The sequence below is a fragment of the Trichomycterus rosablanca genome, chromosome 6, assembly GCF_030014385.1.
Source record: "Trichomycterus rosablanca isolate fTriRos1 chromosome 6, fTriRos1.hap1, whole genome shotgun sequence".
Lineage (NCBI taxonomy): Eukaryota > Metazoa > Chordata > Actinopteri > Siluriformes > Trichomycteridae > Trichomycterus > Trichomycterus rosablanca.
The window spans coordinates 23439478-23497737 of record NC_085993.1 but is presented as its reverse complement, the minus strand read 5'-3'; the positions used below and the strand labels follow the sequence as shown (position 1 = coordinate 23497737).

The 58260-nt window shown below is 38.8% G+C and overlaps 1 protein-coding gene across 1 annotated transcript; it reads right to left on the bottom strand.

The window, feature by feature from the left end:
• Positions 1 to 33176: 33176 nt before the first annotated feature.
• Positions 33177 to 45127, bottom strand: fam83c (family with sequence similarity 83 member C). The gene is made up of 4 exons (XM_062997180.1): positions 44651 to 45127; positions 39785 to 39952; positions 38432 to 38556; positions 33177 to 34622 (listed from the first exon to the last, which is right to left on the bottom strand). The coding sequence occupies exons 1-4, from the start codon at positions 45125 to 45127 to the stop codon at positions 33674 to 33676; spliced, it is 1719 nt and encodes a 572-aa protein (XP_062853250.1). The 3' UTR covers positions 33177 to 33673.
• Between the last annotated feature and the right edge of the window lie 13133 nt (positions 45128 to 58260).

The following is a 58260-nucleotide window of genomic DNA, read 5'->3' as shown; positions in this document are numbered from 1 at the left end:
TCATTACACTCATCTGTTATTTATTTATTTTACTATTATTATTATTATTATTATTTTTTATTTTTTTTTAACTCATGCCAAAACAGCTGAAGCGAAGACTTCCTGCTACACCTCATACCTAAAATTTCTTACGTTTTTATAGCTGACTGGAAATTATTTGTGGTTATGTAATGTCACAATACATTTACATATCTTCATTTTAATGGATTTAATTATTAATTAAACACCTTTCAAACCTTTTGCTGTTTAAATTCATTAAGCTACAATTTCTAAGCAATTCCAGTTACATTGTTGAAGTAGTAAACTTCATCTAAAGCTGATTTTGCTTTAAAAAATCTTTTCCTGGTTTCCCTCCCGCTTTACTGCAAGTGGCCAGTCATATGATGCATTTAATAAATACTTCTGTGACACGAATTGATTAAAGTTGTCAAGTATGTGTTGAAAGCAGTGTTAGCACACAGCTATTGTGTGATTTGTTTTAGTATGCAAAACAAACAAAGCCTAATATGAAACCAAGGTCATCTATAGCTAACAAAGCAAATGACTGCTATCATTTAGATCCAGTAAAATAATGAAATAGCATGATTGATCACATTTTTCTGTTTAAAAGTACTTACTCTGTAACAGAACATTCATACATACATAAATACATAAATACTTAGCTTTATAATTAATATTTACAAAAAATGCTTTATTCTGTTGAATATCCACAGCTGCTCCTCATTTCAGGGAAAATGCTCAAGGTATTTAAGGGAGCAGCTGTGGATTATTCGGTGGTGGCTATTTTGGTTTTCATGCTTATGGTTTAGTTGAACTTTGTCAGGATTGTCCTGGGGGGTATTCCAGAAAGCGGGTTTAACAAACTTCAAACTTAACCCTGAACTCCGAGTTGACTTATCTCACCGTGTCATAGCCGGAGTTTTCTGTTCCAGAAAAGCGGTTCAGGGTTAGATTACTCAACTCTGAGTAGATTGAACCCAGCAGAAGCGCGTTCACGGTTAACTATAAACAGGCATTCTCAATGGAGTGGCGATAAATGGATTCACCATGGATGTGAATGAAAGAAAAAGTAGTCTGTCATATTTTACACCAATAGAACTGTTTATTTTAATGTTTGCATGTGCAGATCATGAAAATGTTTTAAATGTAAAAGTAATACAGCAGCGTCCGTAAAAAAAGATGTCGCAAATGGCAAAAAAAAAAAGTTAGTTAAATATGAGTTAATGCGTGAGTTTAAATTTAATAAAAAAAACTTGTTGAAACATAATTCAACATTTAGCAGAAGGATAGGGCAAAATGTTTAATATGTCAGTTTGTCACGATTTTACACGTTTTTTTTCCTTTCATTTACTCAATCTAGGTGTAATCCAAGTGGAATCAGATGCACATAGCATCAGATAAAAATAAAATACAAAAACTGTCTATGTTCAAGGCATGTTTATTACATGTAAATCATTAGTTTGTAGTGCATAAACTGTGGAATATTAAGAACTGCATTTGTACAGTCTGAACACTTTTTATTGCCATCTCTCCAGTGATTGGTGGTTTTGAGTCTCCTGCAATTGTTAGTGATCTAAATGTCCCTAGATCCTGATGAGTATAAATAATGTTCTTTAATCAAAAAAAAAAAAAAAAACACTGTTGAAGGATGATAGAGAAACCATCTCCTCTGCCTCAAGGTGGGATGATACTGGGAGGCCTATAGAGGCACAGGATATGTTGAACATAGAGCATGGCCAGGGGCGATTTAATGCACAGGCTTACCTGGGCTTCAGCCCAGGGGCCCCGAATAATTGAGGGCCCCGGATTGGCTGTTTTATTTTTTATTTATTTTGTTAGTTATTTTGGTTAAATCAAAATCATTGTCAATGCTGGGACCATAAGGCGAGTCTCATATACAAAACTAACTGCAGAACGTCCGAACGCACATGTATAAACCTGGTGCTGCATTCTGATTGGCTGAGCTGAATGTCACTCACATACTAGCTCTAACGTTCACGTTGCTTAACTGAAACCACCAATCAGAATTACGGCAGCTCGTTTATCTGGCCAATCAACAGTCAGAAATATGAATAACGCATAAATGATTTTGTAAGTGTGTGTTGTGCTGGAATAAGTGGATCAGACACAGCAGTGCTGCTGGAGTTTTTAAATACTGTGTCCACTTACTGTCCACTCTTTTAGACACTCCTACTTAGTTGATCTACCTTGTAGATGTAAAGTCAGACACTATCGCTCATCTATTGTTGCTGTTTGAGTTGGTCATCTTCTAGACCTTCATCAGTGGTCACAGGACGCTGCCCACGGGGCGCTGTTGGCTGGATATTTTTGGTTGGTGGACTATTCTCAGTCCAGCAGTGACAGTGAGATGTTTAAAAACTCCAGCAGTGCTGTTTTGTCTGATCCACTCATACCAGCACAACACACTAACACACCACCACCATGTCAGTGTCACTGCAGTGATGAGAACGATCCACCACCTATACCTGCTCTTTGGTGGGGGTCCTGACCATTGAAGAACAGGGTGAAATTTAGAGCACCCCAATTTTTACAGTTTTTATTGAAATTTATGCAGTTTAATGTCTTATTGTACTCTGAAATGAAGACATAGAACAAAAAAACAACTGAAGTTAAAAAAAAAATTATGGAATTCATTTATAAACCAAAATGTATTATAAAAGTTTGATTCATTAAAGGAGATACCTTTGGCATATAAAACAGCTGAACACACTCGTGGCATTCTTTCTACAATGGAAATTAAATATTTTTTAGAAAGTTCTTCCCAACTCTGTTGCAGAAGTTCCCATAAATGTGTGGCACATGGGGGCTGCTTTGCTTTCACTCTTTTGTCCAGTTAATCCCAAACCAGCTCAATGAGGTTTAAATCTGGAGACTGTGCTGGCCACTCCATGTTTTCAAGCTTACCATCTTGTTCTTTTTTCTGAAGGTTCTGGCAAAGATTGGACTTATGTTTTGGGTCATTATCTTGCTGTAGGATGAACCCCTGACCAACTACGTGCATCCCAGAGGGTACTGCATGGTGCTGTAGAATGCTGTGGTAGCCGTTTTGGTTCAGGGTACCTCTCACTCTGTACAAGTCACCGACCCTGGATCCAGCAAAACAGCCCCAGACCATTACGCTTCCTCCTCCATGTTTGACAGTTGATGTCACACACTGAGGAAACATCCTTACGCCTACTCTACGGCGTACAAAAAAATCCTGCGTAATAAACCGAAGATTTCAAATTTTGATTCATCAGTCCATAAAACCTTCTTCCAGTCTTCAATAGCCCATTGGTGGTGTTTCATGGCCCAGGCAAGCCTCTTTTTCTTATTCTGACATCTTAGCAATGGATTTCTTGCTGCAACTCAACCTGTCAAACCTGCAACTCGAAGTCTTCTCTTCACAGTTGAAACTGAGACTTGCTTACTATGACCACTATTAAGCTGTGCTTGAAGCTGTTGTCCTGTAGCTGTTGTCACGCAAGCTGTTGACTCTCAGAAACTTGTCTTCTAATTCTGTTGTGGCTTTGGGTCTGCCAGACCTCTTCCTGTCAGAGTTTGCCCCAGTTTCTAAGTGCCTTTTGATGGTGAAGGAAACTGTACTCACTGACAACTTGATTTTCTTCGCAATCTCTCTATAGGAAAGACCTACATTTTTAAGTGTTATGATGGTCGGTCTCTCTTCCATTTTTAATTGCATTTTTCAATTTGGCAGTTAATTTGTTACTATTTATTATTTAAATATTTGTTAAGAAACCTATTATTTATATAGGAGACCTTGATACAATCAAAGACGTTCTTACCTAAAATACACAAGAGGTCGCTTTGCTGGACTCATTATGGAGGTTCAGCCAGTGACTTACAATTTGATTTTGTACCTCTATGACCTGTTATCATGCCTAGATTTAAAGCAAGTGAACTGTGAATAAAAAGCTAATATTAAAAGCTTTATTAGCAACACAGGAACACTAGGAACCGCAGGAATTCAAATTACAGATAACACTGCTAATGTAAAGTGAGGTTTTGATAGGGAGGATAAAGTTCATAGTGTTTTTATAACACTGCTGCCCCAAGGTTAGTTACGCTATGTTTTAGCGCTTTCTGTTTGTGTGTGTGGGCACACATTACTTTTATTGTGTTGCTTCACACTAGGACATTCAACTGCAGCACTACCTATCACCCCTCACCCCATCACCCCTCTCAACACCTCATAGACTGTGAACTCGAACATTGCGTATTTGAACATCTTCATACAACCGTTCATATAACCATTCTCTCACTCAACATAAATCATCATTTCTGAAACTGAACTGGTATCTCCACATAGCACAGTCACTTTATATATTCACATTCACCCATAATTTATTTTATTCATCTTGAAATCCATACTTTAAATTGTACTGGTTATTGTGTAAATATCCATATGCTTATGTAAATACTTTTGCTTCTTCTTTTTATCTTTCGGAGAGTGTCAAACTAAATTTCGTTGTATGCAAGTATAATGACAACAAAGGTTCTTCTTCTTCTTCTACTTCCACACGTCTGTCCTAAAATGATGGAACAGGCAGGTGCATTCTTTTTAATACATAATTATACAATATCACACATAAAGACTAAAGGCTTTTGTATAATTTATCATTATTGTATTATTTTATTTAGTAATAACTTCGTTTTGGTCTGGATTGCAGGAGGCCTGTCTAAAAACACCCAAACAGGGCTCTGGGCAACACACACACACACACACACACACACACAATTACGTCTAGGGGCAATTTAAAGCAGCCAATGCCCTGGCTGCTCTGTTTTTGAGGGGAAAGAAAACCAGTGCACCTAAAAAAAACAAACACAGATATAAAAAAAGAACAAACACTAATCTTTATAATCCAGGAGCTGTGCTGCACCCACTTGACCTTTTGCACAATCATGCAACATACAGTATACTGTGCTGATATACTGATATACTTACATCAACGGCTCATCTAGATATTAAGTGGATATTTAAGCTTTGGAAGGAAAACATTTGCATATTCACACATACATTTTAACATAACCTGTTTAACTGTAGCCCTTTCCCACAATTTGTATCATTTTTCCATGCTTGACTCAAGCATAGACTTATATTACTAAACTGTCTAATCATACCCTTCCTACTGCTGTCCTGCCATGACCTGAATAAACAAATTATTGTGGTTTTTTTTACTGTTTGAAGCATTAACTGCTCGTTCATTCAAATGAGAAAATGTTACACAGATGATGTGAACTATGTGATGTTCACTTTTACTGTAATAAGTCAATGAAACATTCGTAACTGAAATAGATTAAACAAATTTTTTAAAAAGGGACAAATTTTGATGGCTAGATGACTGGGTCAGAGCATCTCCAAAACTGCAGCTCTTGTGGGGTGTTCCCAGTCTGCAGTGGTCAGTATCTATCAAAAGTGGGCCAAGGAAGGAACAGTGGTAAACCAGCAACAGGGTCGTGGTCATGGGACAGGACTCATTGATGCACGTGGGGAGCAAAGGCTGGCCCGTGTGGTCCGATCCAACAGACGAGCTACTGTAGCTCAAATTGCTGAAGAAGTTAATGCTGGTTCTGATAGAAAGGTGTCAGAATACACAGTGCATCACAGTTTGTTGTGTTTGGGGCTGCATAGCCGCAGATCAGTCAGGGTGCCCATGCTGACCCCTGTCCACTGCCGAAAGCACCAACAGTGGGCACGTGAGCATCGGAACTGGACCACGGAGCAATGAAAGAAGGTGGCCTGGTCTTTTGAATCATGTTTTCTTTTGCATCATGTGGATGGCCGGGTGCGTGTGCATCGCTTACCTGGGGAACACATGGCACCAGGATGCACTATGGGAAGAAGGCAAGCCGGCGGAGGCAGTGTGATGCTTTGGGCAATGTTCTGCTGGGAAACCTTGGGTCCTGCCATTGACAAGTACCACCTACCTAAGCATTGTTGCAGACCATGTACACCCTTTCATGGTAACAGTATTCCCTGATGGCTGTGGCCTCTTTCAGCAGGATAAATGCTTCAGGAATGGTTTGAGGAGCACAACAACGAGTTTGAGGTGTTGACTTGGCCCCTAAATTTCCCAGATCTCAGTCCAATCAAGTGGGATGTGCTGTACAAACAAGTCTGATCCATGGAGGTCCCACCTCACAACTTACAGGAGATACAGGAGGATCTGCTGCTAACATCTTGGTGCAAAGATACCACAGCACACCTTTAGGGGTCTAGTGAAGTCCATGCCTCAACGGGTCAGGGCTGTTTTGGCAGCAAAAGGGGGACCAACACAATATTAGGAAGGTGATCACAATGTTATGCCTCATTGGTGTATACAGTGGGGGAAATAAGTATTTGATCCCCTGCTGATGTTGTAAGTTTACCCCCTTACAAAGACTTGAACAGTCTATAATTTTTATGGAAGGTTTATTTTAACAGAGAGAGACAGAATATCAACAAAAAATAAAAGTTATAAATTAATTTGTATTTAATTAAGGGAAATAAGTATTTGATCCCCTACCAACCAGCAAGAATTCTGACCCCCACAGACCGGTTATGTGCCCATGAGGCACACAAATTAGTCCTGTCCCTGTATAAAAGACTCCTGTCACAGAATCAGTTTCTTCCGTTCAAATCTCTCGACCACCATGGGCAAGACCAAAGAGCTATCAAAGGACGTCAGGGACAAGATTGTAGACCTGCACAAGGCTGGAATGGGCTACAAGACCATCAGCAAGAAGCTTGGTGAGAAAGAGACCACTGTTGGTGCGATCATTCAAAAATGGAAGAAATACAAGATCACAGTCAATCACCCTCACTCTGGAGCTCCATGCAAGATCTCACCTGGTGGGGTAAGAATGATTCTGAGAAAGGTGAGGTCAGTCCAGAATTACACGGGAGGAGCTTGTCAATGATCTCAAGGGAGCTGGGAGCACAGTCACCAAGAAAACCATTAGTAACACACTTCGCCGTAATGGATTGAGATCCTGCAGTGCCCGCAAAGTCCCTTTGCTCAAGAAGGCTCATGTACAGGCCCGTCTGAAGTTTGCCAATGAACACCTGAATGATTCCGAGAAAGCTTGGGAGAATGTGATATGGTCAGATGAGACCAAAATTGAGCTTTTTGGCATCAACTCCACTCGCCGTGTTTGGAGGCAAAGAAATGCCCGGTGGGGATGGTGTTCTTGGGGTCATATCCAGCATTTCTCTGCTCCCAGCTCCCTTGAGATCATTGACAAGCTCCTCCCGTGTAATTCTGGACTGACCGCACCTTTCTTAGAATAATTCCTACCCCACCAGGTGAGATCTTGCATGGAGCTCCAGAGTGAGGGTGATTGACTGTGATCTTGTATTTCTTCCATTTTCCAATTATCGCACCAACAGTGGTCTCTTTCTCACCAAGCTTCTTGCTGATGGTCTTGTAGCCCATTCCAGCCTTGTGCAGGTCTACAATCTTGTCCCTGACGTCCTTTGATAGCTCTTTGGTCTTGCCCATGGTGGTCGAGAGATTTGAACGGAAGAAACTGATTCTGTGACAGGAGTCTTTTATACAGGGACAGGACTAATTTGTGTGCCTCATGGGCACATAACCGGTCTGTGGGGGTCAGAATTCTTGCTGGTTGGTAGGGGATCAAATACTTATTTCCCTTAATTAAATACAAATTAATTTATAACTTTTATTTAATGTTTTTTTTCTGGATTTTTTGTTGATATTCTGTCTCCCTCTGTTAAAATAAACCTTCCATAAAAATGATAGACTGTTCAAGTCTTTGTAAGGGGGTAAACTTACAACATCAGCAGGGGATCAAATACTTATTTCCCCCACTGTATATACTGTATATATATATATATATATAATATATAATTTGAATAAATAAATTACTGTGGGGTTTTTTTCCAGCTTGGGAGAAAATTACTCACTGTTTGAAGCAAAGCTGCACATAAACTCGTTCATTCAAAATGGAAAATATTACACATAGGCTGTGAATTACGCAATATTCACTTTTCTTCTAATAGGTCAATGCAAAAATTCCTAATTCAAGTAGATTAAAAAAATTACATATGTAATTCTGTGCCTCATCCCATTGAGGGTCACAGTGGGTCCTACAGTTGCAAGAAAAAGTAAGTGAATGCTTTGTTATTACTTGGATTTCTGCATTGATTACTCACCATTTTATCTAAGTCACAATTATTAACAAACACAATATAGGTGCCCAGGTGGCACAGCGGGATATTCTGCTAGCACACCAGCGCCGAGATTCTTAATGTCAGAGGAGGTGTGAGCAACAATGTGCCCTCCTCAACTGCAAAAAATTTGGGATCCCCAGCAGCCGAAGACAATTGACTACACTAAATTGGGAGAAAACGGGACAAAAAAAATAAAAATAAAAATAAATAAATATATATATATACTGTATATACAGTATATATATACAGTATATATACTGTATATATATATATATATATATATATATATATATATATATATATATATACGTATATATATATATATATATATACAGTATATATATATATATATATATATATAGGCTACTAATAACACACACAGAGGTGCTGTTCATGTATTTTATTGAGCAAACTATTGAGCACATAGTTAACATCCGCTGCTGTTCAGCCCTTAGGCGAAGCCATTAACCCTTAAATGCTTGGATTGTTTAAAGTCACAGTTGTAAGTTGCTTTGGTTAAACTCTGGTCCACATAGGGCCAGCAGGATTGCCTATTGTGCTCCTGGATTGATCTTAACAGAATGCCAACTCATGGGAAGCATAGCAACAGCCCTGAATTTTGTTTATCTTTTTAAACATGTATTGTTTTACACCCAGGTTTTTAGCAATTCTTTGTAACCTTTTCCTACTACAGTGGTATCTTAAAACTCAACGTCCCCTAAACTCCAAGTTTTTGCAACTGCCGTTTTGTTCAGGGCTTGGCTTGAACGATGCGGTAAAACTTCATCAAATTGCGAATATGAGACGAATCTGCATTCATGTGGAATAACCGTCACATTCACTCTAAAATCGTCCACATGTATCTGTGTTTAGCTGGATGTTCCTCATTGTTTCACTTTTAAACTTGGGTTATAGCTCGGGGTTCTGAGAAATTGTGAGAATCGGCTTTTCTGAGAGAGTCTAAAATGCTTATTGTTAAAAAAAAGCTTAATGTGAATTAATGTATTTAAAGAACGACACAGGAACACTAAACTTCTCTTAATTATTACTGCTCATAAGTTCTCTCCACTAATGAAAATCCTTGCTTCTTGTTTTAATACAATAAGTTACGTTAAGCTTTGTGCACTGCCACACTCCATAAGAAATAATGGTAAAGCTTGAGAAAAAGCAATTTTTCCACTCCTCATGTGCCCTTATTGAACTCGCTAAGGAATACAATATTCCAAGATCAAAAGCATCTACCAAATAAAAAAACATAAGGAAACAATAAAGAAGTAAAGGTAAAGTGCAGTTTTTATTGTATTTTGTTTTTTAATTTTTAACCTTTTTTTAGTTGTATTTCAGTGTTTTTTATATTATATTATATTATATATATATTCAGTGTATTTATGCAGTTCCACAGGACCAGGGAACACATTAACAGGTTTCCCATACATCCTTATGGGAAAAATACCTTGAAACTCAATGCCTTTTAAACTAGGATAATGTTTTAATAATGTTAGTAAACGTGTTAGTGATACCTTCTTTATTAATTGTCTATTTTTTCATTGCTTTATCCTGGTCAAGGTCATGGTGGGTCCGGAGTTTTCCCTGCTTTTCGCCCAATGAATCAGACCAACTGCGACACTTTCTTAAAAGTGAAAATAAATGTTACGTTAGTGATTTCTTATACAGGACCAGGAAACCACTAACTTCACTGTAAGTTCTGACTGACATGTTTCACTGTCGGCTACTATGGGTTCAAGATCATTTAACTCCAATTCAAGTGCTGGATGCAGTCACACCCACTGTAAAGGTCTTAAAAGATTCTGACTTGAATTTCTGGTTCTACAACGGCAAAATTGTTTAAACATGTAGGAACTGCACTGTCACTGGGGGGGAAGGGGATTATCTCTGGGCCCAATGAAATTGACGCAGATATCTGTTTTTAAGTTCAGTGTTTCCTTTACAATATGATTTACATCTAATAAAGATATTATTTTATTAGGATTTTAACATCATGTTTTACACACTTTGGTTACATTCATGACCGGACAGGAAATTACTGGTTGCACAAGATTCATCAGTTCACAAGTTCAATATCAAACACAGTCATGGATGATTTTGGAGCTCCCGGAGGAAACCCACACAGACACGGGGAGAACATGCAAACTCCACACAGAAAGGACCCAGACTGCTCCACCTGGGAATCAAACCCAGGACCTTCTTGCTGTGAGGCAACAGTGCTACCCACTGAGCCACCGTGCCGCCCTTCAATCTAACATTAGATTATTAAGAGTTTTATAAAAATGTTCTGGGTCAAATATATACTTTGATGATGTAGGAAGTTCTATTATTTAACTTTGTGGCCCTGCCTTTTAATTCCTACTTATGATCGACTACAGCTGGTGACTTCTGTGTGGCTATTTAAGTGGAACCAGTTTGACTTCACCCATTAGACTAAGCAAAAAGTATTAGAATTAGAATGTATAAGTCTAGGAAGCTCAGAACAAACCTTAAAGAGTGGATCATACACAATTATAAGCAATCACGTATCACCTGTAGAAACATCTGTTCATAAGTACAAAGCACATGAAATTGTGGCATTCCCAAGGGTAACACATTTAACCCTTTACTATTACCTGGAGAACATTTAAACTCCACACCAAACCCATGACCTTCTTGCTGTGAGGCTGCCCTTATTTTCATTGTATTTATTTATTTTAAAGAAAGAATTCTAAATACAGTCAGTATTCAGGCCAAACTTAGATGGCTGGCAACCTCATCACTTGTAAATATAAGGTTAATTATTAAGTGCTGGTGATATTCACCATTCAGGTTTGTTAACACCATGCCAATTTGGAAATGTATAGGTAATTATTCTTTTCTAAACTACCTAATTAGCATTAGCATTCTCTATCATAAACCGCATGCCTAATTAATGCACGATTAGTGCCGGTTACACACTATGTACAGTATTACAACATTTCGAAACACACCCAAGAGAACTTTTATGTTTACAATGCCAGCCTTAAAATGTATGAAAGGGGCGACACGGTGGTAGCACTGTCACCTTACAGCAAGAAGATCCTGGTTTCGATCCCCAGATGGGGCGGTGCAGGTCCTTTCTATGTGGATTTTGCATGTTCTCCCTGTGTCTGCGTGGGTTTACTCCGGGAGCTCCGGCTTCCTTCTACAGTCCAAAGACAAGCAAGTGAGGTGAATTGAAGATACAAATTGTCCATGACCTGTGTTTGACATTAAACTTGTGGACTGATTAATTTTGTGTAACGAGTAACTACAGTTTCTGTCATGAATGTAACCAAAGTGTGTAAAACATGAGGTTAAAATCCTAATAAATAAATAAATAAAATTTATGAAAGATATTAATGCTTAATAACCAGATAATGTATTAAAGTGTGAAGTTTTGCTTTGATTAAATGCATTAAATGCAAAAAATACCAAATCTTTTTTGTTACTACATTTACTACTGTAATATATAAATATCTGTACAGAGGTAAATGTGAATAACCTATTGTGACTCATGAAAATATACACAGCAGGATATTCAACAAAGCTATGTTTTAATACATACAAGCTACATCATAGCTTTAAAACATTCACTACACACTTGTAAAATTTGTATTTTAAAGATTTAGGTTGTTTACAAGTTGAATACTTTAGCCTGTGCTATAAATTGTATTTGTCCATCGTTAAACAGGTATGCTTTAGAAAGCCTGAGGGCATAGCCACACTAAATAATTGACTTGTTGTTCCATATCCTTGTCAATGTGATGATCACTGCCATGCCCATTGCCATTCTTGACTTTACTTCACCAGCACATTCTGCAGTATTGTATACTCTAATTTCCAAATATAAGGCGTTTACTTGTTCCAATCTTCTACCCTCCATAATCTTCATACTTCTTATTGTTTATGATAAATTTTGTTTTGCTGCATTTATGAGCATGTTATACTGGTGCTGGTCATAAAATTAGAATATCATGAAAAAGTTGATTTATTTCAGTAATTCCATTCAAAAAGTGAAACTTGTATATTATATTCATTCATTACACACAGACTGATATATTTCAAATGTTTATTTCTTTTAATGTTGATGATTATAACTGACAACTAATAAAAAACCCAAATTCAGTATCTCCAGACCAATACAAAAAAAGGATTTTTAGAAATGTTGGCCAACTGAAAAGAATGAAGATGAAAAGTATGAGCATGTACAACACTCAATACTTAGTTGGGGCTCCTTTTGCCTGGATTACTGCAGCAATGCGGCGTGGCATGGAGTCCATCAGTCTGTGGCACTGCTCAGGTGTTATGAGAGCCCAGGTTGCTCTGATAGTGGCCTTCAGCTCTTCTGAATTGTTGGGTCTGGCGTATCGCATCTTCCTCTTCACAATACCCCATAGATTTTCTATGGGGTTAAGGTCAGGCGAGTGTGCTGGCCAATTAAGAACAGGGATACCATGGTCCTTAAACCAGGTTCTGGTAGCTTTGGCACTGTGTGCAGGTGCCAAGTCCTGTTGGAAAATGAAATCTGCATCTCCATAAAGTTGGTCAGCAGCAGGAAGCATGAAGTGCTCTAAAACTTCCTGGTAGACGGCTGCGTTGACTTTAGCAATGACCTTTTGTGTCTTGCCCTCCTTGTGCAAGGTGTCAATGGTCGTCTTTTGGACAACTGTCAAGTCAGCAGTCTTCCCCATGATTGTGTAGCCTACAGAACTAGACTGAGAGACCATTTAAAGGCCTTTGCAGGTGTTTTGAGTTAATTAGCTGATTAGAGTGTGGCACCAGGTGTCTTCAATATTGTACCTTGTCACAATATTCTAATTTTCTGAGATACTGAATTTGGGGTTTTCATTAGTTGTCAGTTATAATCATCAACATTAAAAGAAATAAACATTTGAAATGTATCAGTCTCTGTGTGTAATGAATGAATTTAATATACAAGTTTCACTTTTTGAATGGAATTACTGAAATAAATCAACTTTTTCATGATATTCAAATTTTATGACCAGCACCAGTATTTCTTTGCAGCTTTCAATAAACCAGCTCCTGTAGTTCTTCTGGTGATGTGAGCAATAATACGATGCCATCAGCATACCTTAAATTGCTAATGGTCTTTCCACCGATCGTAAATCCTCTGGCAAATCCTTGTGGCAACTTTATCATGCAAGTGAGGTGAACTGGAAATACAAAATTGTCCACGACTGCGTTTGACAGTAAAAACTTGAACTGATGAATCTTGTGTAACCAATACCTATTGTGTAACTATTACCTGTCCTGTCAGGAATGTAACCAAAGACATGACGTTAAAATCCTAATAAATAAATAAATAAATAAATAAGAAATGTTTAACAGACATGGTGAGACGTAAATCCTTATCGGACTCTCTTTCTTACCCTGAACCATACTGATGTGTGATTGGCTGTCCTGACAGCATGTTGTTAACTTATACAGATTTCTCAGTAGTTGGACCAGGTATGAGGAAAACCCATATCAAGCAGGGTTATCTGTAATTAGTCATGCTGTACCATGCTAAATGCCTTTGCAAAATCAATAAAACATAAATATAGTGCCTGGCTCATTTATTTTGCTTTCACCTTGATGATCCAGATGTTTGTAATTTACATTTACATTTACATTTTCAGCATTTAGCAGACGCTTTTATCCAAAGCGACTTACACAATGAGCTGAACACAATGAGCAATTGAGGGTTAAGGGCCTTGCTCAGGGACCCAACAGTGGCAACTTGGTGGTGGTGGGGCTTGAACCGGCAACCTTCTGTTTACTAGTCCAGTACCTTAACCACTGAGCTATCACTGGCCCATGTAATCAGATTCACCATGCCATTTCTTGGCTTAAATCCATCTTGTTCTTGAGAAGTTTCCTCTTTAAGTTTGGTTTGCATTAATTTCAGGATTACTCGCAACATGATCTTGCTAGCATGTGAGACCAGTGCAATAATCCTATAGTTGCTGCACTGGAACAAATCACCTTTCTTAGGCAGGTTCTGAGCATCTTCTGCACTTCATGTCAAAGTTTTATATATGTTTATCTGGGAACTTCATGCTTCTTTCTTATCCACTCAAAGGTGTCACTGGAAATCCAGTTCTTGCATTTGTTGCAGACTTTCTGTACTGATTCCTTAGCCACTTTCAGCATGACATTCTTCATCTGCTGCCATAGTTCATCTGGTGTGAATGGTTCCCCAAGTGTTTCTAGAACTTCAAATAAGTTGGCAACCTCCATTTGCTACTTGAACTGTTTAAGTTTTTCAAGGTCCAACAGCAGTGGCTTTCTGGTTTGCTTCCTTTTAAACTAAGCTTCAGTGTCAACATCACGAGATTGCGATCAGAGTCACAATCTGCATTGAGGCATGTGCGTGCTGTTGACTAAGCAGGATGAAGTCAAACTGAGTTCTGGTCTCTTGATTTGGACTCTTTCAATTGTATCTGTGCTTGTTGTGTAAGCAAAACAGTAGGGTGGTGATATGACTTTGCTACTCACTGGCTTGTGGGATGCTGGGCATGTAGCAATGTGTCTGTCCACCCAGGCAGCCACTTCATGATGTTTGTGGCCCTCTTTGCCCAAGACCAGCACTGTGTGTCCATTTAACGTCTTAAAGCGTCTAGTGCCAGACCACTTAGTCTCAGACAACCCAAAAATGCTGATGATGCTGTTTCTCCAATTTACTACCAAGTACTAAAAACTTGTTAATTGAGTGAATTGAAATCCAGAACATGTTACTGTCCTATCTTGACATGAAGTCTGGTGTTTAGCTTGAGAACTGTGAACTGAAAAATGCAAAAAATGACAAAAAGGAAGAATTAGACAAAAAAAGTCACCTGAAACACTTCACTGTGTAGTATCCTCGGTGCCAAAACACTTTTTAAGTGTTGTGAGAAAGAAAGGCAACGCTACAGAGTGGTAAATGCTTTACTGTAGGCCTGAAATGCAGGAATGGATGTATATTAACAAAACATGAAATATCGGGTTAACACTGTCTGAGTAAAAAAAAAAGTAAATGTAGAAAACACTGCATTTTTTTAAATTTGCATTTTCCATACATAAAATGGGCAAGCGTAAGGATTTAAGCAAGTTTGACAAGTGACAAATTGTAATGGCTAGACGACTGGGTCAGAGCATCTCCAAAACTGCAGCTCTTGTGGGGTGTTCCCAGTCTGCAGTGGTCAGTATCTATTAAAAGTGGTCCAAGGAAGAAATAGTAGTAAACCGGCGACAGAATCATGAGTGGCCAAGGCTCATTGATGCACGTGGGGAGCGAAGGTTGGCCCGTGTGGTCCGATCCAACAGATGAGTTACTGTAGCTCAAATTGCTGAAGAAGTTAATGCTGGTTCTGATAGAAAGGTGTCAGAATACACAGTGCATCACAGTTTGTTGCGTATGGGGCTGCATAGCCGCAGACCAGTCAGGGTGCCCATGCTGACCCCTGTACACCGCCGAAAGCACCAACAATGGGCATGTGAGCATCAGAACTGGACCACGGAGCAATGGAAGAAGGTGGCCTGGTCTGATGAATCACGTTTACTTTTACATCACGTGGATGGCCGGGTGCGTGTGTGTCGCTTACCTGGGGAACACATGGCACCAGGATGCACTATGGGAAGAACGCAAACCGGTGGAGGCAGTGTGATGCTTTGGGCAATGTTCTGCTGGGAAACTTTGGGTCCTGTCATCCATGTGGATGTTACTTTGACACGTACCACCTACCTAAGCATTGTTGCAGACCATGTACACCCTTTCATGAAAACGGTATTCCCTGGTGGCTGTGGCCTCTGTCAGCAGGATAATGCGCCCTGTAACAAAGCAAAAATTGTTCAGGAATGGTTTGAGGATCACAACAATGAAATTGAGGTGTTGACTTGGCCTTTAAATTCCCCAGATCTCAATCCAATCGAGCATCTGTGGGTTGTGCTGGACAAACAAGTCTAATCCATGGAGGCCCCATCTCACAACTTACAGGAGTTATAGGATTCGCTGGTAGCATTTTGGTGCCAGATACCACAGCACACTTTCAGGGGTCTAGTGGAGTCCATGCCTCGACGGGCCAGGGCTGTTTTGGCAGCAAAAGGGGGACCAACACAATATTAGGAAGATGGCCATAATGTTATGCCTGATCAGTGTATGTTGGGGCTGAACTCCATCACAATACATATGTATTTATAAAGTATAAATAACTCATGCTTGTCTTTATATTCTTTATCTTCTTCTTTTTGGTTTTTAAGTAAGTTTAATTGTTGACAGGAGAGGAAAACATGGAGAAAGGAAACAGAAGTTTGTTTAAGAATTTAAGGTGGAACAGGTTTTTAATAAATTTGATTATTCAATATTGTTTTTGCTTAAACAAAACAGTACATGACTACGTAAAAAAGTAATAACTTTGTAAAACATAGAAATGTGTACTTAACATTTTCCTGGAGAGAGGCTTTCTGTCCTGTTTCAGGGGGGAAATACCAGCAGCCTTTGTTTACTATTTATACTGAGTTTCCTGCATGTGACATCACTTCCTTTTTGCAGATATAAGGCTGAATGGAAAGGTTTGAGTTTAGTTTTGGTGAAAGCTTGACAGGTAATGATTGGACCCTAATTTATGCTTCTTATGAGATTGAACCAAGGACTTCTTGTACATTTGTAAATATTGTAGTTTCCTTTTTCATTCTTTTTGCTCTTTGCACTGGAATTTAATAAACATCCTTTCACTTGAACCCCAATTTGGCGTCTACCCACATGTTTTTTTTCTGCTGGACATTTACAACCTGCTTAAGACACCTTTGTCAGTTATAACAACCTGCAATCGTTTGTGTGTGTCTTAAATTTTGATAAAGCAATTTTGGCCATATTAGTTAACAAGCACAGCAATTTTGAGACCTCATCATAGATGACTGGGGTTAAAATCAGACTGTGCCCAGACAAAAATATAAACTTTTTAATCCTATTCCCTGCTTTTCTCACAGTTAGTCATTTAAAATTTTCAATTTCAATTCTTCTGCTGTTTGCACCAAACTGAAACTGGTAGAAAAAGGCTGCTATCTAGCATCCACTTTGGTTGGTGGACTATTCTCAGTCCAGCAGTGACAGTGAGGTGTTTAAGAACTCCATCAGCACTGCTGTGTCTTATCCACTCATACCAGCACAACACACACTAACACACCACCACTATGTCATGCAGTGCTGAGAATGATCCACCACCCAAATAATACCTGCTCTGTAGTGGTACTGTGGGGGTCCTGACCATTGAAGAACAGGGTGAAAGCAGGCTAAAAAAGTATGCAGAGAAACAGATGGACTACAGTCAGTAATTGTAGAACTACAAAGTGCTTCTATATAGTAAGTGGAGCTGATAAAACAAACAGTGACTGTAGAAACAAGGAGGTGGTCATAATGTTATGGCTGATCGGTGTATATAGTTTCCCATACATCCTGAACATGTTGTCAGTCTCTGTTGAAGCTACATCCACCATATTTCACAGCTGAGATGATGTTGCAGGGCTAAAATAAATTTCAGTGTAGTCTCAGTTTTTTTTTACTCTTCTGAACACCTTGAATATGGTTGATCTATCAATATTGCTTTCAGTGGGAGTCACTAAAATCTTCAACAATTTTGCAGTTGTTTTGTATGTTGATACTTTGTCTTAAAATAACATGGGCTGAAATATAGTCAATGTTTTTACATGCTTGTGTATCATTCACAAACGTAGTTTATGACTTATTTTAAATATGGACAGTCTATACCATATCAGTAGATAAACAACAAACAACATTTGTAACGTTGCTAGTTTTATAGTTAAAAAGGTTTCATGAAGCAGTACTCTATATTTTATAGCTTGTTAAATTTTTCTGTAATATAACAAATGACAGTGAACAAATTTAAATAACATGTACAGTACTTTTAAGCCATGCATTATACATTTATTAGGGAGTTGTTGCTTAAAATAATAGAAGGGAGAAAATGAAAGAGCATAAACAAAACAGCATGCTATTGAATAACATCTTTGGCATTTGCTCATTGTCATGTGGATGTTTTTGTCAGTGGTATGTCAGGAAGGCTGTGAAACTAGACTTACAAAACACTGAAACTAGTCTTTAGTATTATGGGGATTAAATGGCTGTGCCGAGGTATGGATCCTTGTCTAGTTAATGTTGTTACTTAAACAACAGTTACAATGGTACCTTGTAACTCAACGTCATCTAAACTTAAAATCTTTGAAACTCAACGGCTTTTATGGAGAAATTTGTACCCTTAAACTCAACGTTTACCTTAAACTCAATGTGTTGTTTTTTTAAATTATTTATTTAATTTCAAATTAACAATGAACAGTGGCTTTGTTCGGCGATTGGCAAAGTGCGAATATGATATGAATCTGCATTTGTGTGGAATAACCGTCAAATCCACTCTGAAAACTCCACATGTATCTGTGTTTAGCTGGATTTTCCTGTTTTACTTTTAATCTCACGTTATAGGTCGGGGTTCTGAGAAATTGTGAAAATCACCTTTTTTTCGAAAGAGTCTAAAACACTTATTGTTAAAAAAGCTTAATGTGACAATGTATTAAAAAAGACATAGAAACACTATAGTTCTCTTAATTATTACTGCTCATAAGTTCTCTAATGAAATTCCTCACTCATTTTAGTACAATTAGTATGTTAAGCTTCTCATATGAATGCTGAACGGAATACAGTATTCCAACATTAAGCATCTTCATGATTAAGAAGCTTAAGAAACAATAAAGAAGTAGAGGTAAAGTGCAGGTTTTATTGTATTTTTCTATTGATTTTTAACTGTTTTCAATTGTATTTCAGTGTTTTTATATTATATTAGTGTTATTTTTAGTGTATAAGTGTCAAAAACAACTCCATTATTTTACATAAGCTTAAAATATATACAGTTCCACAGGACCATGGAACATTAACAGGTTTCCCATACATCCTAATGGGAAAAAATACTTTGAAACTCAATGCCTTTTAAACTCTACGCCACTCCCAGAACCAATTGACATTGAGTTTCAAGGTACCACTGTACGTGATTTTTCACTTTGAGAGTGGCCTTACTGATGCAAAATTATGATTTTATGTGTCAAATTCTGTGATCTTTGTCATTTTGAATGAAATGATGTGATTGAAAGTTGGTCTTATATTAGCAAGCTTGCAATTAATTAAACTCACAAGCCTGATGATTACAGACCTTTTTCACAGCAGTAATTTTGACAAAATATTAGGACAAATACAGATGTTAGCAATTAGATTCATTAGGATTCTATTTCATGTAAACACCACAAACCCTACTGAGGGACTATCTATGCCACTAAAAAAAACAACAGAGAACAGAAAGCAGAAGCAATGTTAACATCAGTAATATCTCCAGACCCCATACACTTGTGGTTTTAGGCAGAGATAGAAAAATGTTTCACAAAACTACAAACTATGATAGTAATTTTATATATATACATATACGTATATATATATATATATATATATATATATATATATATATATATATATATATATATATATATACAGTGTATCACAAAAGTGAGTACACCCCTCACATTTCTGCAGATATTTAAGTATATCTTTTCATGGGACAACACTGACAAAATGACACTTTGACACAATGAAAAGTAGTCTGTGTGCAGCTTATATAACAGTGTAAATTTATTCTTCCCTCAAAATAACTCAATATACAGCCATTAATGTCTAAACCACCGGCAACAAAAGTGAGTACACCCCTAAGAGACTACACCCCTAAATGTCCAAATTGAGCACTGCTTGTCATTTTCCCTCCAAAATGTCATGTGATTTGTTAGTGTTACTAGGTCTCAGGTGTGCATAGGGAGCAGGTGTGTTCAATTTAGTAGTACAGCTCTCACACTCTCTCATACTGGACACTGAAAGTTCCAACATGGCACCTCATGGCAAAGAACTCTCTGAGGATCTTAAAAGACGAATTGTTGCGCTACATGAAGATGGCCAAGGCTACAAGAAGATTGCCAACACCCTGAAACTGAGCTGCAGCACAGTGGCCAAGATCATCCAGCGTTTTAAAAAAGCAGGGTCCACTCAGAACAGACCTCGCGTTGGTCGTCCAAAGAAGCTGAGTGCACGTGCTCAGCGTCACATCCAACTGCTGTCTTTGAAAGATAGGCGCAGGAGTGCTGTCAGCATTGCTGCAGAGATTGAAAAGGTGGGGGGTCAGCCTGTCAGTGCTCAGACCATACGCCGCACACTACATCAAATTGGTCTGCATGGCTGTCACCCCAGAAGGAAGCCTCTTCTGAAGTCTCTACACAAGAAAGCCCGCAAACAGTTTGCTGAAGACATGTCAACAAAGGACATGGATTACTGGAACCATGTCCTATGGTCTGATGAGACCAAGATTAATTTGTTTGGTTCAGATGGTCTCAAGCATGTGTGGCGGCAATCAGGTGAGGAGTACAAAGATAAGTGTGTCATGCCTACAGTCAAGCATGGTGGTGGGAATGCCATGGTCTGGGGCTGCATGAGTGCAGCAGGTGTTGGGGAGTTACATTTCATTGAGGGACACATGAACTCCAATATGTACTGTGAAATACTGAAGCAGAGCATGATCCCCTCCCTCCGGAAACTGGGTCGCAGGGCAGTGTTCCAGCATGATAATGACCCCAAACACACCTCTAAGATGACCACTGCTTTATTGAAGAGGCTGAGGGTAAAGGTGATGGACTGGCCAAGCATGTCTCCAGACCTAAACCCAATAGAACATCTTTGGGGCATCCTCAAGCGGAAGGTGGAGGAGCGCAAAGTCTCGAATATCCGCCAGCTCCGTGATGTCGTCATGGAGGAGTGGAAAAGCATTCCAGTGGCAACCTGTGAAGCTCTGGTAAACTCCATTCCCAGGAGAGTTAAGGCAGTTCTGGGAAATAATGGTGGCCACACAAAATATTGACACTTCAGGAACTTTCAATAAGGGGTGTACTCACTTTTGTTGCCGGTGGTTTAGACATTAATGGCTGTATATTGAGTTATTTTGAGGGAAGAATAAATTTACACTGTTATATAAGCTGCACACAGACTACTTTTCATTGTGTCAAAGTGTCATTTTGTCAGTGTTGTTTCATGAAAAGATATACTTAAATATCTGTAGAAATGTGAGGGGTGTACTCACTTTTGTGATACACTGTATATATATATTAGGGCTGTCGAAGTTAACGCGATAATAACGCATTAATGCTATGTCAATTTAACGCGCTAAAAAAAAATAGTGCCGTTAACGCAAATTCTATTTGGCCCTGCGAGTCATCCGTAGTTCATGTTGAGACTTGGCGCGGGTACCGTCTGACTGGTAGAACCAACGTTTTAACGTCGGACTTGCCACCGCTTGTTTCATTTGCGGTTTGTTAACATAATGTAACCGAGCGTCGTAGTGATGCACTTGCTTAATAAAGAAATAAATACACGGTATATTCACAAATTGTCGGGAGCAAAACACTTCATTACTTTTTCTGTTACGGTACCGAATAGCGGACAGCTAGAGTCAACACGTTAGCCAAGCATGCTATTCCATGAACTATGGAAGCCCCAAAGGGTCAAAACACACTCACTTCATCTAGAAACGTCCATCAAACCATTGTCACGATACAACCACAGAAAAGTCTGTTACAATAACTACGCCTTATCCCACCTAAAGCACCGCTGATCTACAATGTGTGCTGATGGAGAAATTTTAACCTACAATCTAACATATATATGAAGTCAAGGGTCTCTGCTGGATAGTAGTGGTGTGCGATACTGCAAAATTTGGTATCGATCCGATACCAAGTAAATACAGGGCCAGTATCGATCCGATACCGATACTTTTTACTTACAAAGCGGTTTATTTACTTTCATGTAGGGAAGAGCAGTGTGTCATGATTTATGAGGCGAATGTATTATTAATGTGCTTTGACTAATAAATGATTTTGTGTTTATTAGTTAATCATGCGCATGTAAAAACCCACTACAGTTTGTAGGCAAAAAAAAGTAATTTTATTAATATAATAAATTTTAATGAAGTCTTGGGGTTTTTTTGAGAAACAATAATATAATAAGAAAACACAATTCCCCCTCTTATTGCACTCTCTGGCTTTTTGTAAAATAAAGTACAGAAAAATATTGAAGAACGTCAATTTTAAAACTTTTTTTTAATTTACTGATGAAAATATCCACTTATCTCTGTATGTATTTTCCCTGCTGTATGTAGTGTCGATTAGTCACGTGACGGCACGACAATAAAACAGCGGAGCAGGGAGGAGGAGCAAAGTGTGTGTGTTAGATGTAAAGGAGCGCACACACACACACACACACACACACACATCTACTTTTGGAAACAACGGGAGGAACGTACTGAATGTAGCGGAGAAAAAAGTGAAACTAAAGTATCGATCCCATCACGCTAGTATCGATCCGATTCCGATACCAACGTTGGTATCGATACTATCGATATTTGGATCGATCCGCCCACCACTACTGGATAGTATTACTGCCTAGTATGTGAGTGAATAAAACTCCCTTACAGTTTTCTCTTGTCCCAGCAGTTTTTAACATAACCATTTTAATTGTAACATTTCGCTTAAAAATCCTTGTTTTCTATAACATTTACACAGATTTTTTTTAATGAGATTAATCGCGATTAACTATATGAAATTCTGAGATTAATCGCGATTAAAATTTGTAATTGTTTGACAGCCCTAATACTGTATATATACAGTGTATCACAAAAGTGAGTACACCCCTCACATTTCTGCAGATATTTAAGTATATCTTTTCATGGGACAACACTGACAAAATGACACTTTGACACAATGAAAAGTAGTCTGTGTGCAGCTTATATAACAGTGTAAATTTATTCTTCCCTCAAAATAACTCAATATACAGCCATTAATGTCTAAACCACCGGCAACAAAAGTGAGTACACCCCTTAGTGAAAGTTCCTGAAGTGTCAATATTTTGTGTGGCCACCATTATTTCCCAGAACTGCCTTAACTCTCCTGGGCATGGAGTTTACCAGAGCTTCACAGGTTGCCACTGGAATGCTTTTCCACTCCTCCATGACGACATCACGGAGCTGGCGGATATTCGAGACTTTGCGCTCCTCCACCTTCCGCTTGAGGATGCCCCAAAGATGTTCTATTGGGTTTAGGTCTGGAGACATGCTTGGCCAGTCCATCACCTTTACCCTCAGCCTCTTCAATAAAGCAGTGGTCGTCTTAGAGGTGTGTTTGGGGTCATTATCATGCTGGAACACTGCCCTGCGACCCAGTTTCCGGAGGGAGGGGATCATGCTCTGCTTCAGTATTTCACAGTACATATTGGAGTTCATGTGTCCCTCAATGAAATGTAACTCCCCAACACCTGCTGCACTCATGCAGCCCCAGACCATGGCATTCCCACCACCATGCTTGACTGTAGGCATGACACACTTATCTTTGTACTCCTCACCTGATTGCCGCCACACATGCTTGAGACCATCTGAACCGAACAAATTAATCTTGGTCTCATCAGACCATAGGACATGGTTCCAGTAATCCATGTCCTTTGTTGACATGTCTTCAGCAAACTGTTTGCGGGCTTTCTTGTGTAGAGACTTCAGAAGAGGCTTCCTTCTGGGGTGACAGCCATGCAGACCAATTTGATGTAGTGTGCGGCGTATGGTCTGAGCACTGACAGGCTGACCCCCCACCTTTTCAATCTCTGCAGCAATGCTGACAGCACTCCTGCGCCTATCTTTCAAAGACAGCAGTTGGATGTGACGCTGAGCACGTGCACTCAGCTTCTTTGGACGACCAACGCGAGGTCTGTTCTGAGTGGACCCTGCTCTTTTAAAACGATTCGTCAATTTAGGATTTAAGACAATTCGTCTTTTAAGATCCTCAGAGAGTTCTTTGCCATGAGGTGCCATGTTGGAACTTTCAGTGACCAGTATGAGAGAGTGTGAGAGCTGTACTACTAAATTGAACACACCTGCTCCCTATGCACACCTGAGACCTAGTAACACTAACGAATCACATGACATTTTGGAGGGAAAATGACAAGCAGTGCTCAATTTGGACATTTAGGGGTGTAGTCTCTTAGGGGTATACTCACTTTTGTTGCCGGTGGTTTAGACATTAATGGCTGTATATTGAGTTATTTTGAGGGAAGAATAAATTTACACTGTTATATAAGCTGCACACAGACTACTTTTTATTGTGTCAAAGTGTCATTTTGTCAGTGTTGTCCCATGAAAAGATATACTTAAATATCTGCAAAAATGTGAGGGGTGTACTCACTTTTGTGATACACTGTATATATATATATTTTTTCTTTATGCATTTTCTCCCCTTTTTCTCCCTTTTTAGTGTGTCCAATTGCCCCATTGCATCATGCTTCCTCTCCACCCTGCTCTGATTGAGGAGAACAAAGCTAACGCCCCCTCCGACATGTGGGCAGTATGCCGTATGCATCTTATCACATACACTTTGACGAGTGCAGTGCAACCTAGCTGCGTGTACGGAGGGACACACCCTAAGAGCACTCTTTTCTCATCTCTGTGCAGGCGCCATCAATCAGCCAGCAGAGGTCGTAATTGCACCAGTCATGAGAGAGAGACCCCATCCGGCTTAGTCCCGTCCAAATGAACAACAGGCCAATCGTTGTTCATGTGGCCGCTCAGCCTCATTGGAAATGAATTAAACAAGCTCAGAGACCAAAGTGACAATTTGGAAAATTGCTCTAGGGGTAAGAACCTGCGTCTTGTTGGCTTTATAGAGGGCATCAAGTAAAAGGATGAAGTTTCATTTTTGAAAATCTTTCGAAACTGATCAAGCACACCCTACCCTCCAGCGAAGGCCTACACAACACAAAAAAACCTTGGGCTGTAATTATTAGACTGCCATGCTACAAAACACAGAAAGAATTATTACTATTGCACAGGAGAAAAAAGGCTCTTTTACGGTAATTCAGACATCACGATATTCGGTGACATGTCCACAGTCTTTTAAAAGAAGAAACAAGCCGTTGCATCCCTTTGGAGGCAATAGTTTTTCCTTTTTTCTTCCCTATTGGTTGGTGGACTATTCTCAGTCCAGCAGTGACAGTGAGGTGTTTAAAAACACCATCAGCGCTGCTGTGTTTTATCCACTCATACCAGCACAACACACACTAACACACCACCACCACGTCAGTGTCACTGCAGTGCTGAGAATGATCTACCACCCAAATAATATCTACTCTGTAGTGTTCCTGACCATTGAAGAACAGCATGAAAGGGGGCTAACAAAGCACGCAGAGAAACAGATGGACTACAGTCAGTAATTGTAGAACTACAAAGTGCTTCTATATGCTAAGTGGAGCTGATAAAATGGACAATGTGTATAGAAACAAGGAGGTGGTTTTAATGTTATGGCTGATTGGTGTATGTTTGAATATGTTCAAAAAGACAAAGGTTCTCATGGAGTGTCCTAACTTTTTCACATGACTGTATATGGACCTAACCAGGATGACCCTTATGTCTTTCATCACTGTTTTTTTTTAACTATTCCCTTTTCTCAAATTAACTGATAATATCTGATAATTTTAACTTAGTCCTGGACAAAATAAGTTATCATTTTACTCGATGTCCATGAAAGCTACTCAAGAATAAACGTTTTCCTTATGTATAAAGGCAATGAATACCTAGTGAACTCTAATGAGTACTTAGAACTATATCTGACCACTTATCCCTGTGACTAACTATTAAATCATCAGATAGGACTCAGGGCGTCAAACGATAGTGGATCAACAAACACTTGTTAAAGATAAGAACATTATGACATATTTAAACAAATATTGAGAATTGGTGGTAAGGGAGTCACTGAAGGTATTTACAAAAAGCCACATTATTTCCTATTCATCTGAAAGAAAAAAAAATACCAAAACCAAACTTAATCACTATGAGGAAACATTAAGAAACTTGAAATTATGTATCAATTAACTAAAGAAGTCTCAAAAACTAAATACACTGAAACTGGAATGCAACACACTGGGAACATGCTGGAGAACATGCTCCTTAGGACTAAACAAAACTACTGTGAGCATGGTGATAAAATAGGAAATTATTAACATGGCAAATTCGGAAAGAGATCAATTACCACAACACGGAGGAACAATAATGAAATGATTAAAGATCCCAAATGTATTAATTTGGAATTCATGCAGTTCTATAAATCTCACATCCCAAGGAGTAAATGCAACCAAAATTGGGGCCTTCTTAGATGGGCTGAATGCGGAGAGTACCTAGAGGCAGATATTTCAAAGACTGACATCCAGGAGGCTATCAGCAGGTCTTTACGTTTTCTCTGTAGATTTTTAAAGCCTTTGACTCTAAACTAATAGACCTGTTGATGATTATGTACAGCCATACAATAAAAGAACAACAGCTGTCAGCGAGGTGTTTAAAAACTCCATCAGCATTGCTGTGTCTTATCCACGCAGTGCTGAGAATGATCCACCACCTAAATAATACCTACTCTGTGGTGGTCCTGGGAGAGTCCTGACCATTGAAGAACAGGGTGAAAGCAGGCTAAAAAAGTATGTAGAGAATTATATGAACTACAGTCAGTAATTGTAGAACTACAAAGTGCTCCTCTTTGGTAACTGGAGCTGATAAAATTGACAGTAAGTGTAGAAACAAGGAGGTGGTTTTAATGTTATGGCTATTTGGTATACATGTACAGTGTATCACAAAAGTGAGTACACCCCTCACATTTCTGCAAATATTTTATTATATCTTTTCATGGGACAACACTATAGAAATAAAACTTGGATATAACTTAGAGTAGTCAGTGTACAACTTGTATAGCAGTGTAGATTTACTGTCTTCTGAAAATAACTCAACACACAGCCATTAATGTCTAAATGGCTGGCAACATAAGTGAGTACACCCCACAGTGAACATGTCCAAATTGTGCCCAAAGTGTCAATATTTTGTGTGACCACCATTATTATCCAGCACTGCCTTAACCCTCCTGGGCATGGAATTCACCAGAGCTGCACAGGTTGCTACTGGAATCCTCTTCCACTCCTCCATGATGACATCACGGAGCTAGTGGATGTTAGACACCTTGAACTCCTCCACCTTCCACTTGAAGATGCGCCACAGGTGCTCAATTGGGTTTAGTCCATCACCTTTACCTTCAGCTTCCTCAGCAAGGCAGTTGTCATCTTGGAGGTTGTGTTTGGGGTCGTTATCCTGTTGGAAAACTGCCATGAGGCCCAGTTTTCGAAGGGAGGGGATCATGCTCTGTTTCAGAATGTCACAGTACATGTTGGAATTCATGTTTCCCTCAATGAACTGCAGCTCCCGAGTGCCAGCAACACTCATGCAGCCCAAGACCATGATGCTACCGACCGTGAGTAACATAGGTGTTGCATAACCTTTTTACTTAAATAAATAAAACAATCATTACAACCTGGTTTGTTTCTCCTCATGTTCTGGTCTTACATTACATTTTGTATGGGTATCAAATTATTTTGAGTGACAAATGTACACAAATACAATTCAGGTACAGCATAGATAATTCAATACACAAGCTTTCCAGAGAACCAAAACACTTCTGATGAAAGTCCCATATCAGATGTGTAAACAAAAGGCTTTTATCTGAAATTATCCTGAAAACCTGTATAACCGTGACAAAGGTTTACTATCCACACTGTAGGTAAACGCAGGAAACATTGGTCAGAAAGTCTGAAACACCCTGGCTTAAAGCTGACTGCTAAAATTAGGTGGTAACAACAACAGTGGAGATTCAGTAGTTGTGAGATGGTTTTTTAAAAATTATTATTATGAAATATAGGTACTATTTAAAGATTCAACTTTTCACTTAGATTAAGTTGATCCTATGATAATATACACTGCCTGGCCAAAAAAAAGGTCACCACCTGGATTTAACTAAACAAATAGGTAAGAGCCTCATATTGGATAATTACTGCATGGGTGATTATATTTCAGCTGGCAACAAGTTATTTAACCCTAACTGATGCAGTGAGTAGCTTCTCATTTGTTAAACAACCATGTCGAAAAACACATCCTGTGGTCGTGGAAAAGATGTTAATCTGTTTCAGAAGGGTCAAATTATTGGCAGGCATCAAGCAGAGAAAACATCTAATGAGATTGCTAAAACTACTAAAATCGGGTTAAGAACTGTCCAACGCATTATTAAAAAGTGGAAGGACAGTGGGGAAACATCATCTTCGAGGAAGGAATGTGGTCGGAAAAAAATCTTGAATGATCGTGATCGGTGATCACTTAAACGTTTGGTGAAATCAAATGGTAGAAAAACTACAGTAGAACTTAATAGTGAAAGTAAGAGCATTTCTACACACACAATGCGAAGGGAACTCAAGGGATTGGGACTAAACAGCTGTGTAGCCTTAAGAAAACCACTTGTCAGTGAGGCTAACTGGCAAAAATGGCTTCAATTTGCTAGGGAGCATAAAGATTGGACTCTGGAGCAATAGAAGAAGGTCATGTGGTCTGATGAGTCCAGATTTACCCTGTACCAGAGTGATGGGCACATCAGGGTAAGAAGAGATGCGGCTAAAGTGATGCACCCATCATGCCTAGTGCCTACCGTACAAGCCTGTGGGGGCAGTGCTATGATCTGGGGTTGCTGCAGTCAGACAGATCTAGGTTCAGCAATGTTATATGCCCAAAGAACAGCCAACAGCGCCCCGTGGGCAGCGTCCTGTGACCACTGATAAAGGTCTAGAAGATGACCAACTCAAACAGCAGCAATAGATGAGTGATCATCTCTGACTTTATGTCTATACAAGGTGGACCAACTAGGTAGGAGTGTTTAATAGAGTGGACAGTAAATGGACACGGTATTTAAAAACGTCAGCAGTGCTGCTGTGTCTGATCCACTCATACCAGCACAACACACATTAACACACTAATATACGTATATATATATTAGGGCTGTCGTTAATCACGTTAATTAATGCGATTAACGCGTTAAAATTTTAATCGTGATTAAAAAAATTAATCAAGATTAAAAATTTTTATCTAACTATTTTTATTTGGCATATACTGTACATGTGTGTCTCTGTGGTAATTAACTGTATTTCAGATTAATTAGGATGTAAAGCGCATGAACTGTCCGATGATAAACTACTTTTTAGCGGTTTTCACTTTTTTACGTGTTAATGAAAAGATGAATGAAACCACGCAAGCTTTGTAACGAGTATTTCCATTGGCTGCTAGAGCTGTCCATCAAAACCGTGTAGCTCCGCCTCCTCCCCATCCGGTAAAAAGTGAAACTCAGTGTGATGTTTCATCTCTACAGTTTATTCAGGTTATTCTATCACATGGTTATAAACATGATTTATATTTGTGATGTTTGTAGTTTTCTAAAAACACATTCGTATCTGATATTTATATGGACTAAGCGTTTACATGGACTGTTTTAATTAACACTTTTTAATAGCTACAGTCAATTACTTATAGATAATGTCTGCTAACTTGACTGTTTCAGGTATTTATAGGTGTTTAAATGGTAATTTAAAACAGTATTTCCCAGTATTCTTTCTGCACAAACACAGTATTAAAGGGTTTTCTTAATAGATCTATGAAATAATCATATCTGTGTTTTGATGCTTTATTGATGCTTTACATTAGATCAAAACATTATGGTTGGTGCACCTGTTTTCAGTGTCAGGGTCATGAACAGGAAAAGATCCTCACCTTTGTCAGATAATGTGCTTTCTACAATGAATTTAGATTTAATAATTTTATCATATTTTATGAATGTTTTATTGGTAAACACGTTCTTGCAATAACAATGTGCATAACTGTTCAAATTTTGCTTAATTATTAGTTTGCGATTAATTGAGATGAATACATATATATTTAGGGCTGTCACACGATTAAAAATTTTAATCGAGATTAATCTCGATTAATTTTGTTCTTTAATCGCGATTAATCTTGATTAAAAATTTTAATCGTGTGACAGCCTATATATATATGTATGTATATGTATATATATATATATATATATATATATATATATATATATATATAAATATTATAGACAAAAAAACTAGAGTATATAATTGTTAATGTCCTTATGATCTCTATAATGCAGAGACTTGAATGCTGACAAATTAAAAGATTTGGAAGTTACTAGCCCATGTTGGCTCAAATAGGCCATGTCATGTACTGTATTATAACAGTATGGATGTTTAATGTCAATTAAATCCAGTGACAAGTTTGTTTCAGTTAAAAAATAAGTAAATAAAAGTTTGGACACAATTATAGCTGAACAGCCACCCACTGTTGAGTCTTGAAGTGGGATATCTGACAAATAGACATGAGACTAGAGAGTTTACTTCAAATAATGACTTTTAAAGCTTTATGGTTCAAACATTACAGAACTGTAAACATGGTGACTTAATATTCCCGACAGCAACAGCTCAAACAATAAAAGCAGCAGTTCAGACAATAAACTGGTTCTCTTTGAAAGCCTTATAGTCCATTGACTGAGGACTGTATTTCCCAGCAAGCTAATGGGTGAAGTGTAACACAAGACCACTTCCAACATTCATACTCATCTCTTTGACTTTGGGACTGTAATAATGAAGAGCCATGATTTAAACAAGCGTCCAGTACTATCAACAATTACGTTCGCTAGTCACATAACAAGGCAGCATCTAGTATTCATGTACTCTGCTAAGACTAAAGAGCTGAACAGGGACAGTAGTAGCCTAGTGGGTAGCGCTTTGGGCTATCAACCGGAAGATTGGCAGTTCAAATCCAGGCTCAGCTATGCAGCCACTGTTGGGTCCTTGAGCAAGGCCCTTAACCCTGTCTGCTCCAGGGGCGCCGTACGATGGCTGACCCTGCGCTCTGACCCCAGCTTCCAAACAAGCTGGGATATGCGAAGAAAGAATTTCATTGTACTGTACGTCTGTATATGTATATAAAGTATATCTAGTATATCTGTAAATGTATAGTAAAGGTGGTACTAACTCCAACTAGAAAAGAGAAAAATGAGGAGAATTCTTTAAAACTATTTATGCGATTTCTCCCTTTCCTCCCAATTTAGCATAGCAAATTAGTTATTCTCTGCTGGGAACCCCTAATAAAATTATTTTCAGGCAAAATGTACACACCTATTTCAGACAGTGTAAATAGTAGCGAGATGGACAGCATGTTCATAAATGTCACTTAATATGCTCACATATGACTCAAACGTGGCACTATAATTCAAAATACAAGACAGTTATTAATGCTAGAGAAATGCCTGACTGAACAGAGATTACACATTTCTTAGAACATTGCATACCATTCTCCACCCAGTGCACAAACAGATGGGGTAAAACATGTCAAACAGAAAAAAGGCCTGGGTTGTGTTACATTCTAGAATGTGGTTCAAACACATTTGTAGTTTCTATTTCATTTTGGTACCATAGAACCCCACACCCAAGTATAAAAAGCATATGAAGAATAAAATAATTGATAAACAAAATCAACTCTCATTCTTCCAATATATCTGTATTGCGTGAACTGAAAATGCTAGTACCACATATGTGGTGGCATCTTAAAGAGTGTTAAATGTGTATGTACACATTGTATGAGTACACAGCATTGAATAGAAAACTTATAAAGGCATCAAATTAAGGATGTGTCAGTTCTCATAAACGCATGGGTGACAAATGAAATGGAGGGGAAAAAACAAGATAGTGCTGTAGCAGAGTGCTTGGCCACCATAAAATGGCAATTATTTATTATTTATTATGATTTTAACGTCATGTTTTACACTCTTTGGTTACATTTATGACAGAAACTGTAGTGACTCATTACACAAGATTCATCAGTTCACAATTTTATTGTCAAACACAGTCATGGATAATTTAGTATCTCCAATTCACCTCACTTGAATGTCTTTAGACTGTGGGAGGAAACCGGACCACCCGGAGAAAACCCATGCAAACACGGGGAGAACATGAAAACTCCACACAGAAAAGACCCGGAACGCCCCACCTGCATGGGGTTCAAACCAGGACCTTCTTGCTGTGAGGCGACAGTGCTACCCACTGAGCCACCGTGCCTCCCACATGAAGTGCCAAAACAGCCTCAATGAATGCACTTCATTAATTGAGCAGTCTTTGTGACTGAGGCTACTGTCATCTCTGCTTTTCTTACAGTCACTTAGATCTGGTCTGGTCTATCAACTAGGGCTGCTTAGCAGTTTTAAACAGTCATTTATACACCCAAAACTAAATTAGGTAGCTAAACGTATTGCATTATTTATTTATTCATTGGTTGTCACCATTTTAAATAGTAAAGCAGCATGACCAGCATATACACCGATCAACCATAACATTAAAACCACCTCCTTGTTTCTGCTGTGTCTGATGTTCTCATACCAGCACAACACACACTAACACACCACCACCATGTCATTGTCACTGCAGTGCTGAGAATGATCCACCACCTAAATAATATCTACTCTGTAATAGTCCTGGGAGAGTCCTGACCATTGAAGAACAGCACGAAAGGGGGCTAACAAAGCATGCAGAGAAATAGATGGACTACATTCAGTAATTGTAGAACTACAAAGTGCTTCTATATGCTAAGTGGAGCTGATAAAATGGACAGTGAGTGTAGAAACACGGAGGTGGTTTTAATGTTATGGCTGATCGATGTATATTCTATACTATAGACAAATACTCTCTAATAGTGACAGCTATTGCAGTTAATTCCAAAGCTGTTCAATAGAGCTAAGGTAAGAGCTATGTGCAGGCCACTGGAGTTATCCATGTATTTCTAGGCCTTGTCTAGTGCACAGTGAAACAGTCACGCTGGACTCGAAAAGGTCTGGGGGTAAGTGCTGGTTTTAAATGTTTCTTTGTGATTAATTTCAATATGAGTGGGTAATAAAACAAACAAAATCTCACTAAAAGAAATGAAGCAGGCTGGAGCAATTACAAATCAACTGTAAATTTAATTTTTAGAGTATAGATTTAAAGTTGCATAGCAGGTATTTTTATTGTAGCAACTACAATAACTTTTAATATGGCATATCAAAAATCACAGCTCATCTAATTTAAATACACATGTATGTCTGAAAGACTGCAACCTTGGGAATGGAATATCCCAAATTATGTAAAGAACAGCTCCATGAGGAGATTAATACCATCTGTTCGCCATAATAAATACAAGGTACAACACCTTGAATGTAAGATGCACCAATCAAGTGATGCATGTTATTTACAGCCAAAACTGTACAGTGCTAAATGCATAAATTGTAAACCTATGAACGAACAGCCAACATTTCTATCCATTGTAAAACATATGTTAGCAAAAAGGGTTCGTTCTTTCCCTTTACTGAATAGTTGATATCTGAAAAACAAAAAGACATTGTAGCCCAAAAAGAAAAGGTACGGAAAGGAAACCTACAACACTATTTGAACGATAAAGATCAGTTTAGCTCGAAGCGGCTGTACACCGGTCTAGCCTTGTTGTACTGATTGACCATGTCCAGTTTACTGTGACCAAGTGTCAAACGCTTCTCATCCCCTCGAGTGATTTTGCTCTCCGGAACCACTCGTTCCTTCGGCAAAGGTGCTGGTGGAGGAGGACTTTGAGTACTCTCAGGCTCATTCTGTGAGAGATCTGGACCTCCAAAGGCTGTAGTATATGGAGACCTATTTAAGAACAAGTAGGGGTCTTTGTTTGAACTGTTGAAGAGATCTACAACTTTAAAAAAAGGATTAGTAGGACTCCGGACTTTGGGCATCATTTTGTTTTCCATAACAGGAGGAGTTGGAGTTGCTTTGGAAGTACTATACAACGAGTTCTTGTGGTCGTAGAGATCCATGGCTTGGAACTTGGATGTTGGCCCTGCTAAGTTCTTTGAAAGGAAATCAGGGGATGTTGTTTTGGACCACTCGACTCCAGCTGTATGACCTCCTCCGGACGTTGAAAGTTCCGCTGTTGGACTCCGGGTGATATCACTGAGATTTACTCTGCCAACAGGGTTTCCTATAAGTCCTTGATTTGCAATACCTCGCCTCTCTAGACTCTTTATTGTGCCAGTGTCCTTCTTTTCCTGTGTGACTTTATAGACTGGATTGGTTACGCCAGGAGCTACTTTGACGCTGGACACACTGTTGCTGGATTGGCTGCTGGAGTTTTCTGAGCAACCTTTTTCCTTCTCTCTTATTCCTCGGTTAAAAAAGAAGTCCATGTTAGGCATTGCCATGTTGTAGCCGTAAGAGGGAAGATCATCCTCTTCAGAATTATGAAAACGTGGAATGATGAGCGAGTCTGCATAAAGGCAACGGAATTCTCTATCAAAACTTTCAGTAATCCGACCAGAAAAGTGCAAAACCATGTTGCTGTGCACATGAGCAGAGAGCCAGGTAAAACTAAAAGAAGAAGACAGAAAGAACAACATTATTAGCAGGAAATGTACACTCTATTAAGTACAGTTACTTATATTAATGTTGTAACTGTGTCATGTTAGAAGGGAACTTCAAAAAGATTCCGCACTTTTATATTTTGGTTGGAAACAGTGAGAGCGGGAGTAGTAGTAATTGGTCATGTCTGAGAGACAGAGAGAGCTTATAGTCTGGATTTATTGCCATTTGATATCATCATTTGATTTGATGATGATGTAAAAGCAGTGGTGCATCAGTGGCTACACGGTCAACCAAAAAAATGTTTTGCTAATGGCATTAAAAAGTTGGTTTGATGCTGGAAAAAATGCATCGGAAGGTGACTATGTAGAAAAGTGATGTCATTTGTTTTTGAAATTCTTAATAAATAGAGTAAGAATAAGTGTGGAAACTTTTTAAAGAACCCTAGTATAATAGTCTGTAATAGACCGCTATGGTAGAGGCTCTCTCAGTCTCATGGACCATGGATAACCTGAAGGTTTTTAAGAGGTTTTAAAAGGTTTTCTTTCCACCAATGCCAATCTCCGCACTGTTTGAGGAGAACGAAGCTATCCCACACCCCCTCCAACATGTGGGCAGCATGCCGTATGCATCTCATCACCTACACTTTTGATGAGTGCAGTGCAGAGCAGCACTGTGTACAGAGAGACACAACCTGACAGCACTCTTTTCCCATCTTGGTGCAGGCGCCATCAATCAGCCAGCAGAGGTCATAATTGCATTAGTTATAAAAGAGTCCCTATCCGTTTTTTTTATATCCCACCCCTATCTGAACAACAGGCCAATCGTTGTTCATGTGGCTGCTCAGCCCAGCCGGCAGGCAGAGCTGAGACTCAATACAATGTATTCGAGGTTCCAGCTCTGGTTCCAGTGTGTGTTTTTACCGCTGCGCCACCTGAGCAGCAAAAATAAATAAATTCTATTTTAACAGCAATATATTTTATATTCAGTTTAGTAATACTGGTTAAATACTTTTTTGAAACCCTTACATGTTAATGACCCAAATAGCTACTCGTTAACTTGAGGGATATGAAAGTGCAATATTATCGACACTATGTGACCTTTTCACTGACAATAATTTAGTTTGTTTAAATACCACAATATGATATTTATTTAATAGAATTTAAACGTCATGTTTTATACACTGTAGTGACAGTGCTACCCACCGAGCCACAATATCACAATAAGGTGTATAAAAAGTACACTGTAGTACAATACAGCAAATACAAATGTTCAGCTGAAAATGCAGATTAGGTGTCCAGCAGTTAAATTAATTTAATGTTTAATCTTACAACATTTGCACTTGCAGACTGTGGTCAAGCAGTCATCACACTGCACTTTCATTAGATTTTTGCATGAGCTATTTGGTAAGGCTGAATAACAATAAACTTTAACTTGCATTTGACTTTAAAATGAGACAGAATGTCTGTGGAAACATCAAAGGAATTGGACTTAAAAGGCATTGCGCATCACTTGCTTTGATAACAGAGTAGACATGGTAAATTAACAGTTTTGCAGGAATTTCTGCAGGTATACTGCTCCCTACTACAAAACACCATTTAAACAAAGAATCATGTGCATTATTGTTTGGACAAAGTCTTTTGAGCGTATGATGCCTCACCCACTACGTACACTTTTCTGTGCTCACCCACTCACTAAACCGTAAGCAGCATGATAACACTAAACACATTCTTAACACCCAACCTATTTTTACAGTACATACATGTCAAAAATGTTAGCTTCAATGGCATATAAATAAAAGACTGAAAAAGCATAGGAGCCCTTTATTAAACAGGCCTGGGAGTTGTCAATTCATCATCTTTTCATCGTTTAGCTTTTTAATCTCGACATGCCTGCCAAGCCAGAGTGAAGCTCAACACCCTTTTTATCTCTTCACAGAGTCCTGTCACTGTACTACACTGGTAGGAGCTGCAGCAGGAAGTTGAAATAATACTTACTGACATACAACAACAAATTTAGAAAGCAGCACAAAAGACTCATAGAGCACATATTGAATGATAGGCAGAGTAAGCATGATATGGATATAATGCTCAAACTTGCTATGGAAGAAATAGTTTTTAACTTTGCTAATGATTTAACCACTTCATACACCGATCAGTCATAACATTAAAACCACCTCCTTGTTTCTACACCAGTGGCGGCTGCTGGTCTTTCAAAGAGGGGAAGCTCATTGTCGGCTTACATCATAAAATTTGTCAATTTATTTATACATAAATTCTGCCTTTTCAAGAAAATGGCCTGTGATCCTATCATACCAAGTAGGCGTCTTTTCCAGGGACTTGACCAGTGTCCTGAAACAAATACTATGAGTGCGTTTTATTTACACAATGAACAATGGAAATGGTCAAGTAATTTCACCAAGCAACTACCAAGAAATGGGTTGCAGTTTGTCTTTCGACTTCACTCGCAAAATCTGCGATGGGACTGAAGCTCCCAGTGATTAAGTGACGTGTAGATCTCAAAATAGCTGTCAATCAAAACGGGATTCAGCCTTTCGACTGATCCTCCAATCATCTTGCAGAAGCTCAGCGTCCAGACCCGTTCACAGCTCCATTCACCCCCAGAGACGCTCAGCGTCCGGGGGCGGGACAAAATCGTGGCATTTATCCAATGACCGGCGAGTTTCGAAGCAATGAAAAAAACTTTTCCATGCAGCCCCGTTGAAGTGAAGATACGCTCAGCTTCTATGGGCAAATGCATTGAGGCTACGGGAATTAACAAAATCGAGTCAGTCGATTTGTGATAAGTAGCTGATTCTGAACGAACTCGTCTTCGAGATGAACATGTTCTAACGCATTTGTAGTCAATGAAATGTTAACACAACTGTACATATTTGACCATTTCATTTTTGACATTTTAGGGGAAGCTGAGCTTCCCTTGCAGTCTTAGAGAAATCGCCACTGTTCTACACACATTGCCCATTTTATCAGCTTCACTTACCATATTGAAGCACTTTGTAGCTCTACAAGTACTGACTGTAGTCCATCTGTTTGTCTGCATGCTTTGTTATCCCCCTTTCATGCTGTTCTTCAATGGTCAGGACCCCCACAGGACCACTACAGAGCAGGTATTATTTGGGTGATGGATCATTCTCAGCTCTGCAGTGACACTGACATGGTGGTAATGTGTTAGTGTGTGTTGTGCTGGTATGAGTGGATCAGACACAGCAGCACTGATGGAGTTTTTAAACACCTCACTGTCACTGCTGGACTGAGAATAGTCCACCAACCAAAAATATCCAGCCAACAGCAGTCCTGTGACCACTGATGAAGGTCTAGAAGATGACCAACTCAAACAGCAGCAGTAGATAAGCGATCATCTCTGACTTTACGTCTACAAGGTGGACCAACTAGATCGGAGTGTTTAATAGAGTGGACAGTGAGTGGACACGGTATTTAAAAACTCCAGCAGCGCTTCTGTGTCTGGTCCACTCATACCAGCACAACACACACTAACACACCACCACCATGTCAGTGTCACTGCAGTGCTGAGAATCATCCACCACCTAAATAATACCTGCTCTGTGGTGGTCCTGTGAGGGTCCTGACCATTAAAGAACAGGGTGAAAGCAGGCTAAAAAAGCATGCAGAGAAACAGATGGACTACAGTCAGTAATTGTAGAACTACAAAGTGCTCCTATATGGTAAGTGGAGCTGATAAAATGGACAATGTGTGTAGAAATAAGGATGTGGTTTTAATGTTATGGCTGATTAGTGTATTAAAAGTATAACAATTTACCCCGATCGTTAATTTCTTACCTATAGGATCCAGCTACGACTTCTTCACAGTCGATGATCATGAATTTTTCCTGTACCTGCCCTGTAAATTTCTTTCCACTTTTGGTGCAGTATGTTTCTCCACATACACTTCGTATCCGCATATTCTGCAACAAGTAATGACATTAATTAAGTGCTTCATATGTTTTAATTTAGTTGCTTTACATTGGCATATATAGAACATTGGGTGTGTTCAAAAAGCTAGTGAGCTCTCTACATAGACAGCATTTTACGTCATCCTGTGCGCGCTCCCGAGAATGAGGCTGTTCGAAATCCTAGATGCCTTAAAATCCACACTTCTGAGGCATCTTATCATTTCAATGTTATTTTGGCTCAAGAACGAGTGAGTGTCTGACGCTGCCTTAGTGATCAAGACAATACCAGCATTCATGGCTGACGGGGCGGAGAAACGAATGGAGTTATTTTCAAACGTAAATAAAATATTACTGATTTTTAACTTGTATAAACTTGTACCGAGTGTTTTTATTTGCAAGTTCGGGCTTGTCAGGAAATTTAACCGTTATCGGTACATGAAGGGAGATGTTATTGACGTTAGCGTGCTGTGCTACCTCTGTTTATTGGTTTTAATGGCGAGATGCTAGATGCTAAATGCTAAACGCGAAATGCTAAACCCGATGGAATCGCTATCTAAGTAGTGCGTTCGAATAACCTGCCTTTTAAGTCACTAACTTATTAGAATCCTCTCTACTAAGTCAGCTGCCTATGTAGACAGTAAGACAGCAAGGCAGCTCCCTAGGTTTTCGAACACACCAATTGTGTTTTGCAGTCAGCTTTAGAATGAGTGGAATTCGATTAAAAAATTTGCAAATGATTTCCTCCTGGCCTAGTCCTATCTGATTACCAAGTAGTATCTCTTCTACTGCTGGAGAGCCTTATCATATAGTTTACCTATTGTTCACATAGAGATCAGTATCGCATACGAAGAGCCACATACTGATCTCTGTTATTCCCCATTAATCTATTATTTATGCACTGATCTCCATACCCATTCCCCTCTGTGCAGACCAGCCAGACCGATAGCAGAGCTGAGACTCTAACTCATAAATCTGAGGTCTTACCAGTGGTGGGCTACTGTTTTTTAAAATTCCTAGAACAAATGTAATATAAGTGCATGCTAGACTGAGACTGGCTCACACTGTTAGGGACCTTTTTAACTATACTGTCCAGGGGTACCAATAGTTGTCAAACTGACAATGAAGCATAGAATAAGACTGTCTAACATGCTTATGAATGTAGCATTACAGCAGTCATTAATTCAAATAAGACTAAACTCAATTCAACAGTAGTAGAACAGATTAACAGGCCTTAACTTACATTTAGGTTTGAGTGCTGGATGTCTAATGCATTGCACATGTCGACGAAATAATGGAGATTTTTCTCATCAAGTAGAATATACACAGGAACCTTGCGCTTGTTTGACGCCTCAAGCAAGTCACAGAACAAGTCCACATCCGTGAAAACGTCCATGACCAAGGCAATGACCTGCACAAAAACAGAAAGTCTGAAGGTAAACATGCTTGTAGCACATCAGGTATACAACATTATTTTTCACATATAAGTCATTTAATGGCAACAATAGGTATTATGTTTCTACCTGTTCATTTTGTCTTGTCTTCATATTTTGGTCCATTTTATATTTTCCTTTTCATTTTTATGGCTGCGAGGTAGGTTAAGACTGTTCTTGTGTTGTCTTGTGTAAGAGTTTCTTTTATGGTTTCAGGCATGTGTTCTTGTTGTCCTTACTTATTGTATTTGAGTATTCTATTAAAATGCATTGTATTGTAACAGGTGTTTGGCAGATTTGATATGTCGGGGGTTTTCTCCTTTCATCAGGTGTTGATGGGTTACTCTGGTGTGGCCAATTCTGCACCTTGTGTAAATGACTTGGTCTTCGCACTGTCCCTGGTTTACTGTAAATATTTGGGTGTATTTCACTGAGTTTCTTGGTAGTCTGAGTGTTCCATTCAGTTTGCTATTTTTGTTTGATGTAGATATTTATTAGTGGTTTTAAATCCGTTGAAGGGATTTTTTGATCAGCTTTCTCATTTCCAGCTATCCCGCTGTGTTCTGGTACCCAGCATAACCTAGTGTCATACTCCAAATCTGTTAGTTTGTTGATTATTCTTTGTAGAACATGTTGTATCAACTAATGTTGAGCTGCATCTTTAATACCTTATTAGCCTTTTTAAGCCTGCTCTTAAGCCTTATATTCGGTTTGGAATCCCTGACAGCCCAGAGCCTTTTTAACAGCTCACAAAATATCCTTTTGTTAGCTTGGTATTTTATGACTTTCTGCAAATAAACTATTTTTAATTTGATATTGTGTTCTAAACAACCCCTAATTTATACACTTCTGTTTGGGGTCTCAAAGACCACAGTTTAAATACGTGTTTGTTTGATTAATTCCTAACACCATGTCAGCTGCTATGGCTGTTATCATGGCTGAATAATAGTTTCTGTCTTTAAAAAGAGGTGGAATTGTGTCTTAACTTGTGTACCTTGGAATTAGGGTGCCATTTGTGTGACTGTGAGGGTGTAGACTTTGCTAAAAAACATGATTAAAGGCAATAGATTTTCATGTTTTAGTTTCTGTCTAGTGTTGGGAGTACAGCTGAGACACACACACACACACAGACACAGACACACAGACACACAGACACACACACAGACACACACACAGACACACACACAGACACACACACAGACACACACACAGACACACACACAGACAGACACACACAGACACACACAGACAGACACACACAGACACACAGACACACAGACACACAGACACACACACACACACACACACACACACACACCTTTACTGGGACCCCAAAGAACAAGCCAATAAAGTCAGTGTCAGCAGAACACATATAATAATGACATTTGATGCCACATTCTATTTTACCAGCAATATTGTAAAGTTTTAGTTTATATAAAACATTTGCTATTATTGACACACTTATTTAATAATAAGTAGACTAAAACTAAATTTCCAGGCCAAAACTACTCCTAGACTAAAATATGGAAATTAGACTTTATTCCCTTAAACCATTCAATTATCAGTTCTAGTATTCTGACTGCATTTGTTAATAACTTTAGCCTGTCTGATTAATCCACACTGTATATTTAAGTTTCAGGGAGACTACAATAAATACATGGATTAGGGAAAAGCCATTTCCTTTGAATGATAAGGAAACACTGCTGTAAAAGCAGACTGATCATATATTTACTGAGGAAAGCTTAAGCAACTGCAATAAGGAAGTATAATGAGTGGTTACAGGAACCAAAGCACAGTGACTCTGTCAATCATGTGGTTTACAAGGAATTCACATAAACTTCTAAATTTGTAAATAAGAAACAAACAACCAAACAAAAACCAGCCTTGTTAATAAAAGTTACTACTTACCTCCATGAGACATGACGTGTTTGCATATTAACCAACAAAGTTGTTTTTTTTCCTAACCATGACCCCATTAGGGTTCCTACATTTACTACAGTTTCACTTTAAACGAGTTTTAATACAACTTTGCAATAATGAGAAAATATTTGGCAGAGGGGAACCATCAGGACCCTCTAAGATATAAAAAAATAATAATATACGTAATATTATAATATAATAATGGATCAGATCTAATTTTATCTACTCATAATTTGGGAACCAACATTTAAACAAGTACAAATCTAAGCAAATAAACCCTTCATATCTGCTTATTAAATTCTTGATGTAAAAGATTGACTAAAAAATAAAGTCTCTTTGGCTCCTTTTGTTGTCGCTAGAACAAAATTGGGCCAGCTATAAATTCTCAAAGAGCTGAACAATATTAAGTCAATAAAAGATCATTTTTAAATGACAGCAAAATTGACCAATCACTACCTCCCTCTTAATTGGTAGGCTTTGTTATCGCTATGACAAGCTATGTTTGTTTGTTTGTTTATTAGGATTTTAACGTCATGTTTTACACTTTTTGGTTACATTCATGACAGGAACGGTAGTTACACATTACACAAAACTCATCAATTCACAAGGTCATACCGAACACAGTCATGGACAATTTAGTATCTCCAATTCACCTCACTTGCATGTCTTTGGACTGTGGAAGGAAACCGGACCATGTACTGTAAGTATGTTGTTATAATGTATAATGTTATGTTTGGGTATTAAAATAATTAAATCCATTGGAACATTTAATAGCCAACATTTTAGTTCTTTCTTAGGCCATAAAGTAAAAAGAGTACTTTCATTTAATACTTACATAAATATTTTATTATACTTGATTGACCATTTAACCAAATTAAATTAACAGGTTGGCTCAATTTGACTAGACTAACTACAGGGGTTGGACAAAATAACTGAAACACCTGGTTTTAGACCACAATAATTTATTAGTATGGTGTAGGGCCTCCTTTTGCGGCCAATACAGCGTCAATTCGTCTTGGAAATGACATATACAAGTCCTGCACAGTGGTCAGAGGGATTTTAAGCCATTCTTCTTGCAGGATAGTGGCCAGGTCACTACGTGATGCTGGTGGAGGAAAACGTTTCCTGACTCGCTTCTCCAAAACACCCCAAAGTGGCTCAATAATATTTAGATCTGGTGACTGTGCAGGCCATGGGAGATGTTCAACTTCACTTTCATGTTCATCAAACCAATCTTTCACCAGTCTTGCTGTGTGTATTGGTGCATTGTCATCCTGATACACGGCACCGCCATTGGATGCACATGGTCCTCCAGAATGGTTCGGTAGTCCCTGGCAGTATGGCAGCCCAAACCATCACTGATCCACTCCCATGCTTCACTCTGGGCATGCAACAGTCTGGGTGGTACGCTTCTTTGGGGCTTCTCCACACCGTAACTCTCCCGGATGTGGGGAAAACAGTAAAGGTGGACTCATCAGAGAACAATACATGTTTCACATTGTCCACAGCCCAAGATTTGCGCTCCTTGCACCACTGAAACCGACGTTTGGCATTGGCACGAGTGACCAAAGGTTTGGCTATAGCAGCCCGGCCGTGTATATTGACCCTGTGGAGCTCCCGACGGACAGTTCTGGTGGAAACAGGAGAGTTGAGGTGCACATTTAATTCTGCCGTGATTTGGGCAGCCGTGGTTTTATGTTTTTTGGATACAATCCGGGTTAGCACCCGAACATCCCTTTCAGACAGCTTCCTCTTGCGTCCACAGTTAATCCTGTTGGATGTGGTTTGTCCTTCTTGGTGGTATGCTGACATTACCCTGGATACCGTGGCTCTTGATACATCACAAAGACTTGCTGTCTTGGTCACAGATGCGCCAGCAAGACGTGCACCAACAATTTGTCCTCTTTTGAACTCTGGTATGTCACCCATAATGTTGTGTGCATTGCAATATTTTGAGCAAAACTGTGCTCTTACCCTGCTAAAAATAACACTCTGCTCTTACTGGTGCAATGTGCAATTAATGAAGATTGGCCACCAGACTGGTCCAATTTAGCCATGAAACCTCCCACACTAAAATGACAGGTGTTTCAGTTATTTTGTCCAACCCCTGTATGTCTTTATCACTACCTGCCCAGTCAGACAGAATTACTTTTGATTGTGGCATAAAGTCATAAAAAATAGACGTTTCAAAACTCTGTGACTTCAGCACTTAAAGTGAAAGTTCCTATCTTTAAAGTAGAACCGGGTTGCAAACCAACTACCAGCATACAGTAAATGATTTTGCTGGTGTTGTCTGACAAATTTCCTACCTTGGCTATTGCTATACTTTGGGAAAGGCAGAGAACATTGTAAAAATGCAAACTCTGTGACAACATTATTACTGACAAGAAGGATTGTATAACCAAGAAAGAATTGACAGGGCAAGTCTGGATTTTGCCTAGTTTGTTAAAGCTTTGTTTAAAGCTTTTCCCAAATTACTGACCATACTGTTTATTATAAATGTCTAAATTAAATTTAGACAACAGACAGATGAAGTTTTTGGTAGATTCATAATCGTCACATTGATGACACAGAAATTATAGATGAAACATGAAATCATACATCAACATTTAGTTGTGGATTCGAATTTTGTGTACTTCTGCTACTGAAAAGCGGTGACAATGCTGCACATTAGGTTCTGTCATTGTTAAAAGTGTAAACAAAAGTCATGTTATTGTTTTAATCGCTTTGATCTCTCTTGAATACCACTTTCTTACCTTCTTGGCTTTGCTGATTAACGATCTGATCAGATCTTTGACATTCTGGGTCTTGTCTCTTTGGAAGAAGATCTGGGTCTCGGAGGCTCCGAAGCGGTTGGGAACATCAGGCCAGCCGAGCTCCAGCATTGGTGGCTCCTCATCCGACATCATAGGAAAGTAAGTTCCTGAAGTGAGCTCGGATACTGTGTCTCCCTCTCCACAATCTCCCACACTGTTAAAGCCGTTTTCGGGGCTCTCGTTCTTGGCTCCGTGTTCGCAAACATATTGAATTTCTAACTCGGAGAGAAAGTTCAGTTCTCTCTCGTCAGTCAGAACCCGGTGGTATCCCTTTTCTCCGGACTCCAGCAGCGCGTCCATGGCAAGCCGAGCTGTTTCGTTATGGCTCAGTACTAACGCCGCTGTCGGCCGCCATGGGTTCTTCACCTCTTCCAGGCGTGCCGCCAGCTTGCCCAGCGGTTTGCGCCCGCTTAACATCGCTCCTGCCAACGTTAAACCCGCTCTTGCACTGTGTTAAAAGTTATTTTAAAATAAAATACAAGTGCTTAATCAGCATAAACTCGGATAACTTTACTGTCAGTCACTCTATGAAGCGATTTCTTATGAAAGCTCGTACCTGCCCTGAGTTTTTTTTTACCTGCCTTCCTGTAGTCCTGCTAGCTCCGCCTCTTGGTCACGTGATACTGAACGCTAAGTCACTTATAAGTAGTCTAGAACTGTACTTGTCTTGCGGCATGTTTCCGATTAAAACACCCAAAAACAGGTAATAACGAATACCAAAACCAAGTGGCACCAGCTTTGTGTGTGAGCGTGTGTGTGTGGGTGTGTGTTTGTCGTAATGTCACCCGATATTTCTGTCTCGCGCTCCCTCCCGGCCACTTAAGTTGACGGGTCACGTGACGAACAGCCGGGCAGGTGTGTGAAGGGTGGGTAGTTTGTTATGACGGTTGGGTGAACAGAGTTTAAAACTTGAACTGCAGACTTAGTCTAGGTCAGTCCTGTGGCATGTACCGGGTCAGTTATAAAAAACCTCACTTGCATGTCTTTGGACTGTGGGAGGAAACCGGGGCACCCGGAGTAAACCCACGCAGACACGGGAAGAACATGCAAAAAGAACATCCACATTAAAAGAACCCAGACCGCCCCACCTGGGGATCGAACCGACCGTGCCGCCCCCTTCTATAGACATAGATCAGTAGAGGAAGAACTCAGTAAATCCCGGAAGGAGAAAGCAATCAGACAAGAGACAAGGTTTGAGTTGCCTTAATTTATCCTGAGTACAATGTTACCTTGAAACTCGACATCAGTTGGTTCTGGGAGTGGCGTTGAGTTTCAAGGTATTTTTTCCCATAAGGATGTATGGGAAACCTGTTCATGCGTTCCATGGTCCCGTGGAACTGCATATATTTTAGGCTTATGTAAAACAATGGGGTTATTTTTGACACTTATTCACTGAAAATAACACAAGTATAATATAAAAACACTGAAATACAATTAAAAAACAATAAATAATCAATATAAAGTACAATAAAACCTGCACTTTACCTTTACTTCTTTATTGTTTCCTTATGCTTCTAAATCGTGGAGATGCTTACATTTGGAATACAGTATTCCGTTCAGTAAAGGCGCATTTACTTGGGCGCTTTTCTACTTTTTTACTTATTGTACTAAAACAACCAGCGAGGAATTTTATTAGTTTTAGACTCGGAAAAGCTGACTCTCACAATTTCTCAGAACCCACAGCTATAACACAAGTTTATAAGTAATACAGTGAGAAAATGCAGCTAAACAAAGATACATGTGGACACTTTCAGAGTGGTTTTGACTGTTATTGCACACAAATGCAGATTTGTCTCATATGCGCACTTTGATGACGTTTCACCTCACCGCTCATGCCAAGTCCCGAACAAAGCGGCTGTTTATTGTTAGTTTGAAATTAAATATATATAAATATATATATTTTTTAAAAAGGAAAATGTTGAGTTTAAGGGTACAAATGTCTCTACAAAGTGCATCGAGTTTCAAAGATTTTAAGTTCAGGGGACGTCAAGTTACAAGGTACTGTATTACACTGTATTACAAAAGCTTATATAGACACAGCTATCTCTATAATAGGCTAAAGGTTTGGTGAGATAAAAGGGGCGTTAAAACAGGAACAGAACCAGATCATGAAAAAAGCACTGTGGTTAGTTTTATCTGCAAGAACAGGTATGCTCAACTTAAGGGTCAAATAGTTCAGCACCATAAGTATATGGACACTTAAAATGTCTAACAGAATGTAAACAAACAAACACAGTTTCCTGAAAAAAGGTATGGACCATAAAAAAATCTATTGGATCCAACGGGAACTTGTGGAGAAGCAATTAGAAAATTATCTCTGTTGTTTATCTTACTCTGATGGCTGCAAGAGACAAAGAGTAGCATAACATAGTTCCAAGTAGCTTTAGTTAAGAACCAATGTACATACATTATAATGAATAAATATTCTATAAGAACACAAGTATGCGGACATCTGACCATGAGCTTGTTGGGCATCCATTCCAAAACCATTGGCAGTAATACAGGTTATAGAGTTTGGGGCAATATTCCTCTACACTGTTTTAGGAAGACTTTCCACTAGAGTGTGTCTGTGAGAATGTGTGCTCATTAATTCTAAAATGCATTTAAAAGGTCAGGCACTGATGTTGGCCGACAAGATCTCGTCTCAGTTGACACTCCAATTCATCCCAAAAGTCAGCATGCCTGTATGAATCTTACTTTGTGCACAGGGGCACAGATATGCTGCCACATGAAACGACTTTCCCAAACTGTTGTCACAAAGTTAGAAGCATTTAAATAATTGCATATAATTGCCCTCATACAAATGGTGGAACCAAAACACCTTTGGTGTGATAGTGTGGGGTGCTTTGCTGCAAAAGGACCTGTATAACTTGCTGTTACTAGGGAAGCAATAAATTCCATATGAATAAAAAACTGAGAATAATAAAAGGTCATCTGTCTGTAGGCTAAAGCTGAGGTGTAATCGGGACATGAAAGAGGACACCTGTCTAAAACATTAAAGCAAGTCTACATCTTATTATCAAATCTGATGACTATCGCAGGGTTTCCAGGGTGACTTACAGCTATATAAAATCCTCAGGTTTTCTACTGATCTAATAGCCCATAGTACCATATATAATTAAAATGAAACACTACAGCTTTAAGATCTTAAAAATCATTCATAGTGGTTTTATCTCTATACTTTATGTAAAATAATGCCATTATTAATTGAAAGCTGTTCTGTATGCTGTTCCTCGCATTTACAGACGCAGACTGTCTCATTTAAAAAGTAAACAATATGGAGTGGTTGACACTAGCAGGATCCAGCATTAGTGCAAATACTGGAACGTTAGAAATGCTGAAACACCTGAATGACTGGTCTTAGCTCCAGAGACACATGCCAGTGTAGTTACATAAATTAACGTGTCAAAACCTAATAACAAAAACTGCATATACAATATGTGGAAGTACACAATAAAACTCTGCCAGATATCTTTACTATTCAGCAAATGCACAATAGAGTATATTTACACAAGGATTTAATTTAATTTATTTATTTTTTTGCAGGGATTGTTTTGAATAGAACTTTAAAAGTAATTTAGAAAAATATATAAGGAGAAGAATTGATTTCTGCAATCTAGTGGAAGGTACCCTATATTTAATGTGAACAAAAGTCACTTTGTTCAGATCTGCTAGTGACATTAGAGATGGCCTTGTGGTTGCTTTGTTTTACTGTTGCCCTTTATAGCTCTTCCCTTATTTCTTTGTTATAGCATTTTCATTCCAAAGCCTTTCCTGCTAGTTACGTCATAGCTTTTCCTTCCTCTAGTCATGACCAAACTATTTTTGTGTCTTTTGAATGCTAATGTGGCAGAGACAAGGCACTGGTATGGAAAATGGTTAATGTGTTAACAGTTCATATACTTATAAAGGGCACAATTTGCATTATTTGATATTCTCCCAAGACATGAAACAATGGCCCTATTTGTGGGACTTATCTTTTGTTGTAAATTCAAAAACCAATAACCAAGTGGATAGCAGAGGCTAAACCAAGTGACTGTGTGGCAGCAATTTTTGTCCCATATGACATCTATGATGGATCATCACATAGTGGAAACATGTATTGTGGTCAGACTAGTCACTATTTCACTTACTTTGAAGAAGAAGAAAAGGATGCTCTGTGTTTTAGACCAAGGACGAAAAGGACCTTCCAGACTGTTATCAGCAACAAGTCCAAATGCTAGGGTCTTTCATGGTATTGGGTTGTGTCAGTGCCTTTGATAAAGGTAATTTACATTTCAAAGCAACATATGCTGCCTTCAAGATAACCATGGACATATGCTGTTTTCCAGGGACATCCATGCATTTTATCTTGCACAAGACAATGCAAAACCACATGATGCACACATTACAAAGGCATGGCTATGGTGTAAGAGGGTATAAGTACTGGGCGGACTTGCCTGCAGTCCTAAACAGACCCCAATAGAGAATTTGTGGAGACATTTGAAATGAAAATGTGATTACAACAACCCCACACTTTTGAAGACTTATTTGCAAGGACAATAAAACAAAATACCAATTGAAATTCTTCAGCAGTGCCAAAATGTTTTGTAGGTGTTGTGAGAAGGAATGGCAATATGGTAAATGCTGTATTGTCTCAACGGTACTGTCCCAACATTTTTATGGATGTGTTACAGGTCTGAAATTCAGGAATGGATATATGAACTTGAGTGACATCCCATTTTTAATTCAAATGGTTTAATATGATGTCGGCCCACGTTTGCAGCTATAACAGCTTCAACTCTGCTGGGAAGGCTTTCCACAAGGTTTAGGAGTGTGTTTATGGGGATTTTTGACCATTCTTCCAGAAGTGCATTTGTGAGGTCAGACAGTGATGTTGGACAAGAAGGCCTGGCTCGCAGTCTCCGCTCTAATTCATCCCAAAGGTGTTTTATTGGGTTGTGGTCAGGACTCGGGTTGAGGTGCAGGCCAGTCAAGCAAGACTTGCTCATCCACGTCTTTATGGACCTTGCTTTGTGCACTGGTGCGCAGTCATGTTGGAACAGGAATGACGGCCATCCCCAAACTGTTTCCACAAAGGTGGGAGCATGAAATTGTCCAAAATCTCTTGGTATGCTGAAGCATTAAGAGTTCCTTTCACTGGAACTAAGGGGTCGAGCCCAACTCCTGAAAAACAACCCCACACCATAATCCCACCAAACTTTACACTTGGCACAATGCAGTGAGACAAGTACCGTTCTCCTGGCAACTGCCAAAAATTATAGTAAGTGTAAAAAAACACTGCAGTTTCTGTATTTGCATTTTCCATACTGTCCCGGCTTTTTCTGATTTTGGGTTGTATTTAAATAATAAACGACAGAACTATTATGCATTAAAATGCCAGTTTGCATCAGAATCTGACCATGTTAAATTTGATCTGTGTGTAATGTTATTTTGTGGTATTTTTCTTTCTACAAAAACCAAGTAAATTTTTTGCATTAAACTCTAGTATAAAGGTAAAACTCTTATCAGCGTGTAATAAAATAAGAATTCCTTTATTTATCCCCATGGCGGAAATTCAAGTGTTACAGCAGCTCCATAACAGAGTAAATACAGTTAGAGTTAATAAAAAGAGTAGAATAAAAAAAAAAAAAAAAAATATTGACTATGTAGTCGTAATTACTATTATACAGTAGTATGACAAATTAAAACTATACAGGAAAACATTATACGTACTATATACACCGGTCAGCCATAACATTAAAACCACCTCCTTGTTTCTACACTCACTGTCCATTTTATCAGCTCCACTTACCGTAAAGAAGCACTTTGTAGTTCTACAATTACTGACTGTAGTACAGCTATTTCTCTACATACTTTTTTAGCCTGCTTTCACCCTGTTCTTCAATGGTCGCTGTTGGCTGGTTATTTTTGGTTGGTGGACTATTCTCAGTCCAGCAGTGACAGTGAGCTGTTTAAAAACTCCAGCAGCATTGATGTGTCTGATCCACTCATACCAGCACAACACACACTAATACACCACCACCATGTCAGTGTCACTGCATTGCTGAGAATGATCCACCACCCAAATAATACCTACTCTGTAGTGGTCCTGGGAGAGTCCTGACCATTGAAGAACAGCATGAAAGGGGGCTAACAAAGCATGCAGAGAAACAGATGAACTACAGTCAGTAATTGTAGAACTACAAAGTGCTTTTATATGGTAAGTGGAGCTGATAAAATGGACACTGAGTGTAGAAACAAGGAGGTGTTTTTTTTTTTTATTTATTTTTTTTTAATTTTTTTTTTATTTATTTTTTTACATGAAGTATTGTGTCTTTATTGCTAATGATTCATATTATTATATGTTATATGAAGTATTGTGTCTTTTTTTTATTTTTTATAAATTTTTTATTGAGAAGTCAAAATACAACAAGTTACAAAGAAATGTAATGGCTCTCAGACTTCCTCAGTTTTTCTTTTACAATCAAACATACGTAAAGACCACACATACACATTCACACACACACACACACACACAATAACAGAACAAAAAACAAAAACTATAAATAAAAATATACAGTAGACAAAATTTCCAAAAAGAAATTCAATGAAAATAAATAAATAAATATACAAAAGAAGAGAGGAGAAAAAAATCACCTCTCAAATCACCAGGTATCACCTCTCAAAGTGAATCAAAATTTCTCCAGTTTCAAGAAATACATCATATCATGAAGCCAGATTGAGATAGTAGGTGGTTTAGGGGATTTCCAGAGCAAAAGGATACGACGCCTTGCCAATAAGGATGTAAAAGCTATAACATCTGACTGGGCCTGCGAAAGTGATTGAGGTCCTAAAAACAGACCAAATATTGCAATGAAAGGACAGATTTGGATGGTAACACCAAGAATTTTTGACATAATTGCAAAGTAATCAAACCAAAATTTATAAATCCTTGGGCAAAAAAAAACATATGGCTTAAATTGCAAGGTGACATCGAACATCTATCACACTGATCACTAACTGTCCCAGGGTAAAATTTTGATAGCTGAGACTTCGAGCGGTGAACTCTGTGTAGCACTTTAAATTGAATTAACTGAAGTCTGGCAGACGGTGAGCTAAAGCGCACCCTCTTGATTGCCTCTTCCCACCACTGTTCAGGTAAATCAGGGCCCAATTCCTCCTCCCATGCATGTTTTATCTTGTCAACGGAATATGTGTTCAAATCCATCAGATGTGAGTATATCTTGGATATGAGTGACATTTGAGAGTGGTTCAAGTTTAAAAGATTATCCCATGATTGGCCTGAGGGAAAATGAGCATGATCCAAAAATGAAGAGGAGATGCAATGCCTGATCTGGAAGTATCTAAACAAATGAGAGGCAGGTAAATTAAAATCTGCAGATAACTGAGTGAAACTGCATAATGTTCCATCCTTGTAAAGGTCCTGAAAAGAGTCAATGCCTCTCTCGTGCCACAACTTAAATGCCATGTCATTTAAGCCAGGGGGAAATAAGTGGTTATTTAAAATGGGCATTTTCATAGAGGGCAATGTCAACTTAAAGTGGGACCTAAATTGACACCAAATACGGAGAGAAGAAAGAAGCAGTGGGTTATTTGTAAATTTTGAAATTTTAAGTGGTATCGGGGCTGTAAGTAATGTGAGTACTGATGATGGAGAGCAAGACAGAGATTCCAGCCTGCACCACAGTAGTTCAGGGAAGTGAAGCAAGTAAAGCAATTTGTGAATATTGGCTGACCAGAAATAATACAAAAAGTTGGGAAGGGCAAGTCCACCATCAAATTTGAATCTTTGTAGAAGCAAATTTCTCACTCTAGGGACCTTGCCATCCCATATAAAAGTAGATATAAGCTGGTCCAATGATTCAAAAAACTTTTTAGGTAAGTACAAGGGAATAGTTTGAAACAAAAAAAGAAATCTGGGCAGCACATTCATTTTTATTATATTTATCCTAGCAATAAGTGATAGAGGAAGAGACCGCCATCTCTCCAAGTCAGATTTAAGTTTTTCAAGCAGGGGGGAGAAGTTGGAGTGGAAAAGAGATGATAAGGTGCGAGACACAAAAATGCCCAGATATTTGAAACCAGTTGGGGTGAATTTAAAAGGCAAAATAGATTGATCAAGCAGCAAAGCTAAAGAATTCACTGGATAGCATTCACTCTTCTGCAGGTTCAATTTATATCCAGAAAATGAACCAAATTTCTTCAACAGCGATAATATTGATGGAAGACTACTCTCAGGGTCAGTTACATACAGCAACAGATCATCTGCATACAGTGACAGCTTCAACTCAACGCCTGAGCGAAGAATACCCCGAAAGAGTGGGAGAGATTTCAAGGCAATGGATAAAGGCTCAACAACAAGTGCAAACAGTAGGGGGGATAAAGGACAGCCCTGTCTGGTCCCACGTGACAAAGAGAAATGATCTGAATGTACACTATTCGTATGCACACTGGCTCGAGGAAGGAGGTGGTTTTAATGTTACGGTTGATCAGTGTATATTTGTATGAGTGTAGTATGTAATGTAAAGTCAAGTGCAGGAAAAAGTTGAAGAAAAAAGGTGGGGGGAAAGATCTTGAGATTTTGTCAGGGGTTGGCTGGTCAGTGCCTCATGCCACATTGAGAATTAGGGCTGGCTGGTCAGTGTGAGGACAGCCTGTGTATTCTGCTATTGTTATGCAGTTGCTGGCAGTGAGCACAAAAGAACGTCTGAAGCGTTCCGTCTTGCTCTTTGGTGGAATTAGCCTATGACTAAATGAACTGCCCAGCCGCCATAGTTTCTCATGAATCTTCTTTGGCACTGGAATAGTGCATAGGGTCTTCTTCAGTGTTCTTTAAAGGTGCTGTAGAGAAGCTTCCTGCTGCCAAGCACATACTTTTCCAGGGGTTGATGTTATCAGGTCCACTGGCTTATAACTACATGTTACTAATATACTATAATAACTATAATTATAGTATTATATAACTATGATAACCTATAATATTCTCAGGAGAAACTTAAATATACTGACTGCATCTCTATTCATTTTGATTAGGATGTTTAACTCTTTGCAACAGACCCTGTGTATGATTCACAATTTAAATGTTAAACTGGCTTTGCTCACAGTGTTTATTAACATCTTACTGTTCTACATTACTGCCACATGTAATATTACACATTTTTAAATCTATAAAACGTGTGAATTGTTGATATGAAACTTATTGATGTGTTCTATATTTTGATGGGTCAATATATGCTTGTTGGTTATGGTGTAACAGTACAATAATGTTGGTCGGTTATTAGTTAAAAAAATTGGCTATATTTGCATCACTACTTTAATCTGACAAATCTTAAATTTAATTATAAATATTAACAGATAGAAAAAAATCTTCGATCCCTCAAACTGCACTGCATCAAGAGCCTCCACTCAACAACAGCTGATATAACCACATGGGCAGGGGATTACTTTGGCAAACCTTTGTCAAGCACTACAATACAGAGTTACATGCACAAATGTTACTTAAAACTTTACTGTGAAAGAGAAAAGCCTTATGTTAACCATGTCCAGAAGTGTCGTCGACTTCTCGAGGCTCGGGGGCATCTAAGATGGACCATCACACAGTGGAAACGTATATTGTGGTCAGATGAATCAGCATTCCAGGTCTTTTTTTTTTAGAAAAAATGGACGCCGTGTGCTTCAGACCACAGAGGAACAGGACCATCCAGACTGTTGTCAGCAACAAGTCTAAAAGCCAGGGTCTGTCATGGTATGGGGTGGTGTCAGTACCCTTGGCAAAGGTCATTTACACTTTTGTGATGGCAGCATTAATGAAGAAAAGTACATTGAGATCTTAGGGCAACATAAGCTGCCTTCAAGACGTCATCTTTTCCAGGGACGTCCATGCATTTTTCAACAAGACGATGCAAAACCACATGCTGCACACATTACAAAGGCAAGGCTGTGGAAGAAGAGGGTACGAGTACTGGACTGGCCTGCCTGCAGCCCTGACCTGTCCCCAACAGAGAATGTGTGGAGAATTTTGAAACAAAAAATGCGACAACGATGACCCCGTACTGTTGCACATCTTAAGACGTGTTTGCAGGAAGAATGAGACAAAATAAAAGCTGAAACACTAAATCACTTGGTAACCTCGGTGCCAAAACGTCTTTTTAGGTTAACAGAATGTAACTGAATATATTATAAGAATGTGTATTTAGTACTTAACTATAGTGATTTTTTCAATGTATTTTAAGAACATTATATATATACTGTATATATATGAACAAAACTATGTAAATGTGTTGAAAAGAAACTTCTTTTATGAGCTGTCTTTTTGTTATTTGCATTTAACCACTAACAATTTTGTTTTACACAGTTAGTTTACATAGCTACACAGAACTTGTTGCATGACATGCATATTAAAAAAATTCCCCATGTTTCCACTAAGGTTTCACATAGCTTAATCACTCATGGTATAAGAAAAAGAACATTCTGATATGGTACAAATTTTCACTAAGACTTTGAATAAAGAACATTTAGTATTTTGTATGAGTCATTTTATTGGATTACTTTGTACAGACAAAACATGTTCTTCCAGCTACATTTTGATTCGACGGATGTTCTGCTTCTTTTGTTCAGTGGAGATTCTTTAGTTTATATTTGGCTCACTTTTGCCTGGCACACCCTCACACAGTGAAGTCATGCCTTACGTGACTCCATTGTTAAATCTAGCAAACCTTGCAAGTCACATGAAGGTCAACAATGGCTGTAACAAATACATTTATGGAGGATGTAGAGGTCTGATCTCTGTATCATATATTCTTCTGCATATGTTAAAACAAACACTGCAAGAACTGATATTCTAGCATGTGAAACCTTAATCAGTATACAGTTATGACTTTATCAAAAGCAGCTTACAATAGGGACTGAATACAATCCAAGCAATTGAGGGTTAAGGGCGCAACACTGGCAAGTAAACACTAGGGACTCTGGGCACAAGCAATACATTATAGAGCATAACAAACTTATACAAATTACTCATTTACACTGATCAGCCATAACATTAAAACCACCTCCTTGTTACTACACTCACTGGCCATTTATCAGCTTATTTTGTAGTTCTACAATTACTGACTGTAGTCCATCTGTTTCTCTGCATATCTTTTTAGCCTGCTTTCACCCTGTTCTTCAATGGCCAGGCCCCCCACAGAGCAGGTATTATTTAGGTGGTGGATCGTTCTCAGCACTGCAGTGACAATGACATGGTGGTGGTGTGTTAGTGTGTGTTGTGCTGGTATGAGTGGATCAGACACAGCAGCCCTGCTGGAGTTTTTAAATACCATGTCCACTCACTGTCCACTCTATTAGACACTCCTACCTAGTTGGTCCACCTTGTAGACGTAAAGTCAGAGACGATGGGTCATCTTTTGCTGCTGTTTGAGTTGGTCATCTTCTACACCTTCATCAGTGGTCACAGAACGCTGCCCACGGGGCGCTGTTGGCTGGATATTGTTGGTTAGTAGACTATTCTCAGTCCAGCAGTGACAGTGAGGTGTTTAAAAACTCTTATCCACTCATACCAGCACAACACACACTAACACACCACCACCATGTCAGTGCCACTGCAGTGCTGAGAATGACCCACCACCCAAATAATACCTGCTCTGTAGTGGTCCTGAAGAACAGCATGAAAGGGGGCTAACAAAGCATGCAGAGAAACAGATGGACTACAGTCAGTAGTTGCAGAACTACAAAGTGCTTCTACATGCTAAGTGGAGCTGATAAAATGGACAATGTGTGTAGAAAAAGGAGGTGGTTTTTATGTTATGGCTGATTGGTGTATACTTTAGAGGGGAACTTCCACCTGCTGACATGTTCTTGGATGGGTGGAAGAATCAAGAGTGCTTTCACTAGCATCAAGGCACTTTTACTAATAATCAGAAATTCCTTTCAATATGTACGCATTAAATGCTGTATGTATAAATAAGACAAAGTGCATTAATTAAACTGTAGGGCCAACACTATGGGAACACCAGACATAAGAGCTTGTTGATCGTAGGCCTACACACTTTAGGCCATATGGTGTAAGATACAACATAATAGGGATAATGTCAATACATCAATCCCACAGCTGTCTTTGACAATGTCTATTTGTTTAATGTCCTGTGGTCGAGTGTACTGTAATTAGTGTATTCCTGCCACATTCTCTTTCTTTTCAAGATGACGCCAGGCCTACTGTGACATTTGAAATATGATAAAGGGGTTACTGATGATGTATGAATAAATATATAAATGTCAAACTGGTTTACTGACCAGCATTACAAATGTTTAATAGCATAACATGTTGGAGCTATTGTAACTGGTTGGAACCATCACACTGGTGCTTCACATCATTGTTACTGTTACTATTTCATGTTTTATATGCTCAACATCATTTCATTTATTAATAAACATCCATTCCTGCATTTGGGACGGTACAGCATTTACCACTTTGTAATGGTGACATTCCTTTTCACCACACTTAAAAGATGTTTTGGCACCAAGGATACCAAGCCATTTAGTGTTTCTGCTTTTATTTTATCCCATTCTTCTTGCAAACACGTCTTAAGATGTGCAACAGTACGGGGTCGTCGTTGTTGCATTTTTCATTTCAAAATTCTCCACACATTCTCTATTGGGGACAGGTCAGGACTGCAGGCAGGCCAGTCCAGTACTCGTAACCTCTTCTTCCGCAGCCATGCCTTTGTAACGTGTGCAGCATGGGGTTTTGCATTGTCTTGTTGAAAAATGCATGGACGCCCCTGGAAAAGTTGACGTCTTGGAAAACTACATTTTTATTTTATTTGCATTTTCCATACGGTCCCACCGTTTTCTGATTTGGGGTTGTATAAATGTCATATAAATTGATTTATTAAAAACCGTACTACCTTATGGAAACAAAGGATGTCCTCATTATTTAGTTACGCTTGACATAATCCTTTTGTTTATAGATACTAGTTTATGAGTCAGCCACAAATATGTGATGAATGCTGATATGTGACATACCAAAGAACTATTATAAAGAACTATGCACTAGTAGGCTAAAGGTTTGTAGACAACACTACTTACAGTCAAGCCGGAAAGTCTGCACACTTTTTTCACCTTCTCCACGTTTTATTATGTTACAGTGGGGTCAAAAAGTATTTAGTCAGCCACTGATTGTGCAAGTTCTCCTATTTAGAAAGATGAGAGAGGTCTGTAATTTTCATCATAGGTACACTTCAACTATGAGAGACAAAATGAGAAAAAAAAATCCAGGAAATCACATTGTAGGATTTTTAAAGAATTTATTTGTAAATTATGGTGGAAAATAAGTATTTGGTCACCCACAAACAAGCAAGATTTCTGGCTCTCACAGACCTGTAACTTCAGAGCAAAACTTTGAATACTTTCCACAGCCCGAAGACTCTGACTAAATTATTCCAAAGCAGTTATATCCACATCACTGGAAAAGGAAGTTGAGGGAAGTGTCTGTATTAAGATGCCACCATGTGACAGGAAAATAAAGGTAACACTTATGTGTTTACCCA

Bases quoted from the DNA above. Each gene is read 5' to 3' on its own strand.
- fam83c (XM_062997180.1), bottom strand. From the start codon at position 45,127: ATGTTAAGCGGGCGCAAACCGCTGGGCAAGCTGGCGGCACGCCTGGAA. The intron at 39,953-44,650 runs GTAAGAAAGTGG...GTTTTTGTGCAG, and splicing joins TAATCAGCAAAGCCAAGAAG to GTCATTGCCTTGGTCATGGA. The intron at 38,557-39,784 runs GTAAGTTAAGGC...TACTTGTTGCAG, and splicing joins TCCAGCACTCAAACCTAAAT to AATATGCGGATACGAAGTGT.